At 37.1% G+C, this 60,797-nt stretch overlaps 1 protein-coding gene across 3 annotated transcripts; it reads left to right on the plus strand.

The window, feature by feature from the left end:
* Positions 1 to 889: 889 nt before the first annotated feature.
* WDR47 (WD repeat domain 47) lies at positions 890 to 57,078 on the plus strand. 3 transcript variants are annotated; one of them, XM_069479055.1, is made up of 15 exons: positions 890 to 1,141; positions 11,417 to 11,583; positions 14,676 to 14,759; positions 18,169 to 18,274; positions 20,892 to 21,694; positions 26,342 to 26,468; positions 31,599 to 31,777; positions 34,551 to 34,808; positions 37,864 to 37,939; positions 40,564 to 40,721; positions 44,977 to 45,146; positions 45,672 to 45,842; positions 47,212 to 47,343; positions 52,591 to 52,809; positions 55,736 to 57,078. In XM_069479055.1, the coding sequence occupies exons 2-15, from the start codon at positions 11,426 to 11,428 to the stop codon at positions 55,876 to 55,878; spliced, it is 2,784 nt and encodes a 927-aa protein (XP_069335156.1). In that variant the 5' UTR covers positions 890 to 1,141; positions 11,417 to 11,425; the 3' UTR covers positions 55,879 to 57,078. The 3 variants fall into 3 exon arrangements, with proteins under 3 accessions (XP_069335156.1, XP_069335157.1, XP_069335158.1); XM_069479056.1 differs by having other exon boundaries at positions 18,169 to 18,253; XM_069479057.1 differs by having other exon boundaries at positions 18,169 to 18,253; positions 26,345 to 26,468.
* The last annotated feature ends 3,719 nt before the right edge of the window (positions 57,079 to 60,797 follow it).

Raw genomic sequence — 60,797 nt, forward strand, 5'->3', positions numbered from 1 at the left:
TGTGAACAATGCTACAATAAACATGGGAGTCCCAGCAATGTTTTTGATGTTTATTGTCTTTACCAGTCTCTTTTACCCCGTTTTCCCCTTTTGGGAGATCCAGCTCACTCTGGCCTTTAGCCTTTGTGAGGAAGAGGTTCTTACTTACAGGTCTGTGTAACTATATTCTTTCTTAGCTCCATATAGTTAAACTCTTTGAATGCTTAATTCAGCTCTGTGGAGCATCACGTGTATTTGCGGAATACTATTGTACCTATGGTGTGGGAATAAAGGGCTTACAACCAAAAAGGGGTAGAGAAACACCGTGAACAAGTTAAAGGTTAAATGACTGAAAAATGCTTCAAGGCAAATCAGGTTTACAAAACAAGAAAGAGGGAAGGGGAAAAATAAACTACTGGAGTTTTCAGGGACCTGGAAAAGCGGGATGAGGCAAGATTTATCTCATTGGTCCTTATTAACAAGTTATCGGAGGCGAGTATTAAGAGTCAATCCTAATGCGCCGACAACTTCTGTTTTTGGAGGCGACAACCCTGTCCACACTATTTTGGGACACGGGGTCACCGGTCAACTATGGGTCTACGTCCTGGCTTACGAGGCCCTTACGCAATTGCAGCGTCCGCCTTTCCCTCTGGTCCCGCTGGCCCCGGGAGAGCTGGCCCAGCCTGTCCCCTCCTGGCCGGCCCCCGCCCCGGCTGTGGGCCGCCCCACCCCCGGGCCCCGCCCCGCCGCGCCCCGCCCCGCCGCGCCCCGCCCCGCCCCGCCGACTCTCCCTTCGGCGCAGGCACCTGCCTGGCCGCCCCGCACGGCGGGGTCCTGAGGCGCCTTGGGGAAGCGCGGCGATTGGCTGCCCCTCGTGGTTGGAGCTCTGCTCCAGCAGCACTTGACAACCGCAGTCTGCTAGAGGCTGAGCTGAGCGGTCGCCGGCCCGGGAGGGGCGGATGCGAGAAGGACGGAGTGACGAACTGATGGATTGACGCGCGGGCGGCAGGAGGGAGGGCCGACGCGAAACCCAGACCGCCGCCCTCGCGCTCCCGCTCCCGCTCCCGCCCCAGTCCAGAGCCGGCCGCTTCGGGGCCCCGGCCGCCGGCCTCCCAGCTGCGTTCTCTTCCGCTGCTTCTCCGGGCTCGTCCTGAGCCCTCAGGTGAGTGACTCCGGAAGGCGGAGGCGGGGTCGGGCCGCTGCACACCTCGGGTTGCCATGGTCACCCATCGCCTCCGGTCTCCACCTGACGAGGCTCCAACCCCGCGGCGCCGAGGGCGGCGTTTGCAGTCCCGGGAAAGGCTCTTGAGTAGGCTTGGGTGCTGACTGAGAGGGCACGGGGGTCGTGGGTGAGGCTCCGGCACCTCCGGATGAGGACCTGCGGACTGCCGGGCTCGCATTCGAGGCCGCTGCTCCTGGACCACACCTTTCCCTCACTACCAGGCGGGTTCTCGGGCAGGGCGACACCCCTCGTCCTGGCACTGAGCAGAAAGCGAGCGCAAGGTTCGTGCCCACCTCGCCGCTGCCGAGAGGCAGGAGTGGGGCTGACTGCGCCGATCCTTCCTCGCCCCTCGGCGGAGCCGGTGCCAGCACCGAGGGGCGCGCTTGCGTCCCCTTCTGGGCACGCCTTGGCCGGGCGGAGGTGGGGGAGTGGCGGGGCTGGGAGCCGAGCGCTCCCCGTGGGGGCTGAGTTTGGCCTTTCTTACGTCAATGGTCAGTGGGAGCCCTTTGAGGGTCTGGGTGGGGTCAGAGAGAGGGGCTGCGACTGGATTTCGAACCGGGGTTGTGCCGAGGGACGCCTGCGTAGAAGAACGAGAGGTTATAGAACTCAGGGTTACGCCGCTTCCCTTTATTGGGAAGAAAAAGATTGGGACTGTAGCTCTGGGGCGAGGCCTTGGGCAAAAGAGGCGGGGGCGACGGTAGGCAGGGGCGGCATTTGACCGAGGATTTTTTTCTTCTCTGTACCCAGACGTACAGTTAGTAACCACGCGTGGTGACTGAGGGGACTGTTTTTGGCAACTTGGTTCCCTCTGCATAATGGAAGGAGAAGTCTTTGTTCCACCCAGATTCATAGGTTGTGATCCTAATACTTATTTCCCTCTCTTTGTTGTAGACTTACTAGAATGCTTCAAAAAGTTAATGACAAGAAAATTAACACGTAGGTTTTAAAAATACTGTAAAAAATGATTTACAGGAAAAATTCAAGTAGAATATATATATTTTTTTGTCTCCAGGGTTGGCATATGTTGCATTTACATTTTGCTGGAAAGGAGAAACGCATAACAGCCCATTTTCCTTTATATGGCACATTCTCGCGGTCTCATTTAGGAAGATGTAATGAATAATTTTACCTTAGATTTTGGGGGGAGGGTAGATTGCTTCCAACAGGGAAAAAAAAGTACTATACAGTGATGGAAAAGACAAGTAGGCAAGCCATAACAGTATATTGTTAGGTAAAAAACCAAAAACACAAAACACTTGAATTTAGATGCCATTATGAATATGTAAATTTTTTCCTGAGATTTTTAACCTGTGTTTATCTCCCACCCCCCTACTTGGTGGTTCTTTTCTCCCTTGTCATAAAAACCAGTACTTGTAGGAATGTATCATAAGAGAATAGAGGTACTGTTCCATGTTCCTAGTTACATAATCATGTTCAGCCTCTTTTTCTGTTTGTGAAATTGAGTTTATCAGTTACTGAGTGGACAGCATGTGATATGCTTAATATATGCTGCAGTTTGAGAAACACTTTATGAAAATATATGCAGTTTTCTTTAGTAGATCAGTAAGCTGGAAATCAGAATACCTGGATTTAAGATTCCCTTGGCTACTGATTACATTCTTGGAAGAGATACTTACTCTATCCTTGATTCTGATTCTGCATTCTGTAAAATGGGGATAATGTCTGCTATTGTTTTTGTGTGGGAATGGACTCTGAAGTTGAATCAAATAATGCATTTGAAAAGCACTTTGGAAAAAAATTTAAGACATCTATTGATTACCTTTTAATAGAGTGGAGCATTGTCAAAGATAATTAAAAATTTCTGCATAGTCTATTTAGCATTTCTGGGACTAAGACCTTATTTCTTACAGTGGTCTTAAAGGTGCATCCCTACTCCTTGAGGTGCATCCCTACTCCTTGGCTGAAGTTATTTATTAATGTGGTGACATGGAGAAAGGGGTGTTTCCTTCCTATATGTGGGTCAGGATTGCTTTCTTGCTTTCAGTAGGACGTTCTCATAGAAAATAAATCTCACTTGAGTTATGTTTGCTGCTTAATAATCCTCAGTATGGATCATTGGCTCTTGACTAAGGAAAAATAGCTTACTTATCCTCTCTGACCTATGATTTTCAAATTACAGAATTTGCACTGTTATAGATATGTTACAGTGTGCCATGAGATAAAACTGTGGTCACATAAGATGGAACACATTTATGGAATTGTCATCAATTTCACTTGAAGACTTGGGTGAAAAATATTGTTGGCTGCGCATGGTAGCTCACGCCTGTGATCCCAGCATTTTGGGAGGCCGAGGTGGGAGGATGGCTAGAGGACAGGAGTTTGAGATCAGCCTGAGCAACATAGTGAGACCTTGTCTCTACAAAAAATAGAAAAATTAGCTGGGTGTGGTGGCTGGCACCTGTAGTCCCAGCTACTCGGGAGGCTGAGACAGGAGGATCTTGAGCTCTGGAATATGCGGTCGCTGTGAGCTATGATTACGCCACTGCACTCTAGCCTGGGCAATAAAGCAAAACCCTGTCTCCAAATTTTTTTTTACATTAAAACATATGGAGAAGGCAATATTCACACTAATTTTTAAGGCAAAATTCAAAGACTTCAAAAGAAATTTCATGCTTAAGGGCTCCCTCAAGATGTGTTTAGTTTCTTTTTCCCTTAAGTGAAAAAGTTTAGGAACCATTGCTGTAGACTTACTCAGCTAATAAATGGCAAATCACTACATAGCACAGGAAAGAAGATGAATTCTAGTGTCTAAAACTTTGACTGATATTAGGCTCAAGATTATTTGAGTCCTAATTATCCTCTCTTGTTTCTACTCCTGTAAAAGTCAAAAATGTTGTATTGGAAAGGTCACAGAATTTTAGTCAGACTTGGTTGTCTCATTCTTGGCTCTGTACTTATTTTCTCTGTGACCTTAGGCAAATATTTAATGTCTCTGAACATTAGTGTAATAATCTCTAAAATGAAGATCATGGAGTTGTAAGTATTACATGGATAATGTATGGAAGTATTTAGCATAGGGCCTGACACACTGTAGATGCACAATAAATGTTAGTACCTTTTCCCTTCCGCTTTCTGCATATTAGAATATTAATAACCCTTTAAACCCATTCTTAGCAGGAAACTTCATTTAAACTCCCTGAACTTCCATGGCATTTTATTTATTTATTTATTTATTTTTATTTTTTTGAGACAGAGTCTCACTCTGTGGCCCGGGCTAGAGTGCTGTGGCGTTAGCCTAGCTCACAGCAACCTCAAACTCCTGGGCTCAAGCAATCCCTCTGCCTCCGCATCCCGAGTAGCTGGGACTATAGGCATGCGCCACCATGCCTGGCTAATTTTTTCTATATATTTTTAGTTTTCCAGCTAACTTCTTTGTATTTTTCTTTTAGTAGAGACGGATCTCGCTCTTGCTCAGGCTGGTCTCGAACTCCTGAGCTCAGACAATCCACCTGCCTCGGCCTCCTGGAGTTCTAGGAATACAGGCGTGAGCCACTGTGCCCAGCTGGCATTTTATTTATAATTCTCTTATGGTACTCTTTGCTTTATATTTTATGTATATATTTTTTCACACAGGATACTTGAACCCAGGTCTTCAGGCTCCAAATCCAGTGCTAGCCCATGCCTGAGATACTTTCAATTTTGAGACCACTACATTGAATTGCCAAAGGTTACATATTTCAACTAATTTTTCTCCATGTTGGAGTTTGTTTCTGTTCAAGTGAAAAAATAATCCTTACAAAATACCACACACTTCCTTAAAACCTTTCTTTCGTGTTTTATCCTTTTGTTCACCATAGTAGCTTAATCGTCATATCCCGGTATATAGCATGTCTTTAGCACATAGTAAACACTCAAATGTTTTTAAAATGGCTTCAAGCAAGTATTACCACAAGTAGGAGTCTCTTCCTGTGGCATCTTTAACATAATTGATCTAATTGAGCTTCCCGATATTTTTTAAATTATACCTAAAATATTTTTTAAAAATAAGTAAACTTATTCTGAAGAAAATTTTCATACTTCATCCACCGCACAATAGCTCTTGCACAGCATTTAATTAGCAGTCCTTTTGACACATTGTCCTTACCAAAGCAATGAGCTCTGAAGGGAGGAAATTTACATTTGTTGAGTACTGGTCACATGCTTGACACCTGCTAGTAGCTTTTTCTTATTTTACAAGTCAACATCCAGTTGTATAGAGAAATAGTACTGCATGAAAAAGAACATAAAATTTTTATACTATTGGCCAGGTTCGGTGGCTCACACCTGTAATACCAGCATTTGGGAGGCTGAGGTAGGATTGCTTGAGGCCAGGAGTTCAAGACCAACCTGGGCAACATAGACCCAGTCTCTACAAAAAATATTTTAAAAAATTAAAAAATTTATACTGTTTATACTTGACATATTTAATTCAAATAATATTTTTTTCTATGGCTAAGTACCATGTTTTGTGACTCTTCTTGATGTGTTGAAAAAGAGAATGGAACCTCATATAAAATATGAGAAAATTTTATAGAACTGAGCTAAAATTAGAGCCTTCACGTCCATTTTTGGTGAAATTTTGGGATATGCGAAAACAGCATTTCACAAACATGATATAAAGCAACTTTAGATGTGTTCATTGTAAAGAGCCCATATTATGGGATGTGTTGATTTCACTATGTACAGTTGCTGACCAGACCATACCTGGTGTGTTGTATTCTATTTTGGGTGCTTTGAGAGAAAGATTAACAAATATTCAGAGGAGGATGACCAGAATGGTAGGGGATCTGGAAGCTATGTTTTGTGAGGAGTGGTTTTTGTAAGAATCAATTAAACAATGTACGTAAGATCCTAGAATAGTACGTGATAGTTTTGCATTATAAACATAGCAATTAATCCTGTTTTTGAGATTCTACTCTGGTTGGTACCTTCATACATATTAGAACCTTTGAGATATAATTATTTAATTTGTTTTCACTTTCATAGATTTTTTCTCTTTAAAATTAAAAATTGAGCCAGGGTGGTGGTACCTGCTTGTAGTCCTAGCTACTCAGGAGGAAGAGGCGAAAGAATCACTTGAACCCAGGACTTCGAGGTTATAGTGTACTAGGATCCCCCCTATGAATAGCCACTGCACTCCAGCTTGGGGCGCATAGCAAGACCCTATCTCTTAAAAACTAAATAAAATAATTGTATCCATATTAGAAATGCATGGCTCACGCCTGTAATCCTAGCACTCTAGGAGGCCAAGGCGGGAGGATTGCTCGAGGTCAGGAGTTCAAGACCAGCCTGAGCAAGAGTGAGACCCCGTCTCTACTAAAAATAGAAAGAAATTATCTGGACAGCTAAAAATATATATAGAAAAAATTAGCCAGGCATGGTGGCGAATGCCTGTAGTCCCAGCTACTCAGGAGACTGAGGCAGGAGGATCGCTTGAGCCCGGGAGTTTGAGGTTGCTGTGAGCTAGGCTGACACCATGGCACTCTAGCCTGGGCAACAGAGTGAGACTCTGTCTCAAAAAAAAAAAAAAAAAAAGACATATTAGAAATGCATGTATTAACATACAAGTAGTGCATGAATATATACTGGTTGTCAACTATTCAGATAATATAAACTGTAAAGAGTAAAAATCTCTCCGTTTCCCCTCCTAGATCCTACCCTCCATTACAGTCCGATTCCTTTCTTCAGAGGTAACCACACTGAACAGTTGTTATGCATCCTTCCAGATCTTTTTTGGTGTATTTATTTAGACACAAAGGTATCATGTTCTCCCTTTTTTTTAAATAAATGGGCATATTTACATTCGTTCATTCAACAAATATTTATTGATAGTTATTTTTATTTATTTTTATTTTTTTTGGACAGAGTCTTGCTCTGTTGCCTGGGCTAGAGTGTCATGGCATCAGCGTAGCTCACAGCAACCTCAAACTCCTGGGCTCAAGCGATCCTTCTGCCTCAGCCTCCCGAGTAGCTGGGACCACAGGCATGTGCCACCATGCCCGGCTTATTTTTTTCTCTATATATTTTTAGCTGTCCAGATAATTTGTTTCTATTTTTTTTTTTTAGTAGAGACGGGGTCTCGCTCTTGCTCAGGCTGGTCTCGAACTCCTGACCTTGAGCGATCCTCCTGACTCAGCCTCCCAAAGTGCTAGGATTACAGGCGTGAGCCACCGCGCCCAGCCTATTGATAGTTATTAATACATTATTCTGTGATGCACTTTTCCATTTTAGGATGCATAGAGCTACATCAGTGCATTAGTATTCTACGGTATGAATTTACCATAATTTATTTAACAATTCTGCTATTGGTGGGAGTTCAGTTTATTTCTAGTTTTTCTCTGTGAAAAGCAAATCTTCAAGGAACATCTTGGTATGTGTATCTTTGTGTACATTTGCAAGTATTTTTGCAGGCTAGGTTCCTCCAAGTAGAATTGGAAATGGTGAGTTAAAGAGCATATACATTTAAAATTTTCATAGGTAAAAATTTCATGCTGTCAAATTCTGTCTCAAAAAGTCTGTTCTACTTTATATTATTAATGACAGTATATGAAAGGGCATTTACCCACATTCTTGCCGACACTAGATACTACCAGATCTTTTTAATTTTTGTAAAAATAGCAGGCTGTAAATGGTACCTTGTTTTAGTATAAGTGCTGCTGAAGGGAGCATGTTGGTACTTTGTTATAAAACTACTATTGAGGTTGAACATCTTTTTGTGCATTTATTGGTTATTTGTAATTTGGTGAATTGTCTGTATTCTTTGCTCATTTTTCAACTGTAATTTTTTTGAGGGTATTGATTTGAAGATGCTATTTAAATATTCTAGATGATAACCATTTAACTTTTTGTTGTATTTAGTCCTATGTTTGTCCCTTGTCTTAACTTTGTGGGCAGGTTCTGTTGAATGGAAGATTTACATTTTACATTTTTAGTGTCAGAGTTGATGCTAAAAGTTACCTTTTCTGGGTTATGTGACTTAATTGAGCAGTCTGAGTCAAAAAATCATTTTTATCTTATGAAATTTTAGTACTTCAGAAATTATAACATACTTGTTTGAAAGATATTTGTGGGTTTGAATATGGAAAGAAGACAAATACTTTAATCTCATAAAGAAGAATTTAAATAATATTTAAATCAGATCTGAGAAGAGGTCTTTGGTTACAGGAAAAAATATCAATCCTTTTGAAATACATACATTCATTACATACATTAGTTTACTCATTCCTTATAATTTACAATTGGAAATTACTTATGTTTTATTATTTTTTAATTTTTTGAATAGGTAATATTTGTACATGGTACAAAATTCAAAGAGTATAGAGTGAAAAGTTGTCTTCCTATTCTTATTTTTTAATTATCTAGTTTTCCTTCTAGATGGACACAACCATTATTACTAATTTCTTCTGTTTTTTTCCAGAGATACTTTATGCACATATACAACATATAGTTGACATTAATCGAATTCTTTTCTTTTTATAGTTATATAAAGGTGCACCTGCTTTAAACATAATTTATTTCTTCAGGCCAAAAATCATTAACAGTTCCAGAAGGTAAATTAAAATAATTGATGAATAGAGAACAGCTGTCAACTGTAAGAAGGAGCACATGCTGCATCCATGTTACACATGTCAGGTGATTAGCAGACATGACAGCTTTGCAGTTAGAAAGGTTTTTCTTTTGTTTGTTTAAATGATCTAAAACAAGTCTATTTTCTTTCCTCTTATTAAACTGACCTTATAAATTAGAGACTTCTGACTATCACACACTTGATATTTCCCACCCTCACAAAATATATATTTCCTGTTATTGAAATGTGAGTTAAAGCAAATTATATAACTTGAAGGGAAATCATAGAAATGAGACAAACTAACCCTCTTACTTTATGTGTGAAGAAATTGAGGCCCATAGTGGTTAAGTGACTTGCAACATCAACTGTATATTCCCAAAGGACCAGACATTTAAAATTAAATGAGCTAGCAGCAACATAAATTTCTGGAGTGCCATATTATTAAAAATACAGCTAGCAAATTTTTTTTCACATTTCTTCTTTTCTTTCATTCATTCATTTATTTTTTGAGACAGAGTCTCACTGTATTGCCGAGACTGGTGTGCAGTGGCATGATCACAGCTCGCTACAACCTCCAACTCCCAGGCTCAAGTGATCCTCCTGCCTCAGCTTCCAGAGTAGCTGGGACAACAGGCTTGTGCCACCACACCCTGCTAATTTTTCTATTTTTTGTAGAGACGAGGTCTTGCCCAGGCTGGTCTGGAACTCCTGGCCTCAAGTGATCCTCCCACCTCCCAAAGTGCTAGGATTACAGGCATGAGCCACCACACTCAGTTTTTCATATTGTTTAAAAAGGAAAAGGTGCAGTAGTCCTATGTTGCAGTTTGATATTTTATTAGAAAGCTTTATAGCACTTCATTTTCTTGTCTGCATTTTTGCCTGTAAACTTCGATTGTTCGGTGTTAGGCACTCTGTAATGCTTGGAAGATTAAAGAGAGCAGTTTTTATTGTGTGGGATGGACTTGGAGATTAATAGAACCTTTCTTAAGCACTTCTTTCATGACTATAACATTTATAATGGCTTCTAAAATTTCAGGATTAAAAAAAGAAAAAAATTTATAATGACTGTGCCCTAATTCTTTTTACTCTTATGCTTATAATTATTCTTAGCCTCGTGTATTTTTCTTCCTTCCTAATCTGTGTTTTAAGTAAATAACCTCATTGCAAAAGAACATTTAAATCATATCTATTTATATTTGGTTAGAAAGCTACCATGATTTTTTTTCATGAAACTTTTTCCATATCTATGTATGAAAATATAGAGTAAGAATATTTTTATTACCTTTCTTTTTCTTTCTTTCTTTTTTCCCTTTCCTCTCCTCTCCTCCTCTCCACTGCCCCCTCCCCTCCTCTCCCCTTCCCTTCTTCTCTTCTCTCTTCTCTTCACTTCACTTCCTTTTCTTTTTCTTTCTTTCTTTCATCTCACTGTCTCCCAGGCTAGAGTGCAGTGGTGCAATTGAACCCCTAGCCTCAAGGGATCCTCCTGCCTCAGCCTCCTGAATAGCTAGGACTACAGGTGCATGCCATCACACCAGCTAATTTTAAAATTTTTTTGTAGAGACAGGGTCTTGCTATGTTGCCCAGGCTCTTTTGAACTCCTGGCCTCAAGTGATCCTCCTGCCTTGGCCTCCCAAAGTGCTGGGATTACAGGCATGAGCCACTGTGCCTCTTATCTGTTGTTAACATTTTACCTTTAATCTTAGATTTCTAAAGATAATTTTATTTCTTGCCCTCTGATATATTCTTCTAATCTTGTTTCACTAAGATAATAATAAGTAGGAGTCCACATAGAGACCCATTTGAAATTTATTTTCAGTAAATGTTACTTGTATCTAAGGACTAAAATACTAACTACTTTCTAACTGGTTTCCAGATATCCTTGTTTTTCATTTCTTTTTTTAGAATGTTTCAAGAACTGAATTATACCAACAAGACAAATATCCTTATTTTAAAATAAATTGTTACTTCTTTACTTCACATAGTCCAGATATTGGATATAAGGGAAATTTACTTCTTAAAGGAAACCCCATAGTTGTGTTTTTGTGATTTTTAAAAAAAATCTGCCATTTAATTTGGAAATATTGAGACATTTAGATTTTTTCCTTTTTTTTTTTGAGACAGAATCTTACTCTGTGGCCTGGGCTAGAGTGCCGTGGCATCTGCCTGGGCTCAAGCGATCCTCCTGCCTCAGCCTCTCGAGTAGCTGGGACTACAGGCGAACACCACCACACCCAACTAATTTTTTCTGTTTTTTTTGGTAGAGATGGGGTTTTTCACTTGCTCAGGCTGGTCTTGAACTCCTGAGCTCGAGCAATCCTCCCACCTCAGCCTCCCAGAGTGCTAGGTCGTGATTGTTCTTGTTTCATCTTTATCTCTTCCACTCCCCTCTTTTTATATTATTTTGAAACAAATCTCAGACTTTATATCATTTAATCTGTAACTATTCCAGTGTATATCTCTCAAAGGTAAGGACTTTATTAAAAAAAATCATACATTAAAGAATGACTTGATTTTGATAAATATTAAATTACTTTCACTTCAAAATATCTATACTGAAAATTCTCAAGAAAACCTGTTATGTGTAGTTTCCAGGCAGTTAAACATAAAACAATAGGACTAACTTTTTGGTGGTTCTGTTTCATATTTAGGCTATCAATATGACGGCTGAAGAAACAGTGAATGTAAAAGAGGTTGAAATCATTAAGCTCATTTTGGACTTCCTGAATTCAAAGAAGCTTCATATTAGTATGTTGGCCCTTGAGAAGGAAAGTGGAGTCATAAATGGCCTATTTTCAGATGATATGCTTTTCCTGAGGTATGATTTCATTAATACTGTGAAGTTTGTAGCTCCTTTAAAGAAAAGTAAAGTATTAATAAGGCAATATATATAGTACAGCTAGAACTCTATAGCCATGAAAAGGCTAAGTGTAATTTTTAGAAATGTTTGTTTTTATAATGGGACATTTACAAAATAATGTTTTCTGTAGAATGTTTTCAGTAGTAAGATCCAGAGGTCTATTAACAAAACAAGAGTCACAACTCCATTGTGATTGTGGCAGCATCATAAAAAATATTTGACTAAGAAATCAGAGACTCTGGGAGGATAAAGAAAATATTTCTAAAGTACTATTTTTTGGCCATAGAAATAAAATATATTAATGATAGAAAACAGAAAAATAAAACAAAAATCATGTCACCACCGAGACACACTACTGATAATTTCTGTACATATTAAAAAATAACAGCAATTCTGTTGTATGTATAATTTAGAATCTTGTTTTATCCATTAATAACACAAGGATTCTCTGTGGGATTACAAATATACAAGGTCTCTCCAGAAAGTATCCAGCCATTGTTAATATAATGAGAATGGTTTGTGCAACATGGATGTAACCTGGCAGCCAAGGGAGTGGACTGTAATGCGCATGTGTGAACAATGAAGCCTTCAGTGTACTGCTAGTCAGTGGGGCGCTAGATGCCATTGAGTGAGCATGTGTACTGTGTGGCTATCGCATTCAAAATGACTGATCGAGTAGAGCAACGAATCTGCATCAAATTTTGTGTTAAGCTTGAACATTCCTCCACAGAAACTATTCAGATGATTCAGAAGGCTTTCAGGGATGATGCAATGAGTGAAGCGCAAATAAAAGTATGGTATAAATGCTTCAAAGATGGTCAAGATCCAACAAGCCATAAAAGAAAAGAAAGAAAAAGGAAAAAAAAAAAAAGATGGTCGAGAATCTGTTGAAAGTGATCCATGTTCTGGAAGGCCTGCAACAAGCAGAACACCTGAGAGTGTGTATAGGTTAGGTTAAGAGACACTGGGAGAACTGTGTGAAGTCCCAAGGTGCTTACTTTGAAGGCAACTGAGGCATCCTTGTCCTATGTACAATGTTTTTTGTATCTTATATCTTCTTCAATAAATGTCTCTATTTTTCATATTACATGGCTGGATACTTTCTGGACAGACCTCCTATACTTTAAAATTTTCAGTTTACTTGATTTCCTAATGGTTCCCCTATTTTTAGACAATTGGTTCCAATTTTTCTTAAATAATTGCTCTACAGAGCATCTTTTATACATGAGTCTTTTTCTGTATCTTGGATATTTCCTTAGGACAAGATTCTTAGAGGTGGAATTGCAAGGCAAAGGGAATTAATGTTTGCCAAAATGGAAAGCTAAATATATCTTAGCTTGAATTGGATGGAAACAGAAAATCCCAAATTTAAAGGCAGAAATGTATTCTATTTTTATATGATACCAAATATCCTTGACAAGGAGTACAGATTCTTGGACAAGTGGCGTTTTGTGACTTGGAAAGCTTTAAGAAATGAAGTGTTCCTAACTCACAAAAAAGGAACTTAAAAGAAAACCCCCAAAACCAAAGATTTATTATATTAGAGGAATTTATTTAAACTTGTTGCATTTCCCTGTGTTTTGTGTTATGAATGTCATCCAGTTCCAGGGAGGTTAGTCAATGGTATAGATAGGAACCAGTACTGAGGCAGTATTCTTTTGGCCCTGTCTTTCAAGCATTGCTACTTCTGGTATTTAGCAGTGGCTCCCAAGTACCTTCCAGGAGCCTGTTATTCTGTGATGAAGTTTTACTGGTCTGAGGTGAAGTGCAAAGAATTATGGAATAGTACATTTTTTAGGCCGGGCGCGGTGGCTCACGCCTGTAATCCTAGCATTCTGGGAGGCCGAGGCGGGAGGATCGCTTGAGCTCAGGAGCAAGAGCGAGACCCTGTCTTTACAAAAAATAGAAAAATTAGCCGGGCGTGGTGGCGCATGCCTGTAGTCCCAGCTAGTTGGGAGGCTGAGGCAGGAGGATTGCTTGAGCTCAGGAGTTTGAGGTTGCAGTGAGCTATGATGACACCACTGCACTCTAACTGGAGCGACACAGCAAGACCCTGTCTCAAATGTAAAAAAGAATAGTAACTTTTTCATTAAACTAAATGAGCTGGACTTTAAAATTGTGTCTTTTCTACTTTTTAAATATTAAAATGTCCTTGATTATGATCATAATCATAAGTGATTATCATACATATTGTGATTGATTTTATTAGTATTCCTTCTTGGCCAAATAAAAAATTGGTAATCCTTTGTAGGTCCTCCTGCCCATTCCTCCCTTTTAAAATTTTGCTGTCCTAAAAAATCCAAAAATAGAGGAATTGCCATTGTGAAAGAAAAGAGATAAGAATGCTTTGCAACTTTTGGAAATTCCCATAGACTACTTAAAGTGTGATGAAACTTGTTCTTATTCCTTGCTGTTTTCATTCTCAGGGTATAAACTTTAGTACCAAATTTCTCAAAGCTGTAAAATTTACAATTTAGAGCAGAGTTTCTCAACCTTGGCCCTGTATTAACATTGGGCCAGATAATTCTTTGTTGTGGAGGATTGTCCTCTGCATTGTAGGATGTTTAGCAGCATCTCTGACCTCTACGCACTAGATATGAGTAGTACCCTTACTTGCAACAACCCAAAATGTCTCTAGATATTGCCAAGTGTCCCAGGGGTTGGTGGTGCAAAATCACCCTCAGTTGATTTAATGAAAATAGAACACACACACACACACACACACACACGTTCTTAAATAATACATAATAGCTTTAAAACTGTAAGATGAATAGGGAAATAAAGGAACTTTTAGGCTTAGTTCAATGTTTTTATGTAGGTCAAAAACCACATATACATTAGTGTGAGGAGTGGTTGTAGATTCGCAGATTTTTCTCGTATAGAATATGTTGTTATAAATAAGTTGTGAAAATTTTTGTTTTAGTTTTGAGGAACCAAATAAAATGTTAATCTCATGTGATTTGTGAAGTTTTAATGTTATTTTGTCATCTATTCTGTTTTTAATTAGTGTAACCTGAATTTGGTAACATGCTGGGTTTTTCTTTATTTAGACAGCTAATCCTTGATGGTCAATGGGATGAAGTTCTTCAGTTCATTCAGCCTCTAGAATGTATGGAAAAATTTGACAAAAAAAGGTAAGATTTTTATGTGAAGTTTTTAGTGTCTTTTCATTGGTAGGAGCTTAGCAAAGCAAAACAATAAACAAAATATTTAAAACAAGACTCTTAGCTTTTCCTAGAAAACAGTACACTCAATCTGATTGAGCTGGAGGACTTCTGAAGGACAGGTTGCATGTACTTCAATTATTTGAAAGTCTTATATTCAAACCTACTTAATCATCAATGTCCTACTTAATCAGCAAAAGGTCACAAGAGCTGTTTCTTAATAATAGTATGAAGACTTTGAAGATATTGTTCCACTGTGTCCTGGCCTTGTTGTTTCTGATAAACAGTCAGCTGTCACTTGTAGCCTTATTCTCTTTTTTTCTTCCCTGGCTACCTTCAAGATTTTCTCTTTATCATTGGTTTTAAGCAGTTTGATTATGATTTGCTTAAATGTGGTTTTTTGTATTTTTCCTGCTTGAGATTTGCTGAGCCATTTGGATTTGTAAGTTTATGGGGTGTTTCTTTTTTTTTTTTTAAATCAAATTTGGGAAGTTTTTGGCCTTTATTTTTTAAAATTTTTTCTACCCATTTCACTTTTCCTCCTGGGACACAATGTTAGACAAATTGATTTTGTCCCACAGGACTGAGACTTTGTTTATTTTTATTTGTTTTTATTTTTTGTTTTGTGTTTTTTTTAACCATTGTTTTCCTCTGTCTAGTCTGGATTATTTTTATTGATTTAATGTTTACTGACCCTTTCTTCTGTTATTAGCAATCTGATGATAAACAGTGAGTTTTTTATTTCAGATGTTGTACTTTTTTATTTCAAAATTTTCTTTTATAATTTTTCTGTCGAGATAGTCCTATCTGTTCACTCATTATGATTATATTTTCCTTTACACCCTTGACCATCTTGATAGTAGCTGCTTATTTACTAGTGTAGTCCTTATTTGGTAATTTGAACTTCTAGTCATATCAGGGCTCAGTTTCTAATGATTGTCTTTTCTCTTAACTTTGAGTCACCTCCCCCTTTTTTAACATATCTATTCATTTTGTAAATGTATTCTACACATCATAGATTCATTCTTGAGGCTCTGCATTCTGTTATCTTCCTATAAAAGGTTTGATTTTTGGCCGGGCGCGGTGGCTCACGCCTGTAATCCTAGCACTCTGGGAGGCCGAGGTGGGCGGATCGTTTGAGCTCAGGAGTTCGAGACCAGCCTGAGCAACAGCGAGACCCCATCTCTACTAAAAATAGAAAGAAATTATATGGACAGCTAAAAATATATATAGAAAAAATTAGCCGGGCATGGTGGCACATGCCTGTAATCCCAGCTACTCGGGAGGCTGAGACAGGAGGATCCCTTGAGCTCAGGAGTTTGAGGTTGCTGTGAGCTAGGCTGACGCCACGGCACTCACTCTAGCCTGGGCAACAAAGTGAGACTCTGTCTCAAAAAAAAAAAAAAAAAAAAAGGTTTGATTTTTATTCAAGCAAGTTTTTAACTTGGTTAGCCTCAAAATGCAAGCTCTGTCTGCCCTCTTGTGGACACTAGCTGAAATCTCTGCTCAGTTCTTTAGCTTTTCATCTGTTGGAGTCTCCCTTGCGTCTTTACAGTTTAGAGGATAACCAAGGATTTGGACACACAAGTTTATACAGTAGATTTTGGTGTATTTTTTATTTTGCGTCTCTCCTTTTTTGGATGCCCCTCTCACTTTTCAGCTGTTCTAGCAGTACCAAACTTTGTTGATTATTCAAGCCTGTAAAACCACAGCTTTCTATTTGAGTTCTAGCTTACAGTGTGTGGACTGGGGAGGACCCTCAGCTGGAAAGTCTTATACCCTTGAGTCTTGCCCCCTAACGTTCTCTTTTTTCAAGGATTGACTTCCCTCTAGTTGTGCCAGCTTTTGGTGTTCTTCAGTGCATCCAAATAGTTATATATATTTTTTGTATTTTATCTAGAGTTTATTGTTGTCTGTGGAAAGATTAGCAGATACAAGTTACTCCATCATTGTCAGAAGTTGAATGTCATGTTGTTTTCGATTCACCATTGATACCATGATATTTGATATTTCTTCTTCTTTTTTTTTTTTTTGAGACAGGATGTTTCTCTGTCACCCAGGCTGGACTGCTGTGGTGCAATCATAGCTCACTGTAACCTTGAACTCCTGGGCTCAAGTGATCCTCCCACCTCAGCCTCCTGATTAGCTAGGGCTCCAGGCACATGCCACCATGTCCATCTAATTTTTAAAAATTTTTTTGTAGAAACATGGTCTCAATATGTTACCTGGGCTGATCTCCAACTGCTAGGCTCAAGCAATCCTCTCACCTAGGCCTCCGAAAGTGCTGGGATTACAGGCTTGAGCCACCGTGCCTGACCAATATTTCTTTGTTTTTGTGCATCCATCATTTATCTAGAATGCTAGTCCATTCACCGTCTTCTGCCTTTACTTGGCACACTCCTGGTCATCTTCTAAGAGTCAGTTCTTATAAGTCTTTTCTTTTACTTCCCACTCCTTTGGTAGAATTGGTTTCACACTCTTTTGACATCTTGCTGAACCCTGTAAATATTTCATACAATTTATTAGATGACCCTCTTCTTGAAGGCAGGGATTTTGTTTTATTTGACACACATTTGCTAGTACAACAGTGGCTGAAAGGATGACTGAAGGCTCATTATTTTTTCTTCTAACTCTTAGAAACACTTTTTCTTTACAGTGCTTAAAACATCAAAACTTTTTTGATTCTTAGACATTTAGGTAGAGTCTTTTCTCTTCCCGCCCCTCCTTGAAAAATCAGTGTTAAAAATTTTTAAGTATATGGTTCTTTTATGACATTTTAGAAATGTTCATTTCCTTCTACCCTTTTAGCCCCATTTTTATTAGATTTTTCTCATGGTTAAAAAGAAAACAACAGCTTGATTTAATCTTTTTACAGTGTGTACGTATATCAAAACATAACATTGTACCCCACAAAAATATATAATTATCATTTGTCAATTCAATTTTTTTTAAAAAGATAAAAGCAGGATATATTTCAGGAAAACAAAACGCGTGAATACAAAGAACTTTAATTTCATATATGTAACATTTGATATTTTCCATAAAAACTGGATTTTTGTTTAGAATTAATATTAAAAATAGAAATCCTTCCTCAGTGTTACTTATGACTGAAATTAGTTCAATTATGGCCTCAATGTGATAAGAAGCTTAGTAAAATATTTTAAGAATTTTCTGAAAGCAAAGGTACTTGTAAGTACATTTGACATCAGATATTGGATAATTAATTTTTTTTAAAAAGTCTTTTTTAAAAGAAATAATTGGTCCTTTAAAACAGAGTTGGCCTATTTTGGTTCAGAAACTTGAGTTTCATTTCCAGTCTTTGACATTGCTGTCATTCAGCTTTTTAATCATTTTAATGTTTTATATTTTCTTTTCACAGGTTTCGTTATATTATCCTGAAGCAGAAGTTTTTAGAAGCTTTGTGTGTTAACAATGCAATGTCAGCAGAAGATGAGCCCCAGCATGTAAGATTTTTATTCCTGAAGGTTTGCGCAGTCATAAGTATTTTGTTCACTAAAACAAAAGAGTAGTATCATGAATTTTCAAAGTTTTTATAAGTTGGGATGGGGCAAGATACACTGTTTTCCAGATGTAGTATTTTCTTCAGTCTGTAGTGCTTCTATTCTTCTGATTTAAGTCAAGATGATATATGAATAGCTGGCCAGTTGAAGAGTGTGTGCTCCTCTCTTGTTTAAGTTAAGGTAGACAGCAATAGATGTTTGACTTGATAACTCTTCATCATTGCTTCTTTTCTTATCCCAGCGGTGAGTTGGTTATGTTTACCTCCTTTTTCTTTGTCTCTTCTTTGTATTTTCTTTGATCTAGAGGTAGTTTTTTGCTGAAATGTTTGTCTTCATGACAATTTAAATTTAATGATATTAAGTTCATTTTGATTAGAAGTTTTTTTTTTTTTTTTTTTTTTTTTGAGACAGAGTCTCACTCTGTTGCCCAGGCTAGAGTGAGTGCCGTGGCGTCAGCCTAGCTCACAGCAACCTCAAACTCCTGAGCTCAAGCGATTCTCCTGTCTCAGCCTCCCGAGTAGCTGGGACTACAGGCATGCACCACCATGCCCGGCTAATTTTTTCTATATATATTTTTAGCTGTCCATATAATTTCTTTCTATTTTTAGTAGAGGTGGGGTCTCGCTGTTGCTCAGGCTGGTCTCGAACTCCTGAGCTCAAACGATCCGCCCACCTCGGCCTCCCAGAGTGCTAGGATTACAGGCGTGAGCCACCACGCCCGGCGTAGAAGTTTCTTTTAAAGTTTCGATATTAATATTGTCACATCCAAAACCAAGAAAACTTTTATTAAGTTCTAGTAAGTGTTTACTAACATAAACTGTCTTAGTCCATTCAGGATGCCGTAACAAAATATAAACTGGGTGGCTTATAAACAACAGAAATTTATTTCTCACAGTTCTGGAAGCTGGTAATTCCAAGATCATGGTGCCAGCAGGTTTAGTGTCTGGTGAGCGAGCGCTTACTCTCTGGTTCATGGATGGTGCCTTCTAGCTATGTCCTCATATGGTAGAAGAGGCTAGCTAGCTCCCTGGGGTCTCTATTTTAAGGGCACTAATCCCATACATGAAGGCTGAGCCCTCATGACCTAATCATCTCACAAAGGTCCCACTCTTCTACCATTACCTTGGGGGTTAGGATTTCAACATATGAATTTTAGGGGAACACAAACATCCAAACCATGTCACAAACCAAAGGATATTACAGTGAGGACTTTCATGTATAATAAAGAAGTGTTTGCCAGATCATGATGTTCAAAGTGAAAAGAACACTGGAATGTGAGTCAGAAGACCTAATTTTTATTCTGTCTTTGTCTCTAATCAACTGAATTACTTTGGCTAAATCTGCATTCTAACTTTTCTCATATGTAAGATATGGAGGCTATACTAGGTAAGCTCTAACATTCCTTATGTATAAAAGTATGATTCTAAAACAGTATTCATTATATTACACAAATTATTATAATTTGTCTTTCAGCTAAACTTCCTTTTGTTCTGTCTCTGAATTGTTTTTGTAGTAAATCAACTGTAGATGTTCTCTTTTCTTGGTTTTCTTTCTGTCCCCACACAAATTTGTCCTAAGGCAAGTTTGGACTAAGAGAATGACTTTTGCTTTTTGGGTAAGCTAGAGTAATAGCAAGCTTTAAAAACAGTTCAGTATTGGCATGCTTTAATTTTCATTTCTAGAACACGTAATTATTCTTATCCTTTAAAAATTACATATTTAAGAGCTGGGTGCAGTGGCATGTGCCTGTGGTCTCAGGTGCTTAGGAGGCTGAGGCTGGATGATTGCTAGAGCATATAAGTTTGAGGCTGTAGTGTGTTATATTCATGCTTGTGAATAGCCACTGTGCTCCAGCCTGGCTAACACAGCAAGATCCCATCTCTTAAAGAAGAAAATTTGGCCAGGCACGGTGGCTCACACCTATAATCCTAGCACTCTGGAAGGCCAAGGTGGGAGGATCGAATGAGCTCAGGAGTTCAAGACCAGCCTGAGCAACGGTGAGAAAAAAGAAAGAAAAGAACAGAAAATTTAAAAATAATAATCTTAAGCCTGAACTAGCACACTTTTATTTTATTTTTTGACACAGAGTCTTGCTCTGTTACCTGGGTTAGAGTGCAGTGGTGTCATCATAGCTCACTGCAACCTCAAACTTTTGGGCTCAAGCAATCCTCTTGCCTGAGCCTCCTGAGTATCTGGGAATATAGGTGTGTGCCACCATGCCCAGCTAATTTTTTCTATTTTTGGTTGAAACGGGGTCTCACTGTTACTCAGGCTGGTCTCGAACTCCTGAGCTCAAGCAATCCTCCCTCCTTGGCCTCCCAGCATGCTAAGATTATAAGCATGAGCCACCATGGCTGGTCTAGAACACAATTTTTATAGATAAAATTATAATGTGCTAATTAACCAAATTTTTATTCTTTTTTAGTTGCGAAAACATTTTGGTTCCTGACTTGAAAGTTGTTAACATATCCTACAAATTATATGAGTATTTTGTGGCACTAGAATTTATCCCTTGTACTTTTATTGTTTTTGTATCTCACAGCATCTCTTTTTATGGTGATCATTTGTATTTTTCTTATAGCTGGAATTTACCATGCAAGAAGCTGTGCAATGTTTACATGCTCTAGAAGAGTACTGTCCTTCTAAAGATGACTATAGCAAGCTCTGTTTGCTTTTGACTTTGCCTCGTCTGACCAATCATGCCGAATTTAAGGACTGGAATCCCAGCACTGCACGAGTTCACTGTTTTGAAGAGGCTTGTGTCATGGTTGCAGAATTCATCCCTGCTGATAGGAAGCTGAGTGAGGCTGGTTTTAAAGCAAGTAACAATCGTTTATTTCAGCTTGTAATGAAAGGCCTGCTTTACGAATGCTGTGTAGAATTTTGTCAGAGTAAAGCAACTGGAGAAGAAATTACGGAAAGTGAAGTACTTCTTGGCATTGACCTCTTATGTGGTAATGGTTGTGATGATTTGGATCTGAGTTTATTGTCATGGCTTCAGAATCTCCCATCTTCCGTCTTCTCTTGTGCTTTTGAACAGAAAATGCTTAATATTCATGTTGACAAACTTCTGAAACCTACAAAAGCTGCATACGCTGATCTTTTGACTCCTCTTATCAGCAAACTTTCTCCCTATCCGTCATCTCCAATGAGAAGACCTCAATCAGCTGATGCCTATATGACCCGCTCTCTGAATCCTGCTTTAGATGGCCTCACTTGTGGACTAACCAGTCATGATAAGAGAATTTCAGACCTTGGAAACAAAACTTCTCCAATGTCACACTCCTTTGCTAACTTCCATTATCCAGGGGTTCAAAACCTCAGTAGAAGTCTCATGCTTGAGAATACAGAATGTCACAGTATTTATGAAGAATCCCCTGAGCGGTAAGTATTTGCTCTTAAAAATTAGTGAATCTTCATATAACTGAGATAATCTCATTGTAGTGTGTATGTATGCTTTCTTAATGTTCAAGTTCCTTTAGTTGAAAGTCCTTAAAACATTAGAAAGGGTTTTAAAATTTTGATAACTAAAATAAGGGAAAATATGTGTTTATTGAACTTACTATTTTTTTTTAATAGAGACAGTTTTGCTCTGTTGCCCAGGCTGGAGTGCAGTGGCATGACCATAGCTCACTGCAGCCTCAAGCTCCTGGGCCCAGGTAATCCTCCCGTCCCAGCCTCCTGAGTAGCTGGAACTACAGGCATATGCCACCATGCCTGGCTAATTTTTGAAGGTTTTTTGTAGAGACAGGGTCTCGCTATATTACCCAGGCTGGTCTTGAACTCCTGGCCTCAAGCAATCGTCTTCTCTTGGCCTCCCAAAGTGCTGGGATTTCAGGTGTGAGCCACTGTGCCTGCCTGATTTTCCATATTCTTAAACATTTCTTGAGCTCAATGATTAATAAGTGTGCAGTATTTCATTGTATGACTATATCATAAATTTAACCAATTCCTTATTGTAGAATACTGGGTTGTTTATACTTTTTTCTCCTATACATAGTAATGTAATGAACAATTGTATACATAAGACTGATGATTTCCACTTGTCTTTCATTATAGATTCTTTATATATATGAAGGAAATAATTATTGAAGCCACTTAAGTTTTTCCTTCAAACCTAGCATGAAATAATAATTTCCTGATCAGCAGTTCATTTTGGGGGTTAGGAAACTTTCTGCCTTGCTTTTCCAGTAAATACATCAAGACATATGGATGGTTTCCTATAACTCAGAGTTGGTACTATGCAGTATTAGTATTAACTGCAATAAATTTATTTCATGAAAGAGCACAAAAACTAAACCTTTTCTTATTATACAGAATAGTTGGAAACATTCTTTGCAAAAGAAGGTTCACTGGACTCAGAATTTCTGTTTCTAATTAGAGCAAGTGGAGGTCTTTGGTTAAGGCATAAGAAATATAGGATAAATATATAGGGAATCATTTTATATCAAATTGCTGTGAGATTGTAGACAGAGAAGTTGTGATACTTTCTTTAAATTTCTTTAAAAAGAAGGGCCACTAATGTGGATTGTCTAAGTGAGGGACTTCTGAAGGATAGGGTGAGTTCTTAAGGTACTTTGTTGCTCCATACTTCGTCTTTGAAAGATAAAGATGATATTTAGTGATGAAAATGGATAAATATAATTTCATATAAGAGCATCCTATTTAAATCCAAAAGGAATAGGGAGTATTGAGCATGGGTAGAGACTATTTTAAACTTTTGTTAGACTTACTAACATTTTTTGAAAAATTCTCACTGGGATGCTGGGCTTCAATTTTGGGAGAGCTGCTGATACTCTTCTATGTATGTAAGGTAACAGAAGCTTCTTCATCAGTATTTGAATAGCATGTTGTCTGGACTTATGCATCATAGTGTTATCTTTATAGAAAGAAAAGATGCATAAAAATCCAGCCAAATCTGACTGTTCATGTGCTGTTTCCTAAATAAAGAAAGTAGAAGTTGAGAAATGTCTGTATAAAGATGGAAAGAAGTGAAGTATAAGTTGTTAGCCCATTATAGAAAAAGCAGAGAGGTAAAATGTGACATGTCAAGAAGTAAGTAATACATGTGTTATTAGCTAAGTCATAGCAGTAATCCAGAAAATATCTGTCATGCCTCTGAAATTAGAAAATTTATGAGGCAAAGCAGTGTGGAATAATGAACAGAACATAGTCTTTTAAGTCAGACGTGGGTCTGAACAATGGCTCTGCAATTTATTAATACTACCTGTGTGACCTTGGGAAAGGTACTTAATCTCTCTGAGCTTCAGTTACCCTCCTCTGTAAAATAGGGTGTTGACTCGCAAAATGAGATAAAGCTCCTTGCAGAGTGGCAAGCATGTGATTGGTGCTCACAGTGTAAATTTCTTCCCTTGGGAGTTCATGGCCTTGATAAGGACAGTGTGTCAAAAGGACTGCTAATGAAATGCTGTGAAAGAGCTACTGTGCTGTGGATCGAGTATAAAAAATTTACTTTGGTCTGGGTTTCGTGGCTCACGGTTGTAATCCCAGCACTTTGGGAGGCCGAGGTGGGAGGATCGCTTGAACTCAGGAGTTGAAGACCAGCCTGAGCAACATAGCAAGACCCCATCTCTACAAAAAAATTAAAAATTAGCCTGGCGTGGTAATGGTGCACCTGTAGTCCCAGCTACTCAGGAGGCTAAGGCAAGACGATCACCTGAGCCCAGTAGTTCAAGGTTGCAGTGAGCTATGATCACATCACTGCACTGTAGCCTGGGCAACAGAGAGTCAGATACTATCTCAAAAAAAAAAAAAAATTTACTTTGGAACAGTTATTTTAAAAAAATATTTTAGGTGTAATTAAAAAACATTGGGAAGCTCAGTTAGAAAAATTATGTTAAAGATGCCACATGAAGAAATTCCTACTTGTAATACTTGTTTGAAGTCAGTATCCATTTAAAAAATATTTGAGTGTTTACTGTGCATTAACATCGTGCTATATACTGGAATACAATGATTGAGCCACTGTGGTGAATAAGAAGATAAAACATGAAAGATAGGTTTATAAGGGAGAGTGTGATATTTTGTAAGGATATCTTTTAACTTGAACAGAAACAAATTCAAAAGAGAGAAAAATCAGTTGAAATATATAAGCTTATAATGATCTCAAAATTGAAGTATCTCAAGTGTGGGCCAGCATTGGATTTGGAGTTTGAAGACTGCATTCAAGTTTCAGCTCCATTTTCCAGCTATGCAGTTTTAGGAAAATCACTTGTCTTTTGAGTCTGTTTCCTTTCTATAAAATGGGGGTGGGGGGGGTGTGTAGCTTGTTTCACAGATTATTATACAAATTAAATGAGATAATGCATATGGAAGTTCTATATAAATTACACAATTAAATGAAATGTTACTTTATGAAGATCATTTTATTCTATCTGTAACAGTTAATAACTCTTAAAAATTCTATTTTACAGAGATAAAATGGGGCTTATGGTCATTAGTAATATACAGTCTGGTAGCCAAAAACTCTTCGGAGGTCTTTTTACTTTCTCCTCTAGATGTGTGCATGTAGGTATGTTTAGGTACTTACGAGTACAGGCTCCTACCTAATACTGCCTTTGTGAAGACGACTCTCCAGCTCTGTTTTCGTGAGCCCTAGACCTGTATTTTGATATATCTTACATATTTCTGCCTGGATAGGCCATTATGAGGCCATCTCATAATCAAATTCCTTGAAGGCAAAGATCATTTTACTTTTGTAGTTGTTCACATGGTAATCTAAGTAAATATCTCTGGGATATATCATCTTCAGATGAAGTTAGTTACTAAAATTTTTGAATAGAGTAGCAAGAAAATTAGAAATTGTTAGTGTTTTAGAAGAATATTAGGAACAACCTGACATAAGATCTCAAGCTTACAGTTAGTAGACTTTAAAAATATTGAGGCTGGGCACAGTGGTTCACACCTATAATCCTAGCACTCTGGGAGGCTGAGGCGGGAGGATCGCTTAAGGTAAGGAGTTCGAGACCAGTCTGAGTAAGAGTGAGACCCCATCTCTACCAAAAATAGAAAAAATTAGCCAGGCATGGTGGCGTGCCCCTGTATTCCCAGCTACTCAGGAGGCTGATGCAGGAGGATCACTTGAGCCCAGGAGTTTGAGGTTGTAGTGAGCTATGATGATTCCACTGCAGTGGAGCCGGGGCAAAAGAGGGAGGCTCTGTCTCAAAATAAATAAATTGAAAAGATGTATGTTTAGCTTTTAACCAAAGGAAGTCTTTTAATAAAATCTCAAAAATTCTTAAAATTCTATAGAAAAATTCTGGAGGAGAAGTTTGTATAAAAAGTTTAGATTTTAGGCCGGGCGCTGTGGCTCACGCCTATAATCCTAGCACTCTGGGAGGCCGAGGTGGGCGGATCGTTTGAGCTCAGGAGTTCGAGACCAGCCTGAGCAAGAGCGAGACCCCATCTCTACTAAAAATAGAAAAGAAATTATATAGACAGCTAAAAATATATATAGAAAAAATTAGCCGGGCATGGTGGCACATGCCTGTAGTCCCAGCTACTCGGGAGGCTGAGACAGGAGGATCCCTTGAGCTCAGGAGTTTGAGGTTGCTGTGAGCTAGGCTGACGCCACGGCACTCACTCTAGCCTGGGCAACAGAGTGAGACTCTGTCTCAAAAAAAAAAAAAAAAAAAAAAAAAGTTTAGATTTTATGAAGAGAATTTAGGCATTAGATCATCCAATTTATTATTCATATTCATTAGCCTATAATAAATGAAGCTCAGTCCCAGAGAATATAAGTGACTGTCCCAAGGCTACACAACTGATTTTAGACTGGAGATCCTACTCTCTTTGCTTAACAACCCAGTACTCCTGTATTAAGAACACATTCTATTTTTTAAAAACTGTTTTTGTAGTGTGCTTAAGAAAGAAAAATAAATTTATTTTTGTTCAGTTGATAAACACTTAGACTAAATATTCCTTTTTTAAAATTAAAATCCTCTAACTAAAACGTATTTTCCTTTACACCTACCTCTCTGCCTTTTTGGTTTTTTTGCACCTTTCTGGAAGAAGTGATACACCTGTTGAGGCACAGCGGCCTATCAGCAGTGAAATCTTAGGCCAGAGTTCAGTTTCAGAAAAAGAGCCTGCAAATGGAGCACAGAATCCAGGACCAGCTAAACAAGAAAAAAATGAGGTAATATTTACTATACTTAGTGTCTTTTAGAGTTGTCTGTTTGTAAGAAGTAATAATATTTTCTTGGATTGGATTTAAAAAGAATTTTCTAACATTTGAGAGTAGGAAAGAGAATGAAAATGTCTAGATTTTATTACTAGTTCATTTTCTCTCCTTTCTCCAATAGAATATATGGTGTATTTAGTTGTCATTGTGTATTTTGGAGCAATTTTAACAAGTGAATTTATTAATAATCTAAAATACCACAGTTTTACATGTTTAAGAACTCAAATAATTGAGCTTACATTAAATATGGCCAGTTTGCATTTTAAAAATCTATTAGTAATATAGTTTTTACTAATAATTAGTAAAAATTTTACTAATTAGATTTAATGAATAATAAATTAGATATTTATAATATAAAATGAGATTTTTATCTATGTCTAGGGTTTCAGGTTATTTTTCTTTGGTTTTTTTGAGAGGAAATTGTATTGGAAAGTAAAGTAGGGTATAAATTTTACAAAGGGGTCGGTAAGTGGTTTTAATAAGTTGAATAATTTTTTTGTTTTCAACTAAATATTAGGAATCAACTAGAAAAATTACTATTAAAGGTACATGTGGATATGACCAAATAATAGATCTCCAAAATATGATGCAAAAATTGACAGAGTTGAAGGGAGAAATAGTTCTGTAATTATAGTTGGAGACTTCAATACCCCGCTTACAATAATGGATAGAATATCTAAATAGAAGATCAATAAGTGTATGGAGGACTTAAACAATACTATAAACCAACTAAACCAACTAATGGGCATATATAAAACACTCCACCCAAGAACAGCAGAATATATATTCTTCTTAAGTACACATGGAACATTCTTAAGTGCCATATGTTAGGGCATAGAACAAGTCTCAGTAAATTTTAAAAGACTGAAATCATGCAAAGTGTCTTTTCTGACCACCGTGGAATGAAGCTAGAAATTAATAACAGAAGGAAAACTGGAAATTCATATGTTTGTGGAAATTATAACAAAACAACACACATTTAACCAGTGGGTCAAAGAAGAAACCACAGGGGAAATTAGAAAATACTTAGAGACTAATGAAAATGAAAATACAGCATGCCAAAATTTATGAGATTCAGTGAAGGCAGTGCTTGAGGGAAATTTATAGCTATAAAAGCCTACTGTAAGAAATAAGAAAGATCTAAAATCAGTAACCTAATTTTATGACTTGATGAACTAGAAAAAGAGCAAACTAAACCTAAAGTTAGCAGAAGGAAGGCAGTAATGAAGATTAGATGGGGAGATAAATAAAATAGAAAATAGAAAAACAATAAAACCAAAAGTTTTATTGGCTCTTTGAAAATATTAACAAAATTAACAAACTTTTAGCTAAATTGACAAGACAAATCAGAAATGAAAGTGGGGACATTACTGTTGACTCTACATTAATAAAAGGGCTAAGAATACTGTGACCAGTTGTCAGCCAACAAATTAGATAACCTACGTGAAATGGACAAATTCCAAGAAACACATAAATTACCAAAACCGATTCAAGAAGAAATAGAAAATCCCAACAGACCTATGATAAGTAAAGAGATTGATCAGTAATCAAAAACCTCCCGACAAAGAAAAGTCTAGGATCGGATGGTTTAACTGGTGAATTATACAAAACATTTAAAGAAGAGTTAACACCAATCCTTCTCAAACTCTTCCAAAAAAATAGAAGAGGAGGGATTACTTTCTAACTCATTCTGTGAGGCTAACATTACCCTGATACCAAAGCCAGATAAAGAAAGTACAAGAAAACTATTGACCAATATCCTTTATGAATATAGAAGCTATTAATAAAATCCTCAACAAAATACTAGCAAGCCAAATCCAGCAGCATATTAAAAGGATTATACACTGTGACCGTGTCGGATTTATGCTAGGTTTCAAAGGTGGTTCAACATTAGAAAATCAGTTAATGTAATGTATCACATTAATGGAATGAAGGGGGTCAGGCATGAGGGCTCACGCCTGTAATCCTAGCACTCTGGGAGTCCAAGGCGGAAGGATTGGTTGAGGTCAGGAGTTCGAGACCAGCCTGAGCAAGAATGAGACCCCGTCTCTACTAAAAATAGAAAAAATTAGCTGGGCATGGTGGTGCACATCTGAAGTCCCAGCTACTTGGGAGGCCGAGGTGGAGGATCATCGCTTGAGCCCAGAAACTTGATGTTGCTGTGAGCTAGGCTGATGCCACGGCACTCTAGCCAGGGGAACAGTGTGAGACTCTGTCTCAAGAGAAAAAGAATGAAGGGGAAAGAAACCCACATGATCATCTCAATTGAGGCAGAAAAGGCATTTGACAAAATCTAATATCCTCTCATGATAAAAACTCTCAGAAAACTAAGAAGGGAACTTCCTTAACATGGTAAAGGGCATTTATAAAAAACGCATAGCTAACATACTCAATAGTGAAAGACTGAGGGCTTTCTCCTTAAGATCAGGAACAAAGACAATAATGCTTACTTTCACCACTGCTACTGAACATTTACTGGAAATTCTAGACAAAGCAGTTAGACGACAAAAAGAAATAAAAGACACCCAATTGGAAAAAAAGAGATAAAACTATCTCTATTTACAGATGACATGAACCTATATAGAAAATCATAAAGAATTCACAGGAAAAGCTAGGTGTGTTGACATAAGCCTATAGTCCCAGCTATTCAGGAGTCTGAGGTGGGAGAATCACTTAAGCCCAGGAGTTAAAGGCCAGCCTGGGCAACATAGTGAGACCCTGTCACCCAAAAAAAAAAAAAAAAAAAAAAAAAATTCACAAGAAAGCTACTAGAGCTAATAAACAAATTCAGCAGTTGAGTTGCAAAGATCAAAAATCAGTTGTATTTCTGTATACCAGCAATGAACAATATGAAAAGGAAACTAAGAAGCAAGTCTATTTATAGTAGTATATAAAAGAATAAAATTCCTAGGAATAAATTAAACCAAAGAGGTAAAGACATATACACTGGAAACTATAAAACATTGCTAAAAGAAATTAAAGAAGACCTAAATAAGTGGAAAGACATCCTGTGTTCATGGATAAGAAGATTTTATATTGTTAAGATGTCAGTACTACCCAATTCGATCTACAGATTCAATGTAATCCCTATAAAAATTCCATAGCCTCTTTTACAGTAATGTAAAAACCATTCCTCAAATTCATAAGGAATTACAAGGGGCTCCAAATAGCGAAATCAATCTTGAAAAAGAACAAAATCATAAGATTCATTCTTCATGATTTTAAAACTTACCACATTACAAGATAAGGGATTTCCAGTTTTTTTGAAAAAACCTATAGTAATCCAAACAGGTGGTCCTTGGGTAAGGATGGACATGTAGACCAGTAGAATAAAACTGAGAGTCCAGAAGTAATCTCATACATCTGGGATGTATGTCCATCCTTATGTAAGTACCAAGTGTCTATCTACAGAGGTATAGATAAACAAAATGTGGTATATACATACAGTGGACTATTATTCAGCTATAAAAAGAAATGAAGTTTTGATACATGCTACAATATGGATGAACCTTGAAAACCTCGTGCTAAGTGAATTAAGCAGGACAAATATTGTATGATTCCACTTACATGAAATATCTAGAATAGGCAAATTCATAGACACAGAAGGTAGAATAGAGGTTACCAAAGGATGAGGGGAAAAGAGTATGGGGAATTATTGTTTAATGTTTGCACAGTTTCTGTTTGGGGAGATAAAGTTTTGGAACTACCTAGATAGTGGTGATGGTTGCACAATACTGTGAATGTAATTAATGCCACTGAATTGTACTCTTAAAATGGTTAAAATGAGCTGGGTGCAGTGGTACCCAGCCTGTAGTCCCAGCTACTTGGGAGGCTGAGGTGGGAGGATTGCTTGAGCCCAGGAGTTTGAGGCCAGCCTAGGCAATGTAGTGAGACCCCATCTCTTTAAAAAAAAAGATTAAAACAACAAATTTTATGTATATTTTACCATAATAAATGTAGTTTTTAAAAAGTACATGTGGATAATTTTGTCTGAGTTATTGCTATAAGTTATGAAATAGAGAAGAATTATTCCTATTTCCTGGAAAGGGGAGACAGTTTTAGCTTTAGATAGCTGTACAAGACTGTTGGTTAAGCTTTTTGTCAGTGTCAGTCAATTTTAGAGATGATTGATTTGTTCCAGGGTAACACCAGTACACATGATCCATGCAATATGACTAGACTCAGTTGGCCGGGGTGTTTTTCTTTGCCAATATTGTAATTCACTAAATATCTCAGTCCTGTAAGTTTGAGTGCTATACAGTTCTTATAAAAGTCCTTATTGAAGGATGAAATGTTGAGACTGCAAAATTTTGTATATTTATTCTTTCTTGTGAAAGGACATTTGAAGCATGTTTTTGAGAGAACTTTCATGTTTCTCTCTATAGAAACCTATTAGAGGCCAGGCATAGTGGCTCACGCCTGTAACACTAGCACTCTGGGAGGCCGAGGTAGGAGAATTGCTTGAGACCAGTAGTTCGAGACTAGTCTCTACCAAAAAAAAAAAAAAAAAAAAAAAAATTAGCCAGGCATGGTGGTGCATGCCTGTAGTTCCAGCTACATAGGACACTGAGGCAGGAGGATCACTTGAGCCTGGGAATTTGAGGTGCAGTGAGCTAAGATTGTGTCACTGCACTCTAGCCCAGGCAACAGAGTGAGACCCTGTCTCCAAAAAAATAAAAACCTGTTAGGCCATTTATGTGTTTATTAAATATTAATGCAGTACCTCAGTATGTGTTTCTTTTTAAAGAAATGCCAAATTTGTATTAGTCTGTATCTACATTCATATTCTTTGACCATGTCACCCTTATAACCCGTATAATTTTTATTTTTATTTTGGATTAGTCAAGGAAGCAAGGCAATCATTCATTTTGGTTATTTTGTTGCTATAGAATAAAGCAAATTAACTGATCTACTTGAGTATTAAGACTTATAGATATGATATTTTTCAAAGAGTGATACATTATTTTGTAATTGTTAAATATAGCTATTGTATATTTTATTCAGCATTTATAAAAGATCCTGTTGAGTAAAAACATATATTGTGATAGTCTGCTCAAATATATTGTTTTTTCTAATATTTTTAAGCTTCGAGATTCAACAGAACAATTTCAAGAATATTATAGGCAAAGATTACGCTATCAACAGCATTTAGAACAGAAGGAGCAACAGCGACAGATATACCAACAGATGTTGCTCGAAGGAGGTGTCAATCAGGAGGATGGTCCTGATCAGCAGCAGAATCTTACTGAACAGTTCCTTAATAGGTTGGTCTTTAAGTCATTTTTTAAAAATATAAGGAATTATCTGAAAGCTATTTAAAGTATGCAATAACTGCTACTTACCATGTATAGTTTGAAATTTTAAGGCTTTTTAAATGTTTCAGGTAACATGGAGTCACATATTGTCTTCCAGTCACAGCATTCTGGGGCTCATCTAGTTTTGTCCTTCTTTCCTAAGCAACTAGAGTAGGAGAGTGTGGTGGTTCAGTACACAGGATGGAAGAAGACTGCCAGGTAGATCCAGCTTTGTCCCAGGGTAGCTGAAGACCTAGGGGAAGTTACTCTGTTTTTGTCTGTTTCCTTTATCTACTTCACAAGGTTACCACGAAGATTAACTGAGTTACTCTATGTAAAGTGCTTGGAATAGTAACTGGCACATGGTAAGCACTCAGTTGTTATTCTTATTGTTATAATAAGTACATAAACCTACAGATTCTTTGGGATTCAATATATTTAAATGGTTCTTTCTTATGATTTCTGCCAAAGCAATATGAGCTATATTGTTTTTAGTTATAGGAGATAATGTATACACACATATACATATATGTGTGTATTTTTAAAAATCAATAAAATAGAATATATATATTTAAATGAGCAAGGGTTGTTGGAAGATTAAATGAGTTAATATATTACTGTGTAAATGTACTTAGAACAGTTCCTGGCACATAGGAAGCATGCCATAAACATTGGCTATCATCATGATTATGATTAGGTGACTGCGATGGTGACTGGCTGTTCTTCACTTGATTCAATAATATTAGAGGTAATCTGCTTGACACTCTGAGCATTGTGCAAGTCAATGAGCCTGAAAATGATCCTGTCTTCAAACCTTCACACAGAGTGTTTATAGTGGTGATCTCAAGAATCTAGTAGGCTTCTCAACATTCACTTTGCGGATTGTTTTCTTATCACTTCTGATCAAGTCAGTGGCTTGTCAGAATTATCCTCATCTGATGAATTGCCACTTCTGGTTTTTGGATGTCTTCTTCATAGCTGTAAAAGTCATGGTTGCAGTTTGACTTCCTGACCAACTTATTTTTCAGTGAAAGCAGAGTAGCTAGCAGTGACTCCAATAGTGGTAGGGATGTACTTCCTCAGGAAAAAAGTTAAACTATTCAAGAAGATTCATCTTTCCTTTAAAGACAATTATAAATAGAATTAAAATTCTTTCTTTTAATTTAGATTCAGTTCAGAACATATTTATTGTTAAACGGCTGTTTTCAATTTCTTTAGCAATCAGAGTTTCAAATTACATTAAAAGGTAAATAACTCTTTAGTGTTACAATATTTTTTTCTAGACTCTTTAGTTTTAATATTTGAGCCTGTACCAAGACGTACCTGACTAATATCAAGGACAAATTGAATGGAGATAGAATTTATAATTAAAAAGTACTTTTTTTTTAAATGTCTTATTCTTCCAAATTATTCTTGTAGCCGATCATTGTTTCCAGATTTATATTTTACTTCTTCCTTCCAAGAGGCACAGAAAGAAGAGAAATAAGTCATGTTATATAATGGATCTTACTGAAAAAAATCAACTATAGCATGATAGGATTTTTATTAATAGTTCTGTATCATTATTTTATACCTCTTAATCTTTTGTTTTTATTAATACTAATAATTGGCATTACTGATTTGACATTTATTTTTAGGCATATTCTTCCCCTCCCCTATCCCACCTCACTTTAAGAAAGTCAAACTGATGTATTAGCATTTTAAAGACTCTTTATACTTAGTATTTACTAAATTTATTTGACCTCAGACCCTTTTTTTATGGGGAGCATTTCACGGGATTAATGTTTAACAGAACACAATTTGGAAAATGCTGCCTAATTAAAATTTTTAACTGATACTTAATAAAAGCTGCCAATTCCTTTAATAATATTGAACTGCTTTTTTAAACTGATTTTTAAAGTCTTTTTTATACCCTAAAAATACACATATACAAGGTTTAATGTAGGAAAATTAGAAAATAAAATGAATCATAATACCTCTCAATAATCCTTGTGTTAGTCCTCTCTTATATTGAATCTAGGCTGGATGAAGTGATGCCTGACTAGTTCTGGGTCTAAGTCTTAAGAGAGCCCTCCAGTTTCCTCTTTATGCCCTTTGTAGCCTTGAGCCCAACATAAGGAGTCAGGCTAGCCTGATGGAGGGACTATTTGTTAAGGGTGAGGCCCTGATGCTAACTTGTTATGCTCTGTTTTATCTCCCTAGTGCTTGGATCAGAGACTGGCAAATGGTATTTGTAGAATGAATGAACGAGTGCATGTGTGAATAATAAGGGATGCCACTTGACTTTTTTTCATCATGGCCTACTCATCCATTTCTTAGTTGACGTGATGTTACTCGAGACAGATGGAATGAAAATGGCTTGTTTTGTTTTATTGGTGAAAATTTTGGTAGTGGTGATACTGTTATTGACTATTTTTGAAAACTTAATTTCAAATTGAAAATTTAACCAAAGTTATACTGGGGAAGAAACAGATTTTTTTTCTAGTTTTTATTATAAAAGCTACCTTTAAAAAGTCTATGATACCCATTATGCCTATCTCCTTTGCAGTGTTACACTATGGGAAAATTTGGATCTTCTTCCAGTATCTTGGTTATGTCTTAAGCTGATGACGGTAATTTTTAATACTAAATTTGCCATAAATTATATGTGTATATATTTACCTTCTCAAGCTTTTAACCTTCTATACATTAGGAATGTAGTGAAGTTTTTATTTTAAAATAATTGCATTGTTTAATTTTATAGGTCCATTCAAAAGCTTGGTGAATTAAATATTGGAATGGATAGCCTTGGTAATGAGGTGTCAGTGCTCAACCAGCAGTGTAATGGGAGCAAAGGCAATGGATCTAATAGTTCTTCTATGACTAGTTTTGCTACACCACCCCAAGACTCTAGTCAGAGATTAACACATGAGACTTCAAATATTCACACAAGCACTCCTCGTAATCCTGGATCAACAAATCACATACCTTTTCTGGAGGAATCACCTTGTGGAAACCAAATGTAAGTACTTAACTTTGAAAAATCTGGAAATATTAACTATCTACTAATGAATACAAACACAGAAAGTTGAATTCTCTTTGGAGCCTTATAAATGAAAGTTTTTGGAGCTTACTACCTACCAAATTTTTTTCTAGTCTGCCTTCATTTATCCATATTCTATTCTACCAACTTCTGAGTCTCTTTATATCTTTATTTCCTTCTATTATTTTGTTTGCTTCCTCACTTCAGAAAATCTTCCTGGTTTTCTTTTTTCTTGCCATTGGTATATTTCAACAAATAATCTCAAATAAAACTCAAAGACTTTCAGAACACTGGAAGATGTTTTACAATATGGTGGAGTGATTGCAGCAAGACAGCGTTGGCAGCTCTGGCAATTACAACAGTTGAAGACTTTGCATATTTGTGTTTTCACTAGTCAGGGAAAATTTTTATCTTGCTATCATTAGTAAACAAGTATTAATTATGCAATGGGAATAGTTAGGGAGCATTTTCTTCATTTGTTAGCATAAAACACTTTTCAGGGTGGTTCATTTAAAAATGCATGACATCATTTCAGCTTTTGGCTAAGATCAAGTAAGAAAATGCATAACTTGCTTTTGGCATTTGGATTCTTATAGGAATTAGGCTTATAAATAGTGTCAAAAAAACTCCAGTTTTATCTTTGAGCATACATTTATCTAGCATTTGCTTCTTCATTATAGTTCCTGTAATACTTGTTTTGAATACTCCTAAAACTAGAACTCAAATTTTAAAATTTGTTTTTTTATTTTTTTAATTTTTATTTTTTTCCTTCATTCTACCTCTGGTCAAATTTTAAAATTTAATTTTTTATCAGTGTAGTATACAATAATGGTTTTAAAAGACAAATAGTATTTCAAGGCTTAAAATAAAACCCATCTTTGTTCATGGTTTTTATTTCCTGTAGGCTACCATTTTTGATCCATTTCTGTTTCTTTTGCTGTGTATTTCCACATTTCTGAACATTTTTTACTATTACCTTTTTTTTTTTTTTTTAAGAGGCAGAATCTCACACTGTCACCCAGACTTGAGTGGCCCAATCATAGCTCACGGTAACCTCAAACTCCTGGGCTGAAGTGATCTTCCCACCTCAGCCTCACGAGTAGCTGGGACTACAGGCATGTGTCACCATGCCCAGCTGATTTTTAAAATTTTTTTTTATAGAGACATGGTCTCGTTATGTTGCCCAGGCTGGTCTTGAACTCCTGGGCTCAAGTGATCCTTCTGCCTTGGCACCCCAAAGCAATAGGGTTACAGGCATGAGCAACTGTGCCTGGCCATATTTTGTTATGATCCATTGATTCTCTACCAGACTCCTTAGCCGCAATACCCTCATTTTGTCTACCCCCTTCTTTCCAATATGTATCAACTTTTGTTTAGATCAGTATTCAGTGTTAACATTCCTTTGATCATGAAAATGTTATTTACAACTGGGTCATGTAGTGTAATATGATTACATTTCTTTTTCATACAACTTCTCATTTTTCCTGGGGACAATAATTGTCCCAATTTGGTGTACGTGTGTGTGCACATGCTTAATTTTCTTAGTATATGTCACTATCTGCAAATGCTTTGAAGCATTTTTGAAAATCATAAAACTTCTCTCATTATAGTAAAAAATATGAGATAATTTCTCTATTCCATTTATTTTCTGTGGTAGCCATCCCTCCAGGTTCACTCCTGCTCGTAGGTCATTTCATATATAGATCTAGAGAATCCTGGGACTTTCTTCACTGTTTCCTGAGATTTCTTTTGCCTCTTCCCTGTATTGGATTCCCTTTCAGGACCTCATGTAGTTTCCTGAGAAGGGGTACATCAGAAGTGAAGTTTCGGAGACGCTGCATGTCTAAAAATGTATTTAGTACATTTAACACTTGATTTATAAGTAAAGCTGGGTATAGAATTCTAGGATGGAAATCATTCCTTAGCATTTCGAAGGCATTGCTGCGTGATCTTCCAATTTCATTTTTCTTATTAAGGAGTCTGGTGCCATTTTGAGTCCTCATCCTTTGTATGAGGCCTGTTGCTATTTCCACTCTGGAATTTTTCAGGTACTTCTCTTCCCTGATAGTCAGAAACTTCATGATAGTATGTCTCAGAATGGGTCTGTTTTCCTTCATTCTGCTGGGTATTTCATGGGCCCTATTAAGCTGGAAACTTAAGCTCTGGGAAATTGAAAAATTATTATTTATTTAACAATTTTCTCATCTCCATTTTCTATGGATTTTTTCCCTATCATATTTTAATTTTCTAAGAGGTCTTTCTTATTCTCTAATTTTTTCTTCTTCTTTTTCTAAATAGATCTTGCCTTTGTTTCCTGGATTCATTATTTCCTCTTATATTTCTAAGGTTTTTAATTATATTTTTGGAGCTTTTGTTCCCTAAATTGCCTCTCTTCTTCTAAGTTCTTTTTTGTTTGTTTTAGTCTCTGGCTTTTTTCTAGGAGGCTTTCTTCAAGTATCTAGAAATATCTCTCTCTCTCTCTTTCTGCCCGCCCCCCCCCCTCCCCCCATCTAGAAATCTTTTGTCTGTAAAGAGTGAAGCATTAAAAAAAATCTGTTTGGAACGAAGGACTACGTATTGTGAGTGGATCTGTCTACCCATTGGCCTCCCAAAAAGTGATTAAGTGGAAACATTGTTTAATAAGGGACTCTCAACTGTCAGGTTCTGTTAGTTTTTTCTCTTGGGCCAGATTATTTTCCTAAATAGCAATCTCCACGTTCATGCCTGGAAGAGAATTTCAGCATAGCAAACAGAATTCTGGAACTAAGCTGAGGAAGGGTACTTGACATTTCACTATAAAATATGTGTATTTTGACTTAATCTTATTTCCAGAATAGCTTTTCACCTACTCCTTACAACTTCTTTGGAATCACTGGATCCAGAGCATCTTAATAAATGTCTCTAGAGAGTAATTTTAACTGGGGTCAGTGAGGGTCATTTGCTAAAAAGAAAAATTAGTGATTGAAAGGATAAATTAATTTACTTTCTGTTTTGATATTTAAAGTAAACTTTATTTGAATTTCTACTCCCACAGCTCATCAGAACATTCGGTCATTAAGCCATCTCTTGGAGATTCTTCAGGGACTCTATCAAGGTCAAGAGGGGAAGAGGTAATGTTTTGGGGAAGGAGTTTCATTGTTTTCATATATGCATGCAAATTTTGTTAAGGAACTTTAAATTAAAAAAAAAAAAACATTTTAGTCAGGTGTGGTGGCACATGCTACCTGGGAATCTGAGGCAGGAGGATCACTTGAGCCCAGGAGTTTGAGGCTGTAGAGTGTTATGATTCTGCCTATTAATAGCCACTGCACTCCAGCCTGGGCAACATAGCAACATTTCTTAAAAAAAAAAAAAAACAAAAAAACCATTTTTAGAAGTAGTCACTGTTGGCCAGGCGTGGTAGCTCATACCTGTAAACCCAGGGTTTTTGGGAGGCTGAGGTGGGAGGATCACTTGAGCCCAGGTGTTCAAGAGCAGCCTGAGCAACATAGACTCCATCTCTACAAAAAATTTAAAACATAGCAGGGCATGGTGGTACACATCTGTATAGTCTTAGCTACTCGGGAGGCTGAGGCAGGAGGATCACTGGAGCCCAGAAGTTCCAGGCTTCCGTGAGCTTTGAGCATGTCACTGCATCCTAGCCTGGGCGATAAAGCAAGACACCATCTCTTAAAAAAAAAAAAGAAAAGTAGTAGTCATTATTGTAGTGTTATGTATTTATGTATGTTATGTATGTATATATGTTAGTATTTATCTCAAGGTAGTTGAGCTCTCTGGGCTTAGTGAAAAGGTTGCCTTAGAAAGCACATTTGGTGCTTGGCACATGAATTGGGGCTCTGCACTACTCTCTGAACTCTATGGTTAATTTCAGATATAATTGATATCTCCTTTGGGCTTCTCATCAATATACCTGTATTTTTGCTTTGGAACTAGACATCCTTCCCTAACTGATATACAGCTTCACCATATCTTAGTTCAATTTTAATCCCATAAACAAAGGTGTTATTTCAGATGTCAAACAGTTAACATACATGAATAAAGTCAATCGTTTACATGATAAGCACATAGGAATATTTGTTCCTTGCAAAATAATTAAACAAGCGCAGTGTTTTGTCCTTTTGATTTTCAAGAAAAGGTAGAAATCTAGATTTGTATGTGAAATCTCCTATTTTTAAAACGGCAACAAATTAAAAAACTTTTTAAAACACACTGGAGGAGAGCAAATAAAATCAATATTTATGGCTTTTGCTATAAAGCAAACTTTAGTAATTATTAATGTGCTGTAGGCCTTTTAATCATTAGTCATTTTCTTCCCTTTTATCTACTCCATGCTATTCATTTTATAAAGAGTCACATTCCTTGAATATGGATTAATGGATAATGTACCATTTCCAGTCAAATAAATTCATATGAATAACATAGGAATTCAGTTCAATTACATGAGACAAACAGTGTGACACATTAGGTTTGCCCCCTACTCCTCCAGTAAGGATGTACTGCATGAATACATAAAAGCTTAGGTAGGGAGAAGCATAGTCTTTTCATTGGTATAGTTATTATGGGTCCTAGAGCTCTCAAGATACAACCAGAGCAGAAGTGATTTGCCTTTGTGTGTGTACTTGACATTCATACTTCCCAAAGACAGGATTTGGTTGAATCTGTTGACCACATCCAATCTGGAGGTCCCTGTTCCAGGTCCAGTAAGTCCTGGTCAGGATAACAGGGTGGTTTCAAATGACGCCAATAATAGGAGTCCACCAAAGCTTTTATACAGAACTGCTTCAACTTGTCTCTTCGGAAGACATCTGTGGACAGACAGATAAGTTGACAGTTTAAAATAAAAATGAAACTCAATGTTCTGTTTAAAATTTTTTACAGTTTTAAAAGGGTATTTTATTATAATTTCAGTTTGAAATACTTAACTATTCACTGCTGGAGATAATGGTAAACTTTCTTTTTTTAAGTGGACTAAATAATAGTCCTTTATACTTCCTAATTTTAGAAACACAAATGGGCCAGGCACGTGGCTCATGCCTGTAATCCCAGCAATCTGGGAGGCTGAGGCAGGAGGATTGCTTGAGTTCAGGAGTTCTAGACTAGCCTGAGCAAGAGTGAGACTTCGTCTCTACCAAAAAAAAAAAAAAAAAAACCCCAGGCAGGCATTGCAGTACGTACATGTACTCCCAGCTACTCGAGAGGCTGAGGCAGAAGTATTGCTTAGAGCCTAGGAGTTGGAGGTTGCAGTGAGCTACAATAATGCCACTGCACTCGAGGGCGGCAGAGTAAGACTCCTTCTCAACAAAAACAAACAAGGCAACTCAGCACCCGTCCTCACAACCTCCCACCCTTTCATTAAAAAAAAAAAAAAGAAACACAAATGATGTTCTGTTTTTTGTTAGAACTTCTATATATGTGAGGTATTTTTTCTGCTTGATGGTTACGGAGAACTTAATATGAGAATAAATGTTTATTCTTATATTTTATCTCAATAAGTGAAGAAAAACTTGAATATTTATGAACTATCTGAGCTTAAGTTAGCAATGAGTAGTGAAAAACAGAAAAATTAGGGTTAATTTGGATTTGCCACTTAACAAGACTATATGATTGTAGGTAGTAAACATAAAATAACCAAACAGGAATAATACAGTTCAGATGAATTTAAAATGAGATAAAAATGAATTCATTCAAATTCATTTTTTTGAGAGGATGACTTTTGTATTTATTCTTTCCATAGGATGACAAATCAAAAAAGCAGTTTGTTTGTATTAATACCTTAGAAGACACACAAGCTGTTAGAGCAGTGGCTTTTCATCCAGGTGGTGGTTTGTATGCTGTTGGTTCAAATTCAAAAACTCTGAGAGTATGTGCCTATCCGGAAGTCATTGATCCAAGGTAAGGATAGGTGGTTTGTATTGTCATTCTTGCCTTAGTTTTTAATTTAGCTATATAGGTCCTTTTTTCAGAATTACCCTTCAGTAGTGTTTCAGTTCTTTTTCTTCCATTAAGTTTTATTTTCAGTGCTTAGGAAATACACTTAAGTCATTGATTAACTTTATAAATTTTTTTCATAAAGTGTTTTTTACTAGGCCATTGTTCATTGTTTAGTCTTCCTTATTTCCATTGCTTTTGTGTTTTGTTTTTTATCTGAAAAGTCCTTATACAGTAGTCCCCACTTATCTGCAGGGCATATGTTCCAAGACCCCCAGTAGAAGATGCCTAAAACCTCAAATAGTACTAAACCTTATATATATTATGTTTCTTCTATACATACATATCTACCTGTGATAAAGTTTAATTTATAAATTAGGCACAGTAAGAAATTAGCAAAAATTATAATAAAATAGAACAATTAGAACAATTTACTATAATAAAACTTACGTGTATGTGTTTTCTCTCTTTCTTGAAATATTTTATTGTCCTGTACTCACCTATTTTGGGGCCGTAGTTGACCATGGATAACTGAAACTGAGGAAAGCCAAACAGCAAATAAGGGGGGACTACTGTATTCTGATTAAATTACATGAGATAAAGACAAAGTCATACTAGTTATAGACTTTGAGAGAATACAGATTTCTTACGGTAGCTACAGAGAAGTATTAGGTTGGACTGTATGAAGTTGCTGATATTTGACCATTTTAAACCTACAAAAATTAAAATTTCATTTGATCAACCTAATAATGATTTTATCCTCTCATTTTAACAGATTAGGAGATTGAAAATAAAAGCATATGTCTTTAAAGACATATGTCATTAAAAATGGACATATGACTTAATCTATTAGGTGTACAACTAATTCTTTAAAGTTACTAAGAAAGCAAATAGTTTAGATGTATCCTTACAGACAACTGAATTGAACTCTTTACTCTCTGATTAGGGAGGCTTTTTGTTGATTTATTTGTTAAAACTTTTACTATCAAAATACTACATGGGAAGCTGAGGCAGGAAGATTGCTTGAGCCCAGGAGTTTGAGGCTACAGTGAGCTATGATTGTGCCACTACACTCCAGCCTGGGCGACAGAGTGAGATCCCATATCTAAACAAATAAATAAATTAGCATGACAAAGATCATGAGCTATTTGATAGATTTTGTGATTAGGGAAATGAATGCCACACATGGAATAGTTTTCATACCAATAGACAAAAACACCCAAACAAAACAAGCTATAAATCTTTGAAAGTTTTAATTATAAAAAGCACTACATGTCATAGTATGTTTTAGATATTTTTTACAACTCTTAAGACTTTTTATTATAACTCTAGTTTGGGGAACAGAGGGGTGGGATTTTTCATTTGTTTGCATTTTGGCTATGTATATCTGAAGCCAGTAATTTTGGCTTTTGGACTGTGTTAGCATTTAAAGATTGGGAAAGGGACTAATAGGGCCCATGTTAGATGGTAGTATTACAATTTGTTGGTGCTCATTCTATTATATAAGTAGAAATACATGAGAGAAAATGGCAGAATTCTACATCAGGTAGCAGAAAAATAGCAATAATTATGGAGCTAGAGCCAAAGATTTGTATATTTAGGGTTAATCTTATCTTAACTGTTTCTCATCTTTTATATTTCTTATGCTGGCACAGATATTTCATAGACTGTGAAGAAACTGACATTTATGACTATAAATGCTTTTATTTAGCAAATATATTTTGAGCTCCTATGTGCTAGGTGCTATGATAGGCTATAGGAATTGTTGTGTGTAAAACAAATATGTTTACTAACTTCATGGAACTTCTGGTTTAGTGGAGAAGGTGGATATTATATAAATGAGCACAAATAAATATAAGTATACATTGTGGTAGGTGTTAGGAGGAAAAATTACAAGGTGCCATAAGAGAATAAAATGGGGATGAGGTTGGGTACAGACTGGCAAGTCAGAGCAAGGCCTCTTTGAACAAGAGGCATTAAAGGTGAGATCAGAGGATGAGTAGAACCTAGCCATGTGAAGAGAAGGGAGAAGAGTAATACAGAGGGACCATGAGGTGAGAAAGAGTTTGGCTTCTTAAGGAACTGAAATAATTGTAGATTGGTTGGAATATTGTAAGCTAGAGTGTAATAAGGGCACAGAGACAGATGTGAACTAAATTATGCAGAGCTTTCTAGCCATTTTGGATTTTATGCTGAGCACAGTGGAAGCCACTGAAAGTAACTGGTCAAGTGTGATCTAAGTATATTGTGAGATGATCACTGTGGCTATGGATCGGATAGTAATAAGAGTAGACACTAAGAGAAAGGCAGGAGGCTGTTGTATTAATAGTTGATGGCTAGTGTGATGGCAGTGGATATGGAGCAGAATGGGTGCATTTGAGATAAAATCCATTTAAAGAATCAATCAGTTGGACTTGGTGATCATTGTGCAGCTGAAAAGAGACTCTTCTGATCTATTCTCTAGATCAATATTAAACACTTTCTAGGTATTGGAGGTTTATCGATCTTCTTTGTTGTTTTTTAAAAAAATTTTTCTTAATTATGAAAATTCTCAAACACCCAAAGTAGATAGACTAGTCCACTGAGATGCAATAGTTGTCAAGATTTCTGTCACAGGGCAGGTACAGTGGCTCATGCCTGTATTCCTAGTACTTTGGGAGGCTGAGGCGGGAGGTTTGCTTGAGGCCAAGAATTTGAGACCAGCCTGAACAACATAGTGAAACCCCCATCTCTACAAAAAAAAAATTTTTTTTAATTAGCTGGGCATGGTAGTGTATGGCTGCAGTCCCAGTTTCTTGCTTCTCGGGAGGCTGAGGCAAGAGGATCGCTTGAGTCCAGGAGTTTGAGGTTGCAGTAAGCTATCATGATGCCATTGTACTCTAGCCCAGGCAACAGAGTGAGACTTTTGTCTTAAAAAAAGAAAGACTTTTGTCACATTTGCTTCATTGACCCTCTTTGTTTGCTAAAGTATTTTAAAGTAAATGCTAGATATCATGTCATTTCACACTTTCATCCTCCAGGATGAATCTCCAGAAGCATGTACATTTTCTTACATAGACTTGATTTTATCATTGTACCTAATTTGAAAATCATTAGTATCATATTAGTCTGCATTTAAAAGTGCAGATAAGATGCTATTGCTCCACTATGACACTATTACTGCACTAAACCAGTGTTTGACCGCCATTAAAAGCCAAACTCTTGAGGAGTGTGACATTTAGAAATCTCCACCAGCTGAGCCTCTAGCGCATCACCCACTATATCCATCCCTCTCAATTCACTGAATACCTCACGTTTATCATCTCCAGCGCCACTGACTCTTTCCTAGGCTGCATGCCAGCCAGTACTTTCCCTACTGTATTTTATTTTCACTCAAGCTGTTCCCCTGCTTTCAACTTTTTCTGTAAAATTCTCCTTATCTGTTATGGCCCAGTACTTTATACTGGACTATAACAACTTATACTTGCCTTACTGTATATGGGTAGTCACGACAATATCTACTTGTACCAGATTTTAAACTCTGGACAGAGATCTGGCCTCCTTTATTTTTTATCCATTCCCCATCTTACCTCAACCCTAGGCACGTTGCTTCTCATATGTTCGATAAATGTTTATTGGATTTTTAAAATTTCTGAAGCATTAACTCTCTCTTATTTTTTTCTTTTTGTTTCCAAGTTTAAAATCCATGAAAAATATGAGAAATGGAGATTTTTAAGAAGTCATATATCCTGTTCCCTATGTGATCTGAAATCAGAGTTAGTTTATTATGGCATAATGGTTTATAATTTCACTTTGTGGACCTTAAACATGCTTTTATTTTGTTTTATTTTATTTTTTATGGTAGAGAAAGCCATATCAAAACCATATTGTCTTTAAATAAAGTGTGTGAGCCTTGATTGGCTACTGCTATGAATAAATCAACTGTAAAAAATGTTCAAATTAGGGAAATTTGCATATTATTAAATGATATTAAGAAATTATCGTTAATTTAGTTCTGTGTAATAATGACATTGGGGTATGTGGAACAAGTTTTCCTTTTTAGACGTGTAAATATGCTTTTCATTTTACTTCTTCTGTGATTTTGAAAACGGTTAATAACCTGTAGCCTGATACTCTTTTTGCTCCCTCCCTCAAGAACAACCATAATGTAGAACTTGATATTAACTAATTTTAGCAAGCAAGAAATTGAAATAACTTTCTGTAATTTTTTTTTTTTCAGTGCACATGACACTCCTAAGCAGCCAGTGGTACGTTTTAAAAGGAATAAACATCATAAAGGATCCATTTACTGTGTGGCCTGGAGCCCTTGTGGACAGTTGTTAGCAACAGGATCAAATGACAAATATGTCAAAGTGCTGCCCTTCAATGCAGAGACTTGTAATGCAACAGGTAGGGCCCAAGTTTGTAAGCAGCAGTTAGCTGACCAGTATACACCTTATGTTTTCTCCATGTTGTCTCTGTATTGTCTTTAATGAAATCTAAGAATCTTACGGAATTTTTCTTTACATTCTAATTGTTTAGATATACTCATGAGGCATTATTCTTTTTTAGTAACTCCTTATGGATGGCCAGGTAATGTTTGAGCTTTAGAAAATTATCAGAAAAATAAGTTACATAACTACCAAAATTGTATTAATGGATATTTTCTAGTAATCATCTGTCTTTCTTTTTCTATGGGATAACAGACAAGAGGGTAACTGTACAAATTAACTCTATTTTAGGGATGGTAATAACTATTTTGATTTCTTGAAGTTCTTTGCCCAGGAAAGCAAAATTGCATATAATATCAACCACTAAATGAAAATATAAACCACACCGTTCTTCTTAACCAGTTTTAAGGCAGTTTAGCAATCTCAAGTTATCACAGTAAGTTGAGCAGAATTTTTTTTTTTTTAATTCTCATTGCTGTTTCAGGACCAGATCTGGAGTTTAGTATGCATGATGGGACAATTAGAGACTTGGCCTTTATGGAAGGCCCAGAAAGCGGTGGAGCTATTTTAATAAGTGCTGGAGCAGGGGATTGTAACATTTATACAACAGATTGTCAAAGAGGACAAGGCCTCCATGCTTTGAGTGGACACACTGGTATGTAATATCAGTTTCAAGTGCTGCTTTTCTTTTTGTTCAACCTGTGCTTTTTTTCCTCTCTGCATTTTCATTTATGGGGTATATTTCCTCAATATGTATCTTTCCAAGACAGGAAATTTTTATTTCTAAAATTTAAATTGTGAGCCTGGGTACTGTGGTTCACACCTGTAATCCCAGCACTTTTGGAGGCTGAGGCGAGAGGATCGCTTGAGGCCAGGAGTTCAAATCCAACATGACCAACATAGTGAGACCCCCATCTCTACAAAAATTTTTTTAAAAAATTAGCCAGGCATGGTGGTGCGTGCCTATAATCCTAGCTACTTGGAAGGCTGAGGCAAGAGGATTGCTTAGCCCAGTAGTTTGAGGCTGCGATGAGCTATGATCAGGCCACTGCACTCCAGCCTGGGTGACAGGGGGAGACCCTATCTCTTTAAAGAAAAAAGAAGAAATTGTGAACTTTGGATAACACCACTGTAACAGTGATAGCTAACCTTGATATTTCCCTACATGCTAAATCCTTTACTTATACACATAATTCCGTAATATAATCCTCACAACCACTTTATGAGGTACGAAGTTTTATCCCCATTTTATAGGATGAAAGGATAAAATGACTTGTCCAATATCATAAAGTTAATAAGTGTCCAAACTAAGATATAACCCCAGGTTTCCCTCTTCAAAAGCTGGTAATCTAACCCCACAATCCTGTGCTTCCTCCATGGAAAAGTTGTCATAATTTCAAATGATAATGGTAATTTTTTTTCAGTGCTACTCATGATGTCCTGAAATACTGAAAGAGCCTACTGTACTAACAGAGTCACTAAAGAAAGACTGAGTTTGTTCAGTGTGGTTTTAATGTTGTGTATTTCACTGAATTTTAATTTTTTTTGAAAATTGTTAATCTACTTGATATATGTAGAAAATCTCTATCACATAGTATATTCGATTAACCAGATGATCACTTGCCCAGTAATAAGAAGTACTTAGCTTTGAATATATTACGGCTAATTTTAATGTTGTGTATTTCACTGAATTTTAATTTTTTTTGAAAATTGTTAATCTACTTGATATATGTAGAAAATCTCTATCACATAGTATATTCGATTAACCAGACGATCACTTGCCCAGTAATAAGAAGTACTTAGCTTTGAATATATTACGGCTAATTTTAATGTTGTGTATTTCACTGAATTTTAATTTTTTTTGAAAATTGTTAATCTACTTGATATATGTAGAAAATCTCTATCACATAGTATATTCGATTAACCAGACGATCACTTGCCCAGTAATAAGAAGTACTTAGCTTTGAATATATTACGGAAAGGTATTCTCCTATGGTAATAACTGAGTATTTGATCTCTTATAGGGCATATTTTAGCACTTTATACCTGGAGTGGCTGGATGATTGCATCTGGTTCCCAAGATAAGACTGTTAGATTCTGGGATCTTCGAGTACCAAGCTGTGTTCGTGTTGTTGGCACAACATTTCATGGAACTGGTAGGTTTTTCTTTAAATGAATTTATATGAGAAAGAAACTTTATAAATCACACTAGCCTATTTCCTCTCTCCTGTGGTTAAAAAAAAAAAATTAGAAAAAATAGTGAAATAAATACCTGGTATTTTATTGATTACTTTCGGTTCTTTCAAAATGCTTTCATCTGTTAACTTTATTTGTAAAAATAATATTTAGCTTAGGAAACCAAGGCCCAGGGAAATTAAATATAATGTTCCAAATTATCTGCTAGCAGGGCCATTTTAGAACTCAGACCTTTAAAAACATTTTTTTAAATGCATGCATATGGCAAAAATTGAAATTAATCAAGAGTTTACTGTTTTCTTTCCATTCCTATTCCTTGGTTCTTTCACTAAAGGACCAGTTTCTTATTTATTCTTCTAGAACTATTCTATAAATATATAACCAGAAAGTTTATATATATCATAATCTTCCTTTTCCCATTAAACACAAATCACACACATACAAATGGTAGCATATAATACAAATCTTGCTTTTTAAACTTAATAAGTCTTAGATTATTCCATGTAAACCCAGGCTATTATTCTTTGTATCATATCACCTTTAAAAACATTGATATCTAAGAGTGACACAGTATTCTGCCATTGTCTTTATTTTTATTTTGGAGTACCTTTTCTGCCTTTGTAGTTGTTTTTTTTTTTTTTTTTGGTTTGTTTTGTTTTTTTGAGACAGGGTCTCACTCTGTTGCCTGAGCTAGAGTGCAGTGACATGATCCTAGCTCACTGCAGCCTCAAAGTCCTGGGCTCAAGTGATGCTCCTGCCTCAGTTTCACGAATAGCTGGGATTATAGACACATGTTGCCATGCCCTGCTAATTTTTCTATTTTTTGTAGAGATGGGGTCTCGATATGTTGCTCAAGCCAGTCTTGAACTCCTACACTCAAGTGATCCTCCTGCCTGCCTTGGCCTTCCACTTCCTTTTGCAGTTTTTAATAGCAATTCTATGGTGCTATTCCAAATGAAAAGGGCTGCATTATATTTTTAATTTTGTGTGTGTATGTATTTTTTTTATGCCTTGGGTATTCTTTTTATGTTCATGGACCTTTTCTACACTTTTATTCAAACCAGATATGATTTGTTACGGCAAATTTGAGTCCATGATGATTGATTTACTAAAGTTTAGTTTGTATCATAATCAAAATTAATGTATAAGTTTAAAGAACCAAATGGTTCAATAAACCTTTTAAAGAAAAATAGCATTGCCCTCATTAGTATAATGTAGACAGTGGCTACTGATCTAACCAAAATGGATATAAGAATATTGAAAAGATGTGGAGAGGCTGGGCGCGGTGGCTCACGCCTGTAATCCTAGCACTCTGGGAGGCCGAGGCGGGAGGATTGCTCAAGATCAGGAGTTCGAGACCAGCCTGAGCAAGAGCGAGACCCTGTCTCTACTAAAAATAGAAAGAAATGATCTGGACAGCTAAAAATATATATATATATATAAAAAAAAAATTAGCCGGGCATGGTGGCACATGGCTGTAGTCCCAGTTACTTGGGAGGCTAAGGCAAAGGATTGCTTAAGCCCAGGAGTCTGAGGTTTCTGTGAGCTAGGCTGATGCCACGGCACTCTAGCCTGGGCAACAGAGCGAGATTCTGTCTCAAAAAAAAAACAAAAAGAAAAGATGTGGAGAGAGGAAAAATGTACTTGAATGAGGGATGATGGGAGTTGGAAAGGCACATGAAAAAGTTACTGATCTCTCCTCCTCTTCTCTACTATGTAAAGACTCAAATTTGCTATAACAAATCACATCTGGTTTGAATCAAAGTGTAGAAAAACGTCCATGAACGTAAAAAGAATACACAAGGCAAATTTTATAGAATTGGCAATGCCAAAAATTACTCTCTTAACCTCCTATTCCCCGCCCAGCTCTCACCTCAATTTTTGCTCCCTTTCTTACTTAGATGTCTCAAAAGTCTTGCCTGTGTATACTGTATACATTCCCTCACCTTAGTCTTTAATGTACTCCAACCTGGTTCCTGCCACAACCATTCTAACAAATTCTGACTTTTTCAAGATCACGAACAAGTACATGCTGTCAAATCACTTTTTTTTTTTTTTTTTTTGAGATGGTCTTGCTCTGTCTCCCTGGCTAGTGTGCAGTGGTGTCATGATAGCTCACTGCAACCTCAAACTCTTTGGCTCGAGTGATCCTCCTGCTGTCAGCCTCCCAAGTAGCTGGGACTACAGGCACGTGCCACCATGCCTAGCTAATTTTTCTATTTTTTGTAGAGACAGGGTCTTGATCTTGCTCTGGCTAGTCTTGAACTCCTGGCCTTAAGCAGTCCTCCCGCCTTGGCCTCCCAAAGTGCTAGGATTACAGGCGTGAGCCACCGCACTGGCCTTCAAATCACTTTTATATCCTCATTTTACCTCAACTCTCAGTGACATGCAACACAGTTGACCTCTTCTACTTTTCTTTTGGACTTTGTATTTTTCTCTTATCTTTCTGGATAATTACTCCTTCGCTGGTTCTTCCTCCTTTGCTCAACCTCCAAATTCTGGCATTCCCTGGGGCTCAAGACTCTAGTCTCCTTTCTTTCTCTAGATGATTGCACCCTTTCTCTGGCTTTAAGTATAACTCATATGCTGAAAGACCTTGAATTTTTATCTCTAGCTCCAAACCTGTACATGCCAGGCTCATAATTCTAACCCACGTGTTTGATGTCTCCTTTTGGATATCTTATATCTCAAACACAACATGTCTTAAACCAAACTACTGATTCATGATCTCTTGCCACAAACAAAACTAACCCTGACCTCATCTAAGCAGTACCACCCACCAATTGTACATGCCAGAAACCCTGGAGTCTTTCTAGATCCCTCTTTTATTTCCTCCAGTGTTCATTACATAAGCAAATCCTGTTTTGCTTATGGATTGAATTTTTGCCTCAAAAATTTGTCTGAAGTCCATCTACTTTTCCTCATTGTTGCCACCACTCTAGGATAAACCACCACCATCTCTCAAATGAACCACTGCAATAGCTTCCTTAGACTCTGCACTTTCACTTTTGCCCCCTCCAGTCTGTGATCCACATAGAAGGCAGAGTACCCTTTTGAAAAAACAAATCCAGTCACATCATACCTTACAACACTTCAGTGACTTTTCATTTCTCTTAGGTTGAAGTGCAGACTGTTTATCATGGCCTACAAGACTCTTCTTAATTTGGCATTGTATACCCTTCTAGTTTCATCTCAGTTCACTTGCTTTTTTCTTTTCAGTTCCTGGAACATGCCAAGCCCTTCCCCTCTCCAGTGAATTCAGTGCTATTTCCTTAGCCTGAAATGTTGTTCTTGTCTTCTCATGGTTAGGTCCTTCTTAGCTCTTAGCTTTAGTATCACCTGGCCAGAGTAGCCTTCTCTGACTGCCCTGATTGGGCCCCCACCATTATTTTCTATCACTGAAGTCTTATCATTCTTAAAATTATGTATTTGGGCTGGATGCTGTAGCTCATGCCTGTAATACTAGCACTCTGGGAGGCTGAGGTGGGAGGATTGCTTGAGGTCAGGAGTTTGAGACTAGCCTAAGCAAGAGCAAGACCCTGTCTCTACCAAAATAGAAAATTTAGCCTGTTGTGGTATCTGCCTGTAGTCCCAGCTACTCGGGAGGCTGAGGCAGGGGAATCACTTGAGCCCAGGAGTTTGAGGTTGCTGTGAGCTACGCCTGGCACTCAGGGCAACAGAGTGAGACTCTGTCTCAAAAAAACGAAACAAACAGAAACCTGAAGTGATGCTTCATTATCTACAGGAACAAGTTTAAACTCTTGCAGTTTGAGATCTAAGGTGCTTGATGGTCTAGCCCTAATGTGCCTTTTATATCTCAACTTCCAGCTGCTTTTCTTATTAACTTCTGTTAAACTAAATAGCTCCAGCCATACTGACCCACCTGCCCTTAAGCTGTTTAATACTTTTCCCCTAAACATTTTCTCATGTAATTCTTCCTGTTTATAATAGCTCTCTTCTCTGTCAAAATTTCAAGAAAATATTCAATTACATATGTACATGTGTGTGTTTATATGTGTATACACACATATTCTTACACTGTTTACTGTTTTTCAAGATCTAATGTAAGTCTCATTTTTCTGTTAAAGTCTTCCCAGACCCCTTTGGTCTATAGCAGTGTTATTCAACCTAGTTTTCATAATTGTGCCCTCCCTTAAGGAGGAAAATTAATTTTTTTCTTAAGAGAAATTAAATACTAAGAAATAAGATTTTGTTAAATAGGGTTGAGTTTTGGAGGGCCCGCAAACCATTGTTAATGTTAAAGATTATGTTAATGTTAATGTTAATGTTAAGAAGGCCACTCTGGCCAGGTGATGCTGAAGCTAAGAGCTAAGAAGGACCTAACCATGAGAAGACAAGAAGAACATTTCAGGCTAAGGAAATACCATTGAATTCACTGGAGATGGGAAGGGCTTGGCATATTCCAGGAACTGAAAGGAAGAACCCGTAAGAACCATTTTGGGCCCCGAAGGGGTATAATTGCCCCATTGATACTACACATGGCTTTAGCCAAAAGGTTGAGAAGCAAGGTATTACCCTCATTGGGAATAAATGGTCTAGAGTTGGGCTCTAATCTTTAGACTCACAGCTTATTTTCTGTTCATTTCCTGTTGGTAGTAAATCATGTGTTGCTTTAGGGCATTTGTTACACTGTTGTTTTAAAATATATTTTGGGGAACACTCATTCTCTTTTATAAAACAAATTGTTGCCCAATTCTAAAAAAGGGGATGGGAAGAAAAGAATGAATAAAGTTTTTTTAAATATATATTTTTGTTATTGAATTTCTTGTTCCCCCAACTAGACTCTAGCTGGGTATAGGAGTATTTCTGGATATTTACCTAGCAGTGAAAACATTGGATTAGGAAAAGTGGTTTCTCCAGCCTGGCTCATTTATTGTACTATAGATGATGCTGTTCCAGGGGGTTCTCTCAAATGACAAAAAATGGACTTTCTTATTCCTTACAGAATCTTGCTTTATGCCTTGCCCCTAAAAAAAAAAAAGGGACACATTTTCAAAACCAAATTACAGGAAAAAAAAAGGACACAAGTGTTTATTGGTTGATTTTTAATTTGGATTTTTCCATAACTGAACAGTATTGATAAGCTACATTAAATCATTAGTATATGGTTCAGTGAACATAATTAGCTATGTTGTAATTTAGGTATATTGATTTTTTATATTTAAAGTTTCATTCCCCCCCTACAGGCAGTGCCGTGGCATCTGTAGCTGTAGATCCCAGTGGCCGTCTTTTAGCCACAGGTCAAGAAGATTCTAGCTGCATGTTGTATGACATAAGAGGAGGAAGAATGGTACAAAGTTATCACCCTCATTCCAGTGATGTTCGCTCTGTTCGCTTCTCCCCTGGAGCTCACTACTTGCTAACGGGCTCTTATGATATGAAAATAAAAGTGACAGACCTACAAGGTGATTGCTTTTACTCTCTTTGTTTTTACTTTCCTATTCTATTTGAGACCTTTATTTTTTGTTAATCTTATGTGATTGACTATATAATATTTTCAAATCTTAAATTTTATATTATTTACTGAACAGATTACTGAGACTATATTAAGATGTAGTCTAGCAAATTATTAAATAAACAATAAATAGTCTTATTTTTATTGTTAGTTTTTAACATATTTTAAAAATCAACATTTATTATAGTTATAGCATATTCTATTGTGAGATAAATGATGGATTTATGTATTCTTACTAGCTCTACTTTAAAAAATCATTAGTGTATAGTCTGTGTAATTAGGTCTTCTCTAGTTTTATTTTTAAACATTCATTAAGCAAATAGTTATTGTGTACCACCTAGGGACAGATAGGTGAATAAGATGGCTCCCTCCTTGATGGAGCTTATATTTTAGATGTCAATAAAAAGTAAACCAATAAGGCCGGGCGCGGTGGCTCACGCCTGTAATCCTAGCACTCTGGGAGGCCGAGGCGGGTGGATCGCTCAAGGTCAGGAGTTCGAGACCAGCCTGAGCAAGAGCGAGACCCCGTCTCTACTAAAAATAGAAAGAAATTATCTGGCCAACTAAAAATCTATATAGAAAAAAATTAGCCGGGCATAGTGGCGCATGCCTGTAGTCCCAGCTACTCGGGAGGCTGAGGCAGTAGGATTGCTTAAGCCCAGGAGTTTGAGGTTGCTGTGAGGTAGGCTGACGCCACGGCACTCACTCTAGCCAGGGCAACAAAGCGACACTCTGTCTCAAAAAAAAAAAAAAAAGTAAACCAATAAACAATAATAATTTTAGGTATTGGTAAATGCTATTTTAAAAATTAGCATGGTAGGCCAGGTGTAGTGGCTCATGCCTGTAATCCTAGCACTCTGGGAGGCCAAGGCAGGAGGATCACTTGAGGTAAGGAATTCAAGACCAGCCTGGGCAAGAGCGAGACCCCCATCTCTACCAAAAATAGAAAAAATTAGCCAGGTGTTGTGGCATGCACCTGTAGTCCCAGCTACTTGGGAGGCTGAGGAAAGAGGATCGCTTGAGACCAGGAGTTTGAGGTTGCAGTGAGCTGTGATGATGCTACTGCTCTCTACCTGGGGCAACAGAGTGAAACTCTGTCTCAAAAAAAAAAAAAAAAAATAGCCTGGTAGTAGGAGATAGTGACTAGGTAGGTAGGGGAAGCCCATTTTAGATAGGATAATTAGAGTAGGTCTCTCCAAGGAAATGCTATTTGCGTAGAGACCTGAATGAAGAGAAGGAACAAGCCAGGCCAGGACCCTAGGAGAAGACCATAAGTATAAAGGTGCTAAGGTAGGAACAAACTTGGCATGTTCATGACTGCAAGAAGCCAGTGTGCCTGGAACTTAGTGAACCAGGCGAGAGAGAGAGAGAGAGACATACACACACACACACACACAGAACAATAAATCAGAGGTATGGTTTTATAGACATTTTTTAAAAAATAGGCTTTTATTTTTAAGAGCAGTTTTAGGTTAACAGCAAAATTGAGACAAAGACATAGAGAATTCCCATATACCCCCATCCCACACATGCATAGCCTCCTCCATTATCAGCATCCCTTTCCAGAATGGTATATTTGTTATAATTGATGAGGTATAGGCATTTTAAAAAGTATAACATGAAGCCTTTGGACAGTTTTAAGCCAGGGAGTGATATGATCTGAATTATATTTTTAAATAATTTTGAGTTCTGTAAGGGGAGTGGATTGCAAGGGGGTCAAGAAGTAGAGTATAAATGTCAGCGAAGAGGTTACTGGAATAGTTCAGGTGAGAGATGATGGTAGCTTGGACTGAGGTGGTAGAGGTGAAGATATTAATAGCAAGAAATGACTCAATTGGGGATATATTTTAATTTGTTTGGATTAGATTTGGGGAGTGAGGGAAAAAATTGATATTCCTAGGTTTTTGGCATGAGCAACCAGATGGTGCCATTAATTGAGAGATGAGGAAGATGGGTGAGGGGTGGAACAGATCAAGGGAAGAAAATCAAGAGTTTGGTTTTAGACAAGTTAAAATGACTATCAGGCAATCAAATGAGATGCCAAATGACTATTTGGATACTAGTCGACAACTCAGGTTAAGAAGTCAAGGTTGGAGGCCGGGCGCGGTGGCTCACGCCTGTAATCCTAGCACTCTGGGAGGCCGAGGCGGGTGGATTGCTCAAGGTCAGGAGTTCGAGACCAGCCTGAGCGAGACCCCGTCTCTACTAAAAATAGAAAGACATTATATGGACAACTAAAAATCTATATAGAAAAAATTAGCCGGGCATAGTGGCGCATGCCTGTAGTCCCAGCTACTCGGGAGGCTGAGGCAGTAGGATCGCTTAAGCCGAGGAGTCTGAGGTTGCTGTGAGCTAAGCAGACGCCACGGCACTCACTCTAGCCTGGGCAACAAAGTGAGACTCTGTCTCAACAAAAAAAAAAAAAAAAAAAAAAAAAAGAAGTCAAGGTTGGAGATGAAATGTGTATGAATCCTAAGTATACAGATCACAGTGCTACATGAAATTTCATAGGAAGTTAGGTAGAGAGGGAACAGAAGAAATCTGAAGTCTGACTCCTGGGATTCACCAAACTTTAAAGTCAGGAAGAGAAGAGAAACCACTCAGATGGAATGACACTGAAATCAGGGAGAAAGCAAGCTGAGTTTCAAGGAGAGAGTGGCAGCTGTGTCAAATGTTGCTGTGTGTATGTTACTAAATACTACTAACATGAGTAGATGTTCAGTAACTTGTCCCTGTGTAAACCTTTCAATGTATTGTATTAATGTAGTTTAGGATTTTTTATACTGTAATGTCTTAAAGTAACAGGCAGTCTGTTGAATCTGTACATACACTTATTTTGTTTTGTAAATCAACATTTGTTTTCTTCTTTAATTTAGGGGACCTCACTAAGCAGCTTCCTATCATGGTGGTGGGGGAGCACAAGGACAAAGTGATTCAGTGCAGATGGCACACCCAAGATCTTTCCTTCCTGTCGTCCTCTGCAGACAGAACTGTAACCCTCTGGACTTACAATGGATAGAGTACACCTCATGTCAGTCTATGCAGTGAAAGCACAGAGACTTAAGACTACTGACTTGTAAAAATTACAAATCTGAAGAACATAAACTGTCCAGGAAAGTGGTTTAGCACGAGGAGGCCCCCTTCTTACCATGTATACTGTTGAGAGGTGTTGGGTGGTGGTATTCTGCAGTGCTTTCAGTCTTCCACGTGAGCTCGTGCTGCTGTGACCTGATACATGTAGTCTCGTTGCCAAAGTCTATGCAAGAGCTCTTATGTTGTTGGTGTGCACTCCAAGTTGAGGTGGATGATGTGTTTACAGTTTAGTATTAAATGCATTCCTTGGTCTCTGCCTAAATAACGGTTTTATATAAACATTGAACTTCAACTATATTATTACATGTAATGCAACCAGGTTCTATCCAGATTAAACATAGGTGTTCAGAAATTACTTTTACTCTTCTCACAATCCCATATTGTTATCACTTGTCTTCTAGAGGTCAGAATTTTATATGTCACTCAAAAGTTACATGGTTATTTTCACTTGAGGATCATTATGGAATTTAAAGATGAATGGAAAACTGCTTCTTAGTTCATTAAGGGTATAGGCCTTTTCTTTTTTCTTAAACCCAGGGATATGATTACTATTTTGTCACACAATTTTGTTTCAGGCTAAAAGGTAAATGTGTTTGCTTCAGAAACTTGTTTTTCAATTTTTTGAATGCAACAAGATACCTCCCTTCCAAACTGTACTGTAGAAGCAGAACTGCAGCAGTTATGTGATGCAACACTTGATGGTACAGTAAATTTAATGGCTAGCATTTTTCCTCTTAAAAATTAAAAACTTTGTCATAGACCATAGCATGGCTTGAAATGCTATGTCTGCATGATCATTTAAAATAGAAAATTTAAACTTTGCACTCCAAAAGCTTATTTGGATTTTTTTCTTGCACTGTTTTGTGTAATGCAGAGTAATGATTTTATTTCTATGGCATTGTAGATCTTAACGTTTATGTATCTTTATTTTCATATTGTATAGTAATTTTACTTTAAATTATTAAATAGGCTATTTTATTTATTTCAAATGCAGTTGTTTTGGTTCTAATTGAACTGTCTGTGCACTGTATGTAGCAAGCATTTTTAATCTATTGTATACAAGTAGAAAGGGTATTAGAAGTGTAATTGTGCTATTATTTCAATAAAGACCTCTTGACACTTAAAACTATTTGTTTCTCAGAATCTTTGGTTTTCCATTTAGAATGTTATTTTTCCAGTTTACTTGGAGGAAGTGTGGTCCATTGGATGAATCCCATAATCAGTTTCTTACATATTTCTTTTTCTTTTTTTTTTTTTTTTCGAGACAAGGTCTCACTCTCTTGCCCAGGCTAGAATGCAGTGGCGTCATGATAGCTGCAACCTCAAACTCCTGGGATCAAGCGATCCTCCTGTCTCAGCCTCCAGAGTAGCTGGGAGTATTGTGTACCACCATACCCAGCTAATTATTTTTTGTAGAGACCAGTTCTTGCTCTTGCTCAGGTTGGTCTCAAACCCTGAACTCCTGGCCTCAAGTAATCCTGCCTTGACCTCCCCAAGTGCTAGGATTACAGGTGTGAGCCATTACCCCTGGCCTCTAACATTTCTTTCTAAAGTTCTACTAATTTGTTTTTTATTCCTTGGCAGCTATATAATTTTTGTATGTCTTCTCTCTCTTTTATCCAAGATTTAGAGAACTTTCTATCCTGAATATATTCTGAAAGGTGATTAATAAAAGCCTAGCAACATGTGTACATTTTAATTCAGAACACAAATATGTTGAATTAGGTACTTCAACACAGAAAGAAATAAAATCTAGTTAGCTTGTAGGTATTCGATAAGTACACAGTTTTTGTACCTCTCAGGCACGTAGAAGGGAATTCTGCCAAAAATAGGCTCTGGTCTCACCTCTAGTTTACTTCCATGTAGAATTTCACACATTTTAGATATTGTAACAGGTCATTTGTGTTAAATTTAAAACTAGGAAAAAGGGCAATTTCTTAATACAGATCAGTTCAAGTTCATAGTAAAAAATGTTCATGAAATTACATATCCCACCTTCATCACTGTCAGGGAGAAAACTTAAAGTTTTCCTAGATATGAGGTATAGAATTCATTTACTGCAGTGCATTAGGTAATAGACACCAGAAATGGTTTTATTTACTTCAATAAATAACTAGTTACATATGTCCTTTTTCTTATGCCTCCACACTGTCTTCTGTATGGGGGTGAATAGATTCTTTGAGGTTTACATAAAAGAGAAAATGAGAGGACTGAAGTATCTACACTCACCGGGCTCTTCTCAGTTGGGAGTGTGGGGAAGGAGAGTGGGGGTGAGAGGGCAGTGCAGAGGTTTTTAACTCTTCCCAGGCTGGAGTTTCAGAGGTCTGATTCAAATTTTATTTTTTAGATGTTTAGTTTTTCAAAAATTATAATAAGCCAAGGAACACAACAGAGTAAAAGGCAACCCACTAAATGGGAGAAAACATTTGCAAATCCTACCTGATGAGGGGGTTAATATCCATAATATATAGAGAACTCCTAAAACGTAACAACAAAAAAAGCCCATTATTCAATCCAAGGAGCCAGATTTAAAAAAAAAAAAAAAGAGTCCATTTACAATCAATATTATTGATAGGTAAGGCCTTACTACTATCATGTTGTTATTTGATTTCTGGTGGTTTTGTGGTCCTCCTTTCCTTCCTCTTTTCCTTCCTTCCTTTCTACTTTCCTTCCTTCCTGTCTTCCTTTGTGTAAATGTGATTTTCTCTGGTAGTGTGTTATAAATTCTTGCTTTTCACTTTTCATGTTATAGGGCTTTTTGATTTGAGGTTACTATGAGGCTTGCGAATTCTCCAATCAAAAGACATAGGCCGGGCGCGGTGGCTCACGCCTGTAATCCTAGCACTCTGGGAGGCCGAGGTGGGCGGATCGTTTGAGCTCAGGAGTTCGAGACCAGCCTGAGCAAGAGCGAGACCCCATCTCTACTAAAAATAGAAAGAAATTATATGGACAGCTAAAAAATATATATAGAAAAAATTAGCCGGGCATGGTGGTGCATGCCTGTAGTCCCAGCTACTCGGGAGGCTGAGACAGGAGGATCGCTTGAGCTCAGGAGTTTGAGGTTGCTGTGAGCTAGGCTGACGCCATGGCACTCACTCTAGCCTGGGCAACAGAGTGAGACTCTGTCTCAAAAAAAAAAAAAAAAAAAAAAGACATAGAGTGGCTGAATGGACTAGAAAACAAAACTATATTTGATCTACAAGAAACCCATTTCACCTATGAAGACACGCATAGACTGAGAATAAAGAGATGGAAAAAGATATTTTATGCAAATGGAAACCAAAAAAGAGCAGGAGTAGCTATACTTCTATCAGATAAAATAGATTTTAAGACAAAAACTGTAAAAAGAAACAAAGAAGGATATAATGACAAAGGGGTGAATTCTGCAAGAGGATATAATAACTGTAAATTTATATGTACCCATCACTGGAGCACCCAGATATATAAAGCAAATATTATCAGGGCTAAAGAGAGAGATAGACCCCAATACAATAATAGTTGGAGACCTGAGCACCCTACTTTCAGCATTGAACAGATCATCCAGACAGAAAATCAGCAAAAACATTGGACTTAATCTGCACCATAGACCACATGGACCTAATAGATATTTACAGAATGTTTCATCTAACAGCTGCAGAATATGTTCCTGTAGTCCCAGCTACTCAGGAGGCTGAGGCAGGAGGATTGTTTGGGCCCAGGAGTTTAAAGTTGCAGTGAGCTATGGTGATGCCACTGCACTCTAGCCTGGGCAACAGAGCAAGACCCTGTCTCAAAAAAAAAAAAAAAAAAAAATTAAAAAATTTCTTGAAACAAATGAAAATGAAAACACAACATACCAAAACCTATGGGATACAGAAAAGCAGTACTAAGAGAAAAGTTTATAGCAGTAAGTGCCTACATCAATGAAGTGGAAAAGATTCAAATAAACAATCTAAGAATGTACCTTAAAGAACTAGAAAAATAAGAGCATACCCCCAACCCAACCCAAAATTAGCAGAAGAAAGAATAAAGATCAGAGCATAAATAAATGAAATTGAAACAAAAAAAAATAACAAAAGATCAATGAAACGAAAAGATGATTTTTTAACAGATAAGCAAAATTGACATACCTTTAGCCAGACTAAGAAAAAAAAAGAAGACTGAAATAAATGAAACCAGAGAGGAAAAAGGAGACATTACAACTGATACTACAGAAATTCAAAGGATTATTAGAGACTACTAACTATATCAACTATATGCCAATAAAGTGGAAAACCTAGATAGATTCCTAGGCACATACAGCCTACCAAGATTTAACCAGGAAGAAATCCAAAACCTGAATAAACCAATAACAAGTAACAAGACAGAAGCAGTAATAAAAAGTCTCCCATCTAAGAAAAGCTCAGGACTCAATGGCTTGGCGGCTGAATTCTACCAGACATTCAAAGAAGAACCAATACCAATCCTACTTAAACTATTCCAAAAAACGGAGGAGGAAGGAATACTCCCAAACTCATTCAACAAGGCCTGTATCACCCTGATACCAAAATCAGACAAAGATATGACAAAAAGAAAACTATTGGCCAATATCTCTGATTAACACAGATGCAAAAATCTTCAACAAAATACTAACAAACTGAATTCAACAACCCATTGAAGATTATTCATCATGATCAAATGAGATTCATCCCAAAGGTGCAAGGATAGTTCAACATACGCAAATCAATGTGATACATCATATCAACAGAATGAAGGACAAAAACCATTTGATAATTTCAAATGACGCTGAAAAAGAATTAAATAAAATTCAACATCCCTTCATGAAAAAGACTCTCAAAAAACTGGGCATAGAAGCAACATACCTCA

This window comes from Eulemur rufifrons, chromosome 8 (genome assembly GCF_041146395.1).
Source record: "Eulemur rufifrons isolate Redbay chromosome 8, OSU_ERuf_1, whole genome shotgun sequence".
NCBI lineage: Eukaryota > Metazoa > Chordata > Mammalia > Primates > Lemuridae > Eulemur > Eulemur rufifrons.

What these genes read in the sequence shown, in the direction of transcription:
- WDR47 (XM_069479055.1), top strand. Translation starts at nt 11,426, where the DNA reads ATGACGGCTGAAGAAACAGTGAATGTAAAAGAGGTTGAAATCATTAAG. An exon ending in TCACCTTGTGGAAACCAAAT is followed by an intron (nt 34,809 to 37,863) that starts GTAAGTACTTAA and finishes CTACTCCCACAG; the next exon opens with CTCATCAGAACATTCGGTCA. An exon ending in TGCTTTGAGTGGACACACTG is followed by an intron (nt 45,843 to 47,211) that starts GTATGTAATATC and finishes GATCTCTTATAG; the next exon opens with GGCATATTTTAGCACTTTAT.